Source organism: Aulonocara sp. 'chitande type north' Nkhata Bay, linkage group LG9, assembly GCF_057382095.1.
Source record: "Aulonocara sp. 'chitande type north' Nkhata Bay isolate Kocher_YH1m ecotype deep benthic linkage group LG9, A_spYH_male_GT1.1, whole genome shotgun sequence".
NCBI classification, from domain to species: Eukaryota; Metazoa; Chordata; class Actinopteri; order Cichliformes; family Cichlidae; genus Aulonocara; species Aulonocara sp. 'chitande type north' Nkhata Bay.
The window spans coordinates 3,699,320-3,771,408 of NC_141352.1; the positions used below are offsets into that span (position 1 = coordinate 3,699,320).

A 72,089-nucleotide genomic window follows, 5' to 3' on the forward strand; every position below is an offset into this window, starting at 1 on the left:
CAAGCTTCTTCAGTTCTAAAATCAAATGGTGGAGAGCCCCAGATATTTGGGCTAGATACTCAACTTGGAGGAAAACAACAAAGGTATTGATGAAGTATCAATCCAATACCAGTACCAGTGTTGGAATTGATATTGTTGATATGTAGATGGATCTGCACATCTTGAGACACAATTTCTCTAAACTTGGCACCACATCATGTTTTTCTTTTAGTAATTGTTGCATTAGTCAAAGACAAGGCCATGCAAAAGTTGTATTGTAGTTTCTTTTTGATATTCAACCAGTGCTTTACAAAATGTATTGTGCTCTCAACAAAAATAGTTTCCCCACTTGAGAAAAGAAAGAAAGAAAATTTGCCAAAAGTGTTGTAAAACTTTGCTCTCCATGGAGATGGGCTAAAGAAAGGGATCCCTCTTGCTTCACCTTCATGCTGTGTTTCATTTTTACTTTTTAATAGAAGTGTCAAGAAGCTCTCAGGGGTCCTCCACTTGTGGGGAATGAGAATTAATTGGAGGATTAGAGCTACATGCACCCTGCGCCCTGGCTTGACTTATAACATGGCTTTAGGGTTTGCAGTTCTTCTGACTGCTGACTGTGTGTTTGAGTGTGAGGCAGAGTATGAAAGAAGGAAAGAGAGTATTAACAGTCCTTTGATGTGGTATCACTTGTACTGTAATTACAGTACATGATTCTTCTTGCTGCAATATTTCTGTGTTTGATTGATGTGTCTCGTTTATACGTCTGGATTCTGGAGTTTGACCCACTTGCTTTGTGCAGGTATATAGCATAACACATGAAGCGCATGCATTTCAGTACTGATACACCGATGTCCTTACAGCTTTGCAACAATGAAGAAGCATCAGGTTTTTAATCTTGTTGTAAAGTATACACGCTAATAAAAAACCCTGTTGAACCTTTTTGGGGTGTTTGTGAAAAGGTGTGTGAAAGTCATCAGCTCATGAATGACCATGTTCCTATTTTCTCAGAAATAGGTGCACAGAAAAGAAGAGCCACCTTCTATCCCTACAGGGATATTTTACATGAATGTATCCATTAGGGCTAATTATTGAACTATATGTGCCTTTTCAGGGGCCAGCAAGGTAAAGTAAAGCCTCTTTTCCACTAGTAACTATTCGGCTCGACTCCAATCTGCTCTGTTTCAGTCATTTTCGATTACAATTGTGTTTGTCATTAAAGCGATGTGGTTGAATTACCTGTGATGTGATTTGTATGCGACACAAACACATCATGTAGAGGGAGTACCACACTTGCTGCTATTTGGCTTTTGTCAGACACATGGACCACAGCTTTGAGTTTTCTGCAGCAGTCAGCTCAATGCATGCAGTCTTGTTGACATCACATTTTCAGATTGACTCGGCTCGCTTGGAACCCTGGCCGAGCAGGTACTCGCTAAAAACCGAGTCGAACTGACTAAGCGCTAGTGGAAAAGGCCTTTAAGTACGTCCTTACTGTGCTCATAGGAATTAAGAAGGTAAGTATGATAGTTTTGTATTTTCTCATTTTTGCATTTATTGTCATTTATTTCATTTTGACTTCCTAATTGTATTTTTTTTGTTTCCATTAAGTTTTTATTGTTTGAAAATGTCTGGCTTGAATTTTATTTATATTAGTTTCAGTGTTTTAGTTTTTTTAAATTCAGTGTTCTATGCAAGGCATATGTCAGACGTAAGACGTAGATGTAGACTTCCAGGGTCTCAATGAACACGTCCATCAAAGCCTCATCAGGCAAAGTTGTAACCGATACTAAAGCTAAGGATCTTTTGAGTGTATTTTCAGTCTGTTTTCATTTTCCAAGTTCAAATAATCAAGTTTTTATTTTAATTAAGAGATGCTTTCTTCTTGTCTTATCTAGATGTAGTTTAGTTTAAGTGAACTAAAATAATCTTGGTAACCACCAGGTGCTGCAGCAAGTGTGAACACCTCTATAAAAGCAGACATCCGAGCAATTTGCTGTGTCCATGTGTGCATTAACACAGTACCACAGGATCGCTTCGTCCATCGACATGCCAGCAAATTTAACCCAAGGTACTAATAAAAATATACATTTCTCTTGTACCTAATTTTATACCTGTTTAAAGGTCAATTTCTTTAACATTACATTAGGGTACAAAATTGCATCAGTGATTAAAGACAGATCTCTGTAAGGTGTCAAGGATTCAGCAGTTTAGTTGGTACCGCCCAACTGACAAGACATTGAACTCCTCAAGGTGCAATAATTACACTCACTCCATTAATGAATCCATTATCCTCAAAGCTTTGAAGAACTACACTTACTTTCTGAGTGTAGTTCTTCAGAGCTTTGAGGATAATGGACTCATTACCCGGCTGCAGTGTGAATTCACAAATACGTAACCAAAGGGTGGCGAATGCTTTTGAAGAATGAAGTGCTACTTCTCCCTGGTCAAGGTGGAGACAATTTGCTGCAGGTATCCAATTCTAGATTTCATTATTTCCACCACTGTGTTTCACTGTGGATTTTACCCACTGCAGCTTTATTTTGTCTCCTGTTAGTCCTATATATACACTTCTTCCATCATCATCAGTAGCTAGGACTTTTGCTCTCAATATTCACTCAGAAATTATGGTATGTTTAGCCTCCCTCAAATGTTTGGCCTTTTTCCTTTGCCAAAAGTTCTTTAGATAAAATGTAACCACTATTTGACACACAACATTTCTGTGCTCTTGACTGCTTGGTTGGTTACTGTTGGTCTGCCCAATCCTGCTTTGGATGCAACTTCTTCACTTCATGGAATGAAATATTTTTGCTTTCCCAGACTATGAAAATTATTTTATGGGGACAGACACTAGTTTAAGTACCCGCGGTCAACCATCCAAAGCAAAGGACAATGTACAGGAAAGGTGCAGAAGACAGTGCAGGCATGGTGGAGTGGGTGGAGACCAGTATCGCTGGACAGAAGATGTTAATTATGGAGCTTTGTGTTGGTAGCAAAGGAGGACATACAGAGGGTTGGTGTGAGAGTGGAGGATGGGGATAAGGTGAGATGAAGGCAGACAGCGACCTCTAAAGGATGTAACTGAGAGAAGTAGAATTTAGGGGTACATATACGGGTATGTTACTTAAAAATGGAAAAAAACAACAACTGTGAAATAATAAAGTGCATAAAGTTAGTGAAAATAAAAAAGTTGATGTGATATCTGAAATCAGCACCATTTATTATAGTGTAATCCTTCATTCAAAAAGCATGCTCCTTTGTGGGTGCATTTGTATTTTATCATATTCATATTCTGTGTGGCGGCACAGAAATGCAGTTTTACTTATGGAGACATTGTGTCATGAATGAGGATTTTGGCTTTGTTACCAAACAACACATGCAGCACATTCTCTATCCGGTCGTTAAGTGATGACATTCCGGGCCTAAAGTAGTCTGCGTTTAATATGGCTTTTGTGTTGTTAACATGTTTAATGTTTTGTATTTTCTTCTATTTAATCTCAAAAAGCTCCTAAAACAGTCAGTGATCACTGTTGACCTCCCTCGGCTTTTATTACCACTAATCATTTATTTAAGCTCGGTTTTTAAAACCTTAGGATGTAACTACAGCCCAGCCCATGCAGCAGTATATGAATGACTAATCTCGTATTGTGGATGGATTATCTCAGTTGTTCTCCTGGCTGAAGTTTGGTCCTTTTACAGCATCCTGCCATGCGATTACATTTGTTCCTGACCACCGAGAACACTCACGGTAACTTTTATCGAGTGGAAAAAAGTTAGCTTGTTTATGTTATGCTAACATAGCTGTGTCGCTAGCGGTCACCTAGCACATCATTATATACCAGCTAGCCAAACTTCAGTAACCCCACAAACGTCACTGCTGTTTAGTTTTCTGTCTTCATTTATGCTGGAAGTGATAAGAAAGCTGTACGTTTTAATTTGTTTCCAAAACCCCGCAGTCAGGACATGCTATGTTGTACTTAGATAGAAGCTAGCGAGCTAACTCCCTGCTAACTTCTAACTCCGTTAAATGTCATAAATTCCGTTTTCATGGATGCCTGGATGTTAAACTCAATTGTTATACCTGGTAGAGCAGAACGCTGATCATTTTATTAAAGATGAAAGACTTTAGACAGTTTTTCAACTCTCAGTAATGCCATAGTGATCGTTTGATATATGGACCCGCAGCGGAGTTTAGGTCCAGACATGGCTAGTAACGTCAGACTTAACGATCGGATGCAGGAGGCATCAACGTACTTCTTATATAAACCTTGACCTTTCCTTTAGTGCCGATCACAGGCCAAATGTGACATTGTGAACAGATCAAGTGTATGTTTTTCTCTGCTAGAATGAACGTTGCCATGCAGTCCATTGAGCCTAGCCTTATTTCTGCAGACTCACAGGATCTTGGCCATTATAAAGTCTATCCCTGTGTGGAACAATGTATTGTTGCTAACACAACAGGCAGTTAAAATGATTCTTTCCAGCTTCCAGGGCACCTTATTCTAGAAAGGGTTAATTTTGTTTTGGACTTTGCATCTCTGTAAACTTTGTGATGTTGGATGATAAAACTTTGTGAGACACGCATTGTTCCAGCGGTTGATTTGATGGCCTCCTGCAACATTCAGAGAAATTCAGAAATATAAGCTCAAATTTTCAAAGTGTGACTGATGCTACACAACGCTTAAAGAGAGCAAACAATCAGAATTTGAAATGAAGTGAATACACCAGCTGGTGCAACATGCTGCACATGCCATTTTTGAATAAAGAACAAACGCAGGCACAAAGAAGAGCGGAGGAAGAAGAAGAGGGAAAAAAGTTTGACTCAGGAAAAATAAGGAAACTTTGTGGAACTGCACTTTCAAAACAGCTTTGCACAAACGGATGATGTGCATCTGGTTGTAAATAAAGCACTCTGAAAATGTTCCCCACGGCAGAAGTGAAGTGAGGAAACTCTTAAGAGTAATGCAACTATTATCAATTAAGACAAAAACAACATAATGTTGTCTGAGATACTTGGCAGGTACATTTATCCAGGCAGTATCTGATGTTTCTTTATGTGATCCCACACTGAGTCTACCCTGGAGGGGTCAGGCCATCTATAGCAGGACTCCTAAAAGATGAAGATTGTGTTTTGGCTGCTGTTGGGGGTCACAGACCTGCTGCAGAAAGAGTTTGGGAGAGATCAGATGGCTCCCTGATTGTTGTGATGAGAAAAAACAACAACATCTCTATGGTGTCTAAATTTTAAGTGTAGGTATATATATATCTATATATTTTATGTTTTTATTTCCATCATATCTATTTAATCTATCTAATAAAGCTTGCTTGTTTGATATCTGTAGTATACCTTGATTTTCTTAACTTCCCAGCTGACAAGAAGCTTTGAACCAGGAATCTCCAAGTGTTAATCACTGGACTTTTAAATATTTATTAATTTCTCAAATTATTATTTGCTTTGTTTTTACAAAATATCATGTGTCAATTAATCGTCAGACATAGGGTTCGAGTTGTATCTTCAATTTCATCTTGAAGGTCACGTTGTGTGTTTTCCCAAACACCATGTAACGACTACACGGATAGATTATGAGAGAACAGGCCTGAGGGTAAGGAAATGTAAAAGGCCACACACCCCATGCAATCAAACTGAAAAAGATCGATGCTGCTCGATCCATACTGGAAACCTGCACCTACTCCCGGTCAACAAAAGAATCCTTTTCTTGTCAATCTGGCTTTAAAATGATGTAATTTCATTGTATTTAAATTATTAAATGGATATCAATAAACCGTGCTTAGTGTGACTTTTAAAACCAAATTATTATAAATATACATTAAAATACTATGTTTTCATAATTTAATTAATATTTTTAAAATATAATATGAAACATATACATATAATATACACATATTTAAGCCCATGTAACTATTTTATAGTTACTTTCTTTAAAACATGAACTTCCTTCCCATCCATCGATCCATCCATCAGACAGGCATATGTGAGGTGGAGGGCACATAGTGGCAATGGAGGTGAGACAGGTGTGGGGGTTTGGTGGGGTGCTCTGGATCTGGCTGCCACGATTATTGATGAAAACAATGTGCTGGGAGTTTGCTGTTCAGAAAGAGTAATATTTAAACTAAGTAGCTGCCGCCATTGTTGGAAACTGGAATTGGCTGGGCCGCACTATGAATTCTGGGATATGGTGGGCCACGAAGGATACACCCGACCCATCCTTCAAATGTGTTAGTGGTTTAACATCTTTTTGATGGTCTTTCAAACATCAACTAGCAGTTACTTTATAGGTTATGGTCATGTTGGGGTCAGGACCAAGGATCTGTGTTAGTGAGTTTAGAAGGTGATTTAGACTAAACCCATGTGAAGCACATGTTTCTGAAGCATTATATAACCATTATATAATGTTAGTCTTTCAGTCATTACTCAATACTGGATTACTAAGAGTATACTAAATTAATTAAGCAATGTTTATGACTAGAAGTGGATGTCATGGGTAAGTAATGACCCTGTCACCTTCAGTCTACCTCGGGTTATGTAATTACAGCAGCTTTAAAATGTGTTTGTCTGTGTTTGCTTGCTTGTTCCTCTGTCTGCAGCATATCATCCTTGCAGAAAGAAAGACTTGTCATCATTTTAAATGCCTTTCTATTGACTTACTCTTCCACTTCTCCGACATTACTCCCAGCACATCAACTCCAGGCATTCTGTCGTTTCTGTTGTCTGAAGATGAAATGGAAAACACTTTGTGTTCACTGAGTTCATGTGAGGCCGTGGCAGTCTGTGAAGTGAATATACCTGCTTCTCTCACGTCTCTATTTTATGTTCGCTACCTTGAAATTCTTTCCTCTCGTCTTCTAATCAGTGATTTTATAGAAAATGTTGACTGATTGTTTAAGACCTGACAACACTGTAAACAGAACACCTCCTTTTAGACAGCACTATAAAAATCAGAGACCTAAACAATTCATTTTCCTTTTGCAAAGTCGATGTTTCCAGAAAAAACCCTGCTCTGCACAGCTCTATATTCAGTGTTTAATGATCAGCATGCTATAAAATAGATCTGTGTAGCAATTAATGGATAATAATACTACAAACAGCAGCAATGATAATAACAGTGATACATTTCTGTTGAAAACCTGCACTTATAAACATCAACATATTTATAAAGTTACCACCCAGTTCTCAAAAATTTTGATGCTTGTAAAATGTAAAGAAAAGCAGAATGTGATCACCTACACCCACCTGCTCACAACAGAATATAGAAAACATCAGACATTTCAAGCCAGAGACTTTGCCAATTAAGAACAGGGTCATGTTTACCGCTGTGCTCCTGTTCAGTCTGTAAACATCTGAAAACTGAGGCGATCGATTACTGGAATTTTTAGGGGGGAGGAATCTTTCCTTTTCTTTTCCAACATGGAGTCCTGGGTCATCTTTGTCATATTTTATGTTGCATGATGCACCAAATGTTTTAAGTGCATGAAAGGTGTGAACTGCAGGCAGGCCAGTTCAGCATCCACCTTTTCTAAGATGAAGCCATAGATGCATGAAATATGCAGGACGTGCCTTGAAAAACATGTAATCTGAATGGGAACATAACCTGTATATACATTTGACATTGATAGTGCCTTTTTAGATTCTATAGGGACTAATGCACCTCCATACCATCAGACATGAATGCTGATAACAAAGCGGATGGTCCTTCTCTTTTGACTCATCTGACCACAGACCACAGTTCTCCACTTTTCCTCAGTTCATTTTAAATGAGCTCTTGTCCAGCGATGATGACAGCCTATAGCTTTTGATTTGTGGATGGCACAGCTTTCTGGAAGTGTTCCTGCACTGCAGTGATTTTTACGACAGAATCAATCGTGACTGCTTTTGAAGCAGGGCCGTGCAAAGGCCCAAAGACCACAGGCATCCAACGTGGACGTGCTGTGGACATATTATCATAATATCAGCTGTAGAACCAAAACAGGACTTTTACCTTTAGTTAGTCTTAAATGTATTTTGGTTTAGTTTTCTGTCAAAGTTGTCCAGAAATAAGCTCAATTAAATGGAATTTTACAAAATTTCTATAATTCAAACCAGTGAGTTACATAAAAATATTTAAAATCTTTCTTTTGGATCCATCCTAATCACAGTCCAGGATCTGCAGTTGGTTCTACTTTGCTGTGTCTTAGTTTTTCAGGTCCATGGGTTGCTGCTTGCGAAATTATATTTATAAAGCACTATAATATGATTCACTGATATAATTTCATCTATAAATCCACTTCTGGTTTACTTCCCTCTTATTTATCACATTATGTGTTACATAAACAGTTTAGTCATAGTCTGCAGTCTCAGGACGTCATTATATTCACAACATGCAGTGAAATGTGTTTTGTCCGAGCTGCGGACGTAGCCGCGCCATTCTAGGGCTTGGTGTTTTGGCATGGAGGGCCTAGTCAAGACTCTTACTGCATATTGGGAGGGAATCGAGCTTGCGACCTCCGCTCCAAAGGTGTGTGGTCTTACCACTCAGTAGCCAGCTGCCTACACAAAGCAATGACCAAAGACGGAGTGATGCTAAGAACAACACTTGTCAGCGTTAAAAGAGAGGCCAGGTTAATTTTTGCAGCGGTTCTGAGCTATGTGCTCCAGCAGTACAGTACTTCATCAGTTTCAATCCAGCCAAAAAATAGAAAACTACACAAACCAATAATGATTTGTAACGAATATTGAAATTCATTGAACCAGTCTGCTTTTTCCTAGTACACTTTAGATAATATCATTAATACCAATCAATAAATAGCTGGAATGGATTGTCTGAATATTGGTGCTGATCATGTCCATTCTCTAACATCTAACAAAACAAAGCTTCCCTCAAACTACATCTAAATTCTGAAAAGAAAAAGCCTACACAGACAAAAAAAAAAAAACCCTAAGAACTGTGATAGAAGTGGTAATTGGCAGCATGACTGCGTAGCTGACAAATCTGCAGAAAATGTGATGCAGTCATGTCAACATGCTCCCATATCTCAGAGGAGCATTTCCATCGTCTTTTTACAGCAGTGCCATATGATCGTTTTAAGAGAATAGTGACGACAAGAGATTTAAAGGCATGTTCGCCCATCACAGTCCAAACTCTAGTAATGGTGGTACAGGAGCAGGGCTTGATGACGATCAACGAAACTAAAACCAATATCCTGAAGACAGGATACATGAATGAATGAATCTTTGTTGAGCTTCGGTGGAATCTGCTCAGAGACGGGAGAATGGTTGGACTCCAAACAACTTCAAAAGCTTTAAATTAAATCTGGCTTTGAATGAAGCAAAGCGACGTAAAATTTATTATGAACTGATGTGTTTTCTCTTTGTATGACACTGGTATTTATTTATTTATCCTTTTTTAGTATTGCTGTTTAATGGTATGTCACTATCATTCATAGTGTCATTCATCAACCCCCTCTCTAACCAACAGTACATGAATTCTGGTAGTGTGTATCCTTTGTACTGAATATTTCATGAAGCTTTGACAGTCTTGAGAGGCCAAAAGCAGTTACAGGGGAAAGAACAGCAAAGCTTTGAGCTTTAGCCTAATGGGTTTGGCTTAGACAAGGTTTAAACTCGAGATATATGTGAAAACCAACACCACAAACTGACGTTTTGTTTCCTATATTGTCAACAGAGTGTGCGACAGCTCAGTGAAATGCACACAGGACTGTATTTTTTCTATGCTGCAATAAATTATTGCTTAGTCCAGTTTGAATTGCAGCTCATTAAAAAATAAGCCAATAATAAATGCTATAAATCAGCATCAGATGATTGGATTTCTTTCAGAACTCATTACATGATTACTGTATAGCATATAAAAATAGGAAATGTCTGTATGAAATTGTAATGGCTTAACATGTTATATCATAAAAGAGTCTTAGAATGAGAGGGGTTTATATTATTAGGACTGATCCATTTATCACTTGTAATATTGTTCAATGCAAAAACCTGGTCACTAATTAAAATATTCATTATCCCTTCTAACATGGCTAATAATTAAACACAGATTTTCAAATTTACATTTGCTCATAATTCCATAATTAATTGATCTTGTGTACACAAAGCCAATTAGCTACGGGGTTCTGGGATACTAATTTGACAGTGACGGTGCTAACCACTCCACAAACATGCTGGCCTTACTGTACGCAATGCTCTCTTTGTCAAAGAGATCCTGTTTACATTCAAACACTGCACAGCACACTCCCCATCAATAATCATTTCTGTGCCTCTCACACCTAACACCTTTTAGAATTTATGGTGATATTTGTGGTGCTAACATAGTGGCTGGCTGGCACTCCTTTGTAAATGAATTACACCACATATTTATAAAATGCTCTAGAGTTGGCAGCATTTGAAAGAGCCATTACAACTCCGAATACAGTTTTCACAACAAGTTGATATTGGAGACTAGAAAGGTTTTTCTCTCTTACCGATTATGAGAACAGAGGGACAGTGGCCTAGTTAGGTGGAAAACTCACTGTAGCTGCATGCCCAACCATTTATCTTCTAATGCTTATCTGGGTCAGCAATCTAAGCATAGATGCCCAGACCTCCCTCCCCCAAGCTAGTTTAGATACCAAAGGCCTCTTTAACTGCTACCTGCTCCACAAACCACAGGACTACATCCTGTGCCCGCAAAACTCAAGTGGGCCGAAGTCCACAGGGTGCCCAGCCCAATGTCCATCGGGCCCATTGGCTGCTTACAAGCCAATCACTAATGAGCCGCTCCTTTAGTAGGGTGACCAGATCCCAAAAACCTACATTTAGAGCAAGAAACACATTTTTGCGGAATAATATGGGACGTGTTAATAATGATGATAAGGGATTTGAAGTTTAGGTTTAAGCAGATTAAAAGAATAATAATATGTATTTTATTTGAACACAACCTGTGAGCATAAATGAACATGTAAAGTTGTGTTTAATGGTCCTTTGTGATATCCTTACACCATCTCTTCCAATAACATTTTAAATTGTTCTGCGTTATAATGGAAGCTCTTTTGTCTCCTAATCAGCTTCAGGTTTTAGTATAGATGTATCCTACATCTCTTTCTGTGCCATGTTTCCTGTGAGACTCTCACATTGACTTTTGTAAATTAGAGCAAATCAAAATGTGGGAAATGGTCTCAATGGCACAAGCGGGGTAGGGGATAAAAATGATGCCACATAAAGTGGGACACCTGGTCACCCTATTCCATGAGTGGAGCCCAAGAAAGCCCAGACACGGAGAGGTTTCTTGATACCTAGCTGCAGTCTTTATAGTGACATTTAAATCACATTTAATCTGGTCCCTCATCCAAGAATAATTTTCCTTAGGAGACCGTAACAGGGAAAATAAGAGTTTAGTTCGTATATGTGTTTGCTGGCCAGGGAGATAGAGCTGAAACATTTGTGCAGCAGGTTAGAGATGGAAATGTGCTAACAAATGAAGAGATTGTGCTGAGAAGATTGAAGGACATTGAGGTGTTGATAAATGAAGAAAATGAGAAAGAGTGGGGACAGATGGAGGACAAATAATGAATCAGGAACCAGTTGCTGCATATGGCCCCGCCCCTCCCTGAGCCTGGTTCTGCTGGAGGTTTCTTCCTGTTAAAAGGGAGTTTTTCCTTCCCACTGTCGCCAAAGTGCTTGCTCATAGGGGGTCATATGATTGTTGGGCTTTTCTCTGTATGTATTATTGTAGGATCTACCTTACCAACACAATCTCATCTCAAAGCATAACATTCAACGCCATGTGACAAATCGTCAGTACGTTATGCTTTCGGCCGCCTAACTCGTCTGTATGTTACGTGTTCGAAAACATGAGAACCGTTTGGAATCAATCTACACATGTACATTTCTTTTACTTCCTCATCATGAATTGCTTTGGAAAACACTATCTAACATGATTAAGAGTGTGGTTAAGGTTATGGATAAGGTTATGGTTAGGGCTGGAATACATGGCTGGAACGTGTGTTACCACCGGGAGCATCATTCCATTGGATCCCATCCATCATCGAGCACGTAACATAGGGATGCGGAACGTTACCATTTGCTTGGGACGTGACAAATCATTGGTATGTTATGCGTTCGGAATGAGAACGGTCTGACCTTACAGTATAAAGCACCTTGAGGCAACTGTTGTTTTGATTTGGTGCTGAATAAATAAAATTGAATTTAATTGAAGTGCATTAGTAAGGAGGAAGTAGGGGGCAGCTATGAAGAGTGGAAAGCCAGTTGGTCCTGATGACATATTGTACCTGTGGCAATATGGAGACCTCTACAAGAGAGGACAATGGGTTTCTTGACTACCTAACTTAACACAGTCTTGGATAGTGAGAGAATGCCTGAGGTACAGGAATGTCTGTACGATGATCTTTGAAATAAATCTGGAATTTTTGTCATATTCTGTATATTTTACATAAAGTTCCTATGATGTACACAGCTGCTATAAATCCACTCTATATCATTAAACCTGTGGAAAGTGAAGTGTGAAAAAGTGTTTGCCCCCTTCCTGATTTCCTATTTTTTGTTTTGTCAGTGTTTTGGATAATCAAACACATTTTACTATTAAACAAAAAAAAAAATAACACGAGCATTTCACACCATCGTATGATGAAACATATTCAACTGATTTTGTACCTCTGCTACTGCAGACAAGTTATAAATGTGTGCCTTACTCTGATGAACCTGATTTTTAAGTATTTACTTGCTATGCAAACTTTCATGTTAAATAAACTCTGAAGTAAAACTGACATCTAATTGGCTGCTATTTAATGCATTTAAGTTCATAATTCAAGGAAAATATCCTGAATTCTGATCTGTTATTATAGATACGTATACGCCATAGAATAATAAGCCTGATTTTGATGTCACGACCTTTTGTATGAATTTCCATGCCACTGAAATTACCACTCTGACACCTAATCATTTTTATTTTAAGGTAGCGAGTACTTGAAATGCACAGCTAGGTCCTGGCTGTAAAGTTTGAAAAACACCATATTTTCTTTAAGGTTAGGGGTTACGATGGGGCTCGCACATCACACATGTTGATACATGAGCACTGGCATGCTTTTTTTTAAGTCAGTCTTTAAACTAAACTTATCATAACCTCTGGCTGTACAGCTGGTGGAGAGCAGTTGATCTAAAAAAGTGAATGGCCCCTTCTTCTCTTGGTAATTCTTATAGCCATTACTGGTGATCAGTTATGTGCAGGCCCTGCTTGAGTATTTGTCACATTATTTACATAGATATATACATTTGTCATATTTGTGAAATGCACATTTTCAGTAGATTTTCTAGGTGATATCTCTAATCTCAAGTCTGCCACCTCCAGCTCGGCCTCCTGTCTTTTTGTCGGACACCCTGTCCGAACCATACATCATAGCACCACCGTCCTGAAAATCTACCCCTGATTAGGGATGGGTATTGATAAGATTTTCACGATTCAGATTCCATTTTCGATTCTGTTTAACGATTCGATTCTTTATCGATTCTCTTATCGATTCTCTTTAAAAAAGGAGAACATTAAGGTCGATTAGCTTAGAACTTTGTTTTATTACTTTGTTCCCCCTACCACCACTTCCTCCCCCTACCACCACTTCCCCTGCCAGTGGCGGACTCCCTCAGACATCGGTGCGTTGGTGGGTCTTTGTGTCCGGGGATGGGCGTCCAGGTACACACCGGCTCACTCCTTGGCGGCCGCTTATCGGGGCCTGGAGCCTGGGGCTCGCTCGGGCCACTTCGGAGGTGGGGTGCCTCCGGCCTCTCGGCCTGGGGCTCGGTCACTCAGGCACAGCTGGCGGCCGGCGGAGCTCACGGGCGCGTCACTGCAACCCCCCCTGGCTTCTGCTCCGCGGCTGCTGAGTGAGCCCTCATCTGGGACTCTCCTCAGCTCTTTCTGGGACAGTGGCGCGGCTGCCCCTCTGTTGGTCTTCCTTGGTCTCTTGTGTTCTGGGGGCCTCTGGATGTCTGGAGTTTTGATCTCCTCCATACCTGCTTCATGCCCTGGAGGACGGGGCTGTGGCCCCCCCACACCCTCTAGCAGATCATTACATGAAGGAACCTTTTAAAAAAAACAAGCGCGTCTACACCCTTTTTGGCTCCTACCTTAAAGCACACTGTGTTCTGTTGATCTTATGTGCTGCACAATAATGTTTAATATTTAGTATTTACTGTCATATTCCCATATATCATTGTGATGTTGTTTATTCTATTACTCTTGTTCTCTTCTGCTTGTTTTCTTTTTTCTTTCTCAGCAGGTGATCCAGGTTATCGATATATGCATTTTTTTTTCTCTGCCCGTTCTGTTGGTTTATGTTTTTTGCCCTTCTCCCCCGTCCCTCTTCTCAGCTGTTTCTCTTTCCCTCTTTCTTTCCCCCAGTCACGTCTGTCCCGTATTCAGTAAGTGAAAATAAAATAAACAATAAAAGGTGAATCAAAAAAAAAAAAAAAAAAAAAGAACTTTGTTTTATATCTTCTCTTTGAACAAGATAGAAATTTAGGAGTAACATGGCCTTACAAACCCAACAGTGAGATCTTAAGAGATACACAGCCTACGGCTCTTCAATGGGGTGTCAAAGGGGCCCCAGGAAAAAAAATTGTAAATGTAAAATAATAAAATAAATATTCTTCTGTAGCAATTACACAAGAATATCCAGTAATGTCTCTGCCTACAATTAAACACATTCACTTACCAAAGTGAAATCGGGGGCATCTGCTGTGGCAAATGGGTTCAAGCCTTTTACCACAAACTGAGTCACTGCTCGGTGACATTCGTCTATCCTGGCCTGAAAGGAGACGCTACCGGTAGACTGCAGCGAGAGCTGCCAGCATCTGAGCCAGACTCTGTCTCATCATGGTCACTAAATGCACAGTAATGGCAGGTTTGTAATAAGGCAGATCGCGCTAACATAATATGCACTGTTAGTTGATTATTTACCTGCCGCATTAACGGGAGAGGACGTGCAAACGTTACCGCTGCTGCTGGGTTGAGATTCACGAGTCCGGAGCGGAATTAAAAACACGACATTCATTTAAGGTCATCGCGTTGTTTTGTGAGCAAATGCTTTTGCATATTCGTAGTGTTTCCTCCCTTAAATGAAATATCTGCTTTGCAAGTATTGCAAGTTGCCCTGTTGTCATCCGTTCTCGTAAAGTATAACCAAACTTTTGAGCGTTTGAGCCGCTTACGCGCCGTGTTTCCTGCCAGGTAAATGACGCTCCGCAACGTGGTGACATAATTCGGGGCGACTGGAATCATTAAAGGGAATCGTTTGCAAAAATGGCAAACGATTCCAAGGAATTGAAACAGTGGGAACCGGTTCTCAACAAGAACCGGTTTTCGATACCCATCCCTACCCCTGATGCTCATCTCCACCCACTCCAACCTGCCTTCACCTAGCTGGTGCATGGTTGAACCCAGGTATGTACACTCATCTACCTTCTGCTCTGCTCCTTGCATCTTGAGTTCCGTCTTGTTTCTACTGACTTTCACTCCACTTCTCTCCAGAAGTTACCTCCACCTCTCTAGACTCTCTTCCACCTTCTCTCTGCTCTCACTACAGATCACAATGTCTGCAAACACCATAGTCTACGGATCCTGTCTGACCTCATCGGTAAGCCTGTCCATCACTGTTGCAAATAAGAAGGGGCTCAAAGTAAATTCCTGAGATAATCCCAAACACACCTTGAACTCATTTGTTACTTTTACCAGACACCCCACCACTGGCTCAACACATTCAAAGCAAACGTCACATCTGTTGTGCTGTTTCTCAGCATTAAAATAAACTCCATTCCATAGCTTGACTCGTCAACTATATCCCCTCCTAATTACTACAGCTCTGCACATTACCCTTATGTTTGGAAATCAGTGCCAGTACACTTCTTCTCCATTTCTCGGGCATCCTCCTAATCTCCAAAATTGCTTTAAATAATCCATTCAAAACCTGACGTCCTCTTTTCTCGACATATCCATATCTCCACAGGTGTTTCATCTGGACCAACCACCTATCCACTGTGATTGGAGCCATCCAGTCACAGTGGCTGAGGCCTCTCCATTAAAGAAGATTAATGCTGTGTGCGAAATACCCTCACCTTTTGATAACCTCCTCTTCTTAGCAGATATGGTTAATTGGTGTTCTGAAAGGCACACACACGGACAGAATCCTCTCCCAAATCACCAAACAGCAGAAGTGTGTGTTACACTTTCCCTTCTATACATTGCTCTACAATTTCTCAACTAAGACATTTTTATAACACACACATACAGTGTTTGTAATTCAGCTTAATGACAGTATGTGACAGGTCAAATCAACAAGACTCACCAGATCTCAGGGTTAATGTGTTTCTTCTGCATAACAGCAGCTTTCCAAACCCAGGGAGTAGCACGGGTCTGCACACAAGAAAAAAGCTCTGACTTTCTTAATTACTTTTAATAAATTATTTCTGAAATAGTGACAACATCAATCAGGAACTAACAGCGAATAATGCAAATAATTAAGTAACATTAATGTAAAAGCAACCCGTTTCTAAATGATAGAATGACATAACTGTATTATACATACCTTCTAATCTAAAGCTGGCTCTTCTCAGTGGATCTGTGGTCTCCTCCTCTAATCTCTAAGGTGCTGCTGTGCATCATTGATGTGAATATGAAAAAGCCAAGATGAACAAATTTTCCTGACAACAAAGTTAGGGCATGCAGGCAAACATAGAGTAACAAAACAGAGAAAAAAAAAGAAAAAACAACTTCTCTTCTTTATCGCCTCCGGCCACTTAGCAAGACTGTAGGGCAGAGACGATCTGACCTCCATGCCTTCCTCTCTTTTTTTCCTACTACCCAGGCAGAAGAATTTATCACAGATGGAACAATTTAAGTATTTTAAGGTTGAAACCGAACCAGTAATTTATTCCACAGAGTAAAAATACATGTGGGATTTAAGTCCACATACAACAAAAAGAAGCTGATTCATTTCTCTGTAGAAAATCTGAAACCTCTAATAATGTGCAGCTTACCATCTCATACATGTAAGAAATTATCTGTAAAGGTATAAGAAGGAGGCTGCGGGGGCTGAGGGTAGCTGATCATCCATCATTTGACTGTTTGGGGTTTTTCATTACAGCAAGCTGTTCGTCGTTTTGACTTGCACCTGCTCGGTGATGTGTCTGCATGGTGGTTTTTGTCTCGTTTCTGCTCTGGCCTTTTCCTTTCACCGTGCTGTGCTGTTAATAAAACATGATAAAATAACTGTGACAAGTCAGCGTGGGACTGAATGGTGTTAGATACCACATGAAAGGCTGAAAGGACATACTAAGACAAACATGACATACTAAATGTTATTAGGCTGCAGTGTATGTACCCTGCCACTATATCAAGTCACGTTGAGCCCTGCCACCTGTAGGGGCACTCACTTTGGAAATGCGAGGGTAGGTGGATGGAAAAAGCTTATAATAACGATAACAATTCCTCCATTAGACTGAGCCCAAATGAAGCACAAGACAAATGACTGTAATAACTTGCAATAATAACTTGGTTATGATATATTATATATACAGTAAATATTAATATGTTAATAATTCGCTAATGATTGCATAGTTGACTGGCAAAGATTATTCACTGCTACAGTTTTGTTACGTTACAGTACAACCATGTCAGCCGTTTTTGCCCCTAGTGACAAATCATTTGTGGCTTTGCTGTCATGCAGTAATGACCTGAAGAACCTGCTTCCATGTAATGTGACCTGGTCCATGGAACTGTGAACCAGCCACCGTGAAGCTTATTTGAAACTGGATGTTGCAATGTTCCAAAAACAAAATTGACGGGAAAATTGAGCAGTGCTTTGGCAGCGGCTGCACCCATTAAGTCATCGACCTACTGGGTTTCTGTGTGTTATCATTATCAAATGAAAGACCTTGTTTCATCAAACTTTCTGCACTGCTTTGTCATTTTTAGTCAAAGCTTTATATAGAATAGAAAGGAATGATCAGAGCATTATATTTTAACAAAGAAATCCAAGTGTTTTAAATATTACAGGGAATAATCTTAAAATATATAATTTAAATTACATGTTTTTCAGTTAGTACTTTGTAAAATATGTGAAGTGTGAAGGAAATGCAGCCAAAAGAACAAATGAAAGAATGCCAGAAAGTGAGATAACGCATGACTCAGAACCTGAGAATGAAAAATAAGGCAGGGTTAATGAACAAAAGAAGCAAAACAGAAGCTGAAGTGGTTACCATGGAGCTAATGATAGGATTTGAAAAGTATTAAACACCACAGCAACCTCTGTTCCTGTTACCTCATCAGGATGAAAGGCAGGAGGTCCCTGCACAAGCACCTTGTGTGTGCTGCCTGTAATAGGAAACCAGTTGCAGTACAAGCATTAAAAGGGGACCTGTTATGTTCATTTCCAGCATCATAGTTCAAAATAATCCTTATTTACCTTATATACGGGCTTGACACAGCCCCACAGATCACCCACTGTGGGCTGAAACACAATGTTTTAGCTTCTCTCTCTTTAAAGCCATCTTCCATTTATTCTTCTGACTGTCTGCCCATCATAAACATCCACCACTGTAAATAAACCAGAATAAGTCCACTTTAAGATTATGTACGAAGCTCATTCATTTTCACCATGCATCCCAACTTCACCCAGCACATCAAAAAAAGCTGGGTAGGATCATGCTTAACACTTTGTACCATTCTCTCCTTTTAACATCTGGGAACAGAGGAGACTAGTTCCAGGACTTTTGGGATTTTATAATTAGTCAGATATGGGATTTTAGATGCTCAACAGTCTTGAATCTTCTTTGTCATAGTTTATGATTTACCATTGTCTTGCTATTTAAGGTGGAGGAAGTCCTTCAGCCAACATCTGAGCGTTACACTGGAAACGGTTAGTGAAATCGGTGCCTTCATCAGTACGTCTTGCATGCTTTGGCCCTTTGTCTTTGCCTCACCTGTTTGTTCATCTCTGCACAGGAATCCTGATTTGTGTCTGAGTTACAGAAAGTGTTCCCCTGTGGACCTGTTTGTACTGGAGCCATGGACCCATTAACTAACACCCCTTCTACTGTCAATCCTATTCCCTGCCTCACTGTAAATGAATGTGCTGTCTTTTATTTCTTCCGAGTCTGCATCCTGAGTGCAATACGCACCACTGACTATGACATATTGTTAATGAAATTCAAAATTCAGTTGTCTCAGTTTAAAACACTTGTTTCCGATGTTCTGTTGTGAATAAAATATAGGTTGAAATCATTGCAGTCTGTTTCAATCTAGATTTCATTCAGCATCCTAACTTTTTCAGAACTTGGTTTGTTAATTTATACATTTAGAATCATAACTTCAAATTTTAGGTCCTCCCAGGCTTACTGTCAGACAAAATAGAGCACAGAGAGGACACAATGAGTTCGAGGAATCGAATAACAAAGACAACTTTAGGGAAATTCTTGAAACCGTTCCAAACCATGATGCAGCAGTTAAACGTAGATTAACGACCATTCACGACACAAAGTCCACAAGCACTATAATGCAGAAAGAGGTTCTGGACTGTTTGGCAGGAGTGGTCCATTCTGAAATTGTTGAATTAAAAAAAAAAAAAAAAAAAAAATTTCAGTATCATGGCAGATGAGACAAAGGATGTTTCAAAACCATAACACATTTCATTTGTATTCTGGTACTATTAAAATGAGTCATCAACAGGACTTTTCTCAATTAATGTGCTGAGATCCCACTGCATCTCATCTTTCCCATGCAGTGGGAAAGATTGTCCACTTATTGGAACATCATGGCTTTGACTACAAAAACAACCGTATAGGCTAAGCATATGATGGTGCTGCTGTAGTGAGTGGTAAGCATTCAGGGGTCTAGGCTGGAATGATGGGTCACCCAGATTCCCTTTTGTATCCCCTACAGTGCCCACTGTCTCAATTTAGTGCTTGTTGAAAGTCTTTAAGAGTCCTTATGTTTTCACTTAGGTCCATATATATTTGGGCACTGACACAAGTTTGATTCAAGTTGACACTTGAATCAAAAGCCAAGTCACGGGTAGGTGTGGGCAGTTCCTTCATTATCAATTAGGCAGAAAAGGCCTGGAGTTGATATGAGGTGTGGTGCTTGCATTTGGAAGATTTTGTTGTAAACACACAACATGTAGTCAAAGGAGGTCTCCATGCAGGTGAAACAAGCCGTCGTTGAGCTGCGAAGAAAAAAAACAAAAAAAAACAAAAAAAACCCACACATCCAAGAAATTGCTACAATAGTAGAAGTGGCGAAATCCACAGTTGGGTACATCCTGAGAAAGAAGCAATGCACTGGTGAGCTCAGCAACATGAAAATACGTGGACGACCACAGAAGAAAACAGTGGTGGATGATCGCAGAATCATTTCCATGGTGAAGAGAAACCCCTTCACAATAGCCGATCCAGTGAAAAACACTCTCCGGGAGGCAGGCGTATCGATATCCAAGTCTACCATAAAGAGAACACTGCACTAATTTAAATAAAGAGGGGTCACTGCAAGATACAAGGCACTCATAAGCCGAGGCAGAGAGAAGTCAAGAGGCTTAAGTGTGTGTGTTGGTCAGCTATCCCAAGAGAAATCTCAGGAGGATGCATATTTACAAAGTCTGTTGCGCTTTAGTAATCCGGTTGTTCAGTGATGACGTGACGAATCCTACTTCCAGGCCTAAAGTAGTCTGCGTTTAATATGGCTTTTGTGTTGTTAACATGTTTAATGTTTTCTTCTATTTGAACTCAAAAAGCTCCTAAAGCAGTCAGTGATCACTGTTGACCTCCCTCGGCTTTTATTACCGCTAATCATTTATTTAAGCTCAGTTTTTAAAACCTTAGGATGTAGCTACAGCCCAGCACATGCAGCAGTATATGAATGACTAACCTCGTATTGTAGATGGATGATCTCAGTTGTTCTCCTGGCTGAAGTTTGGTCCTTTTACAGCATCCTGCCATGCGATTACATTTGTTCCTGACCACCGAGAACACTCACGTTAACTTTTATCGAGTGGAAAAAAAGTTAGCTTGTTTATATTATGCTAACATAGCTGTGTCGCTAGCAGTCACGTAGCACATCATTATACACCAGCTAGCCAAACTTCAGTAACCCTACAAACGTCACTGCAGTTTAGTTTTCTGTCTTCATTTATGCTGGAAGTGATAGCAGAGCTGTACGTTTGAATTTGTTTCCAAAACCCCGCAGTCAGGACATGCTATATTGTATTTAGATAGAAGCTAGCGAGCTAACTCCCTGCTAACTTCTAACTCCGTTAAATTGGTAGAGAGTCCCAGGTTTTAAGCCCTTAACCACCTTGATTTTTTTAAATGCTTGATTCAAATTTTATAAAAGAAATGAAACCACGGCGGTCTACTTTTATTCATTACAGCATATCAGCTGAAATAAGAATCCATATAGTAAGGCATAGTCTGTGCAATCAAATACATATGTAAATGCCTGCATTATAAGCCTAATGCTTATGTGCAATAATTTCCATTTTCTTCTCATTCTTGTTTTCAGGAGCACATTTGTGTATTTGATTTTCATTTTGGAATTTTCTGCATCACTTTCTCCTTTTTCCTTATTGAGTTGTATTTTATAATGTTCTTCTTATCTTTAATTGCTTTGTTTTCTTCAATTGTATCATGTTAATCTTTAAAGACCTGCTTTTAAACCCTTCACTACTCATTGGAATTGCGTTTTGACTGATTGTATCAACTTTAGAACTTCTAATTCCTTTAGTTTTGTTCTTAATGTGAGGTAAGCACTTCTGCTGTGATGGTGCATCTAATCACACATCTACTTCCAGAGATAGACTACTACTGCTGTCTGCAGATTAGCAGATAGTGCTGACAGTTGCACAGTGTGGGGCTGGCTTACTAATACTCAAATATGCATTTGGATCCATATGTCGCAGGTATCTCCCCAATCTGCTGAAACCCCCCACAGTACAAAGACAACTGATGTTTTAATAAAAGGGCACAGGGGGTTGTCCCAGCATGTGGTGTTATCAGTAGGATGCACATTACAATTAGTGCTTTCCTGCATTAACATGCAGGAAAGCACTGGCACCCATACTGGGGAGGCAATTCCATTGCACTTGGAGCTTTTATGGATTACTTCTTTAAGTGAAGAAATCAATTTGCACATATCACAACATGAATAATATCCAATTCCTGCGCTGATAGTAGACATCTGTGGTGCAGTGTCAGGTATGAGTATGCTGCTTTTCTAATTCATTGTTTGTATTGTCCTCTGACTGTAATATGTATTCATGTGGACAGCTTTCTCAGTAACACACTGGTTATACAGTCCACTTCAAGAGTTGTGTTTAATGTGATATTGGATGTTTTGTTTTAGTCTGTGTGCTTTTGATAAAACTTTATTGTCAAAAAGCATACACAGTGGGTGATTCAATAGTTTATTTCAGAAAGGATGTAGCGTTTTCAGTGGGAGAAACATTTCGTCACTGATCCAAGTGACTTCTTTACTTTTATCTGACTGCAGGTTTCCCTAAATGAAGCAGCAATTCCCAAATTAGCAGCACTGACTAACATTACTAATTATTATTATTACTAATATGCAATCGTCATGACCAGTGTTGGTCAAGTTACTTGAAAAAAGTAATCAGTAACTAATTACTGATTACTTCCCCAAAAAAGTAATCCCGTTACTTTACTGATTACTTATTTTCAAAAGTAATTAATTACTTAGTTACTTAGTTACTTTTTAAAAACACGATTTACAACCTGAAGAGGTGATAAAGTGATAGATCTTTCAGCCCAATTCCACTTTTTCTGCATAATCCATCATACAAAATGTAATCAAATGGAAAAGTATCTTTTTTAACTTGTTTTATCAGTTCTAATCTTTTAACTTTATGCATCAAGCAAAAATTTAATTATATGCAACATTCTCTGACTTGAATAAATTAGTTTAACATTTAAACCTATTTTCTACACATTCCAGCACATAAAATAAAATATTTTGTGTGTTTACACTCAGTCTTTCAAATAGATGCAAGTAAAACGCAGCAGAAAATAAAGTCAAAGACTAGCGGTCCTGTTGCTCTGTTTTCACCTGTAAAGCAGGAGTGGGGTAGGTGGAGGTTTACCCTGGTACAGGTGTGCCGCGGTCAGTTGAAGAATCCGCGAGTTTCTCTGTGAGTTTCCCATTACGTGGTAGCGCACTCGGTGCTTGTTGGAAGTTTAGGGGTTTTTTTCGCTGTAAAAAGAAGTTTTCTTCCCACGCACAGCGGACACTAATGTTTTTGTCACTTTTTATGGAATCAAACTCAAAGTAAGGTCAGTACTTCCACGCTTTAAACGCTGCACGCTCATACTCTCTCCGCACTCGATATATGATCGATTGTTGATCTGCACACAGCTGTTGTAACTAATGGCGCACTCGCTTACGTCACTGTCATGAGACATTCTCGCAAAATATCACGGTTTTAGTAATGCAGCGTTCCTACGGGAAAGTAACGGTAATCTAATTACCGTTTTTGCAATAGTAATCCCTTACTTTACTCGTTACTTGAAAAAAGTAATCAGATTACAGTAACGCGTTACTTGTAACACGTTACTGTAATTCTGATTACTGTAATCTGATTACTGCCCATCTCTGGTCATGACCACTGATCAATGGCCATGAGTGCTATTTAAAGAGAGTTAGGGAAACGCTACAATCACAACACTGATGGTTAAAGATCTACCTTTAAGCCCCCTCCCCAGCTTCAGAGATGGTCTTTTCCCTTTCATGTTCATAAAGTGGTGCTAATTTAAATTATTATGCAAATGTACTGTTTGTGAAGTTGGGGAAACCTGCAGTCAGTTGGGACTGAAGAAGTCACATGGATGAGTGGAAACGCTACGTCCAGAGATACAGAATCAACTTTCTGGGATTTTCTTATCGGGATGATTGAGAATGTATCAAGATGTAAGAGCCGATTATGTGCATTTTCTTTGATTACAGACCCCAGGATAAACAGATGTTATCAAGGCAGTAAAACAAAGAAATCCCAGTAAACACCTGTCATACTATGGTTCTTGGATATTCAATCTTAAAAAAGAAAGGAATTCCGCTGCTGGCTGTAAAATGAAAATTGGTACTAATTATAAGTCATGAATCTGATGGCTGGGGAAATAACTGGCAAGAGCAAACAAATGACACCCAGGGAAAATAAACTGTGGTGGAGGTTGTTCACTCACGGTGTTTCATTTACCTCTATACTGCATTAGCAAGGCTGTGACACTATGGGTGCAGTCCATAGCTGGTTTGATGTACAGAGCACATATTCGACTTTATATTGTGGAGTATAGACGTATGTTTGCATGTTAATATTTATTACTGACTAAAGGGGTATCCACACAGGGAGAGAGCTGTGGCAGTGGTATAGAGAACAGAAAGGTGGAATGCCAATACATTTGTAGTATGAACTCGTACAGAGAACAGCATCAGTGGCGTGGAGTAGGTGAATCCCGAGTTAAACTACCCACAAATATGAGGTGAGGTGGTTAGAGCAGTAACCAGTGGGATGGAATTTGATCGACAATTAAAATCAGTTTTAAGAACCAACCCACATTTGTGTATGGTACATTGACAGCTGCAGGGGGTGTCACTGAAAACACAATAAGTGGATCTAAGACAACAAGGGTGTAAGTAGAGGATCCATTGACTCAAGCTCAGTGGGAGTTCATGTCTTAGGGTTAAAGAAGCTTTCCCCACTGAGACGGAAAATCAAGCTGAACACAGTAGGGCTGGCAGAACATATTAAAGCTGTAAGGGCATTACTGTACAGCAGCACTACAGCCAATAAACAGACTCTGGCAAGCTGCTGCTCTCAGTGAGTCAGGCAACGTGTATGAAGAACTCTAAGGCTTTGCTTTTGACTTAATGTTGATTAAGTCAGGCTCTCAGCCAGTTCAGAACCCCAGCTCTATCCTGCAAAGCCCCCCAGCTGTCACATAGTCAGGTGAAGGCGCCACGTCTAGGACAACGGGGATATTAAACACGCTGCACACAGAGAGAAGTTCTGCTGCCCTTTGGCAAGATCTCTGACAGATGCACGAGCCCTTAGAAGACACTAAGGAAGACAAATAGAGCTGCCACAAAGCACATAGCTTTGTGACAGGTGGATAATTTTTCCCACAAATCTATTGTGAGATAAATGCTGTTACTGACACTGATGTGAGCTCCAATAAGAAGACACTTGAGCTGTATGAGTTCACAGAGAATCTTCGGCTGCTTGCTAGAAAGCTAGATGATGGCTCTCAGCATGATGAGGCGCTTCACAGCTCATCCTGACACTTCCCTCCTTTGTGACTAGTTGAACGTCACCTCTGAGATCACACCAATCAAGAGGGCATTACAGAGATCCCACATAATTACCACGCGAAACTCTTTTCTTCTTCTTGCTGAAACACAGCATCAATCTTTTTAAACAAAACCCTTTCCTTAGACATTTTTATTTCAATATTTAAATAAGAACATTTTTATAGTAGTTACTGCTTTCTCTTTCACTGCCTCAAAACAGAGAATAGTAAAAGGCTGGCTGGAAATAATGCTATTAGAGAACAACAGTCTGAACTCTTAGAGGCAAGTGCAAAGTTTTGGTGTCTAAGTGGTAAACAAGGAGCTGTATCATTCTTTCTTAATACATTTTAAACTTGATCAACATGCAGTATTGTGAGTTTAAGGTTTTCATAATCAAACTACATTTTTTAATTTTATATAATATAGCTGAATTTACCCACGCTGTGGTAGTAAACCAGCTGTAAAGTTTACAATCATTTTCTGAAAGCTGTGATTTAAGCAAGAAACAAAGATAGAAATGGAAAAAATACTTACTCTATGAATGTATATAATAGTCCAAACTACAAGCAGTGGTAAAATTCAGTTTCCATGATATTGCATTCAAGTGTAAGTAATAAGAACCCATTCCATGGTGAAGCATTAACAAGGGACATTTTCTGACATCATACATCCCGAATATGTTCAGAAAAATAATTTTGGTCTCATTAAAATCTCTGTGACATTTTATTATGACATAATATCAACTCGGTCAATCCTAAGAGGTCGCTAACATGTAAAATCGCCGTCCTACATAACTTTACTTGTAATGGATTAGTTGTTTAAAATCAGTGGTTCTTCCAACATTTACAAACCACATTTGAAAAATGACATTGAAATGATTGCTTCCACTCAAAACACTGGTAACCCCTACATTCTCATCATTCCCACACACTCACTCACTTAGTCGTTTGTTAGCTTTAAGCTCAATGAAATTCTGCAGGTATGCAAAATTAATAAATAAAAGCTTTTTTTTGGTTTGTTCTAGAAAATTCTGTGTGAAAATGTGAAATAGCTTATGTCCTCAGTGAGTGTCCATCAACTGTCCTTGCTGTGTGTGGGCTTTTATTTTGAATTGCAGCCAGCTCCACTGTAGCTCTTTAGCACCATGGTCATTCACAGTCAAGCACTAGCGCCACACTACATGGAAGATTATGTTTTTATTCTCTTTAGCTACTAAATGTTTCATTTTTATGTGCCATGTTTATCCTTCAGAGAGAGGCTTAGGTTGGAATAAGCTCTTCAAATCTGGCCCATTCACATTCCAGTGCTGTGCTCCTTAGGTGCCACTTCTGGCAGTAGAATATTTTTTCTTAACTATCATCCAAAAGTGCTTTGACATGAACTAGTCAGTTTTGCGACTTCAATGAGGACAATCTTGTAAAGTCATATAACGATTACTACAAATTTAGTGTTCTGCGTCATTTTTTCAAAAAGAGCATATAGGCAGAAGATCAGTGTTTTAGGGATGAATTTCTTAGATGACACTGACTGGACACTAGGTGGCACACTGAGGAGCACACTGGTGAAGAACCTTATGTAAGCTTTTTGCCACTTGAGAAGCTGTAAAGGTAGTGAGCCAGTGATTAAGCTAGTTTTAAATGCACAGAAGGAAGATGAGTTGGTGGGAAGAAGTGTCCCAGCCCTGGACAACAATAAAGATGGATACTGCCACCATGACATCAATCAATGGTTAGTGAAGCCTTGAGTAAAGCATTTTTTCCCATCCCCATCTTGATGCGTTGAATCTGGTTGTGATGAGTGAGGGGTGGATCCGACTGAGAAACTGAAGACACTGCTCGCTTATTGACTTAATGATTTGCATTTGACAATTTGTCAGCTAGCGAGCGTACCCTGCTTCATCTTCATTCTGACTCTAACAGTTACCATCATTTATAAAATTAAATTCATTTTTTGTTCAGTATACCTCGAAACTAACTAAGTCATCAGAAAAACAATTACCTTTCTCCTACATTTCTATATGACTGGAAAACCTTTCTGCATCAAGAGGAGTCACCCCTTGCAGACTGTAAGAAACAATGCAGACTGTAAAGTGATTTGGCTTCACTTTTTAGACATAGAAGTTACATCCATCATTCACACTGTTTATAAATTTTAGTAAAAGGCATGGTAGTTTGCAGATGAACTCTAAGGTACTGAATGTTTCCATCCATTCATGATGAAATATAAAGAGGTGATTTGTTGAAATGAACAAGTAGTGGAGCAACTTTTTACTTCAGATGACTGCATAGAAGGAAGAGAAGCTCAAATATGAGATGACAGAGATATAAAAACAGCACATTTGTGATCATTTTTTTGTCAGTTGTAAATAGTAAATTGCTTGCTGCTCAGCACAGGCATGATGCTGCTGCTGTAAGCGTTCCCAGTTGAGTAGAAGCTTGAGTAAACACTGGAGTCACATGTTTTTGCACAATTTTTGCACAAAATAACACACACAATATTCTGCATCGGAAGTATGGGGTGTCTGGCCCATTGCTACGGGCCATTCAGTCCATATACAACCGTTGCAAGAGCTTGGTTCGCATAGCCGGCAATAAGTCGGACTCGTTCCTGGTGGGTGATGGGCTCTAACCAGGCCTGCCTTATGTCACCGATTCTGTCGTGATTTTTATGGACAGAATTTCTAGGTGCAGCCAAGTGGCAGAAGGCTTTCACTTGGGTGGTCTCAGGATCTCATGCTTTTCGAAGATGATGTGGTTCCGTTGGCTTCATTGGGTGATGGCCGCCAGTTCGCCTTGGAACGGTTTGCAGGCAAGTGTGAAGCGATGGGAATGAGAATCACCATCTCCAAATCTGAGGCCATGGCCCTCAGCCGGAAAAGGGTGGAGTGCCCACTCCGGGTCAGGGACTAGTTCTGTCCCAAGTGGAAGAGTTTAAGTATCCCAGGATCTTGTTCATGAGTGACAGGAGATCAACCGATTGGTGCAGCGGCTGCAGTGATGCGGATGCTGCACCAGTTTGTTGTGATGAAGAGAGAGCTGAGCGTAAAAGCGAAGCTCTCAATTTACCGGTTGATCTACGTCCCTATCCTCACCTATGGTCACGAGCTGTGGGTAGTGACTGAAAGAACAAGATCGCGGATACAAATGGCGGAAATGGGCTTCCTCCGACGGGTGTCTGGCCTCTCCCTTAGAAATAGGGTGAGAAGTTAAGCCATCCGGGAGGGGCTCAGAGTAGAGTCACTGCTCCTCCACATCGAAAGAAACCAGTTAAGGTGGTTCGGGCATCTGACAAGGATGCCTCCTGGGTGAGGTGTTCCGGGCATGTCTCACTGGGAGGAGGCCCCGGGACAGGCTGGAGGAGGTGGCTGGGGTGAGGGAGGTCTGGGCTTCTCTGCTTAGGTTGCTGCCCCCACGACCTGGTCCCGGATAACCGGAAGAAGGTGGATGGATGGATGGATGGATGGATGTGGTTTAAAATCAAACAATCAACATGTGATTGAAGTGTATAGTTTCAGCTTTGATAGAAAAGGTTTAACAAAAATTTAGCCTTAACTGTTAAGTGATTCCAGCTGTTTTTATACACATCCCATAATTAAGGGATATTTATTATTTTCTTCTTTTTTTTGGGTTGTATGGAAGCCCCAAACGCAATTTCATTGTTCTTGACAATGACAATAAATAAATAAATACTAAATTGATTATTTGATTTCAATTCCAGTGTGCCTGCACAGGAATGTCTTCTTTCATAGCATCCTCTTCTGTCCCACAAGGATTCTTCTCTGTGGGATTCCTCTTTTCCTCCGGCCTGGCAGATACCATATTTAACATCCTTTGTCCAATATATCCACTATCCTTCCTCTGAACATGACAAAACCATCTCAGGCTTGCTTTTCTAAGCTGTCCCTCTGATATATACATTTCTAAGCCTTTCCACCTTCATCACTCCCATCGTTTTCTGTCGCTGTGTCTCTGGGTCTCACTACTATCTTGTAAATCATCCCTTTTACTTTGCTGCTATCCTTCTATGTCACCCTTGACACTCGCCTCCACCCACTACACCACTACACTACACTCTTTTCTTTACCTCTCTTTTGCACTGTCTCTCTTGTCCATCTTCACTAAAACTACTTTTTGGATCTTATCTATTCGCCCTGTCTCCCTCTCATTCACACACATGTATTCTGTCTCTACTTTCACTACAGATCACAGTGTCAAACATCTTAGTACACAGACTCCTTCCTGACCTCTTCTTCTTGTAAACCTGCAAACAAGAAAGGGGGTCAGAGCTGATTCTTGATTGTACTCCCACCCCATTTCAAAATCGTCTGTCAGCCCTACCATCAGAGGTGGGAAGTAAGGAAGTACAAACACTTTGTTACTGTATTTAAGTAGAACTTTCAGGTATCTGTACTTTACTTGACTCGTTTTTGTTCTGGCCAGTTTTTACTTTTACTCCCTACATGCAAAAACTCATAGTGGGACGTTTCTTTTGTTTTGTTTCCATCTTTGTGTGCAGTTTGTCTCACAGTATGTTGCAGCTAAAGGTGCAGCTGCTGTATTTGACAGGGAGAAAAAAGCGAACTTCACTCAGAGATGGAGAAAGATAAGAAAGAAGGACAAAGGTTAGATTTAAAGTTAAGGATGCTCTGTGGGGTTTGATGAAATGAAAATTTGAAGCTCAAATGTAATCTTCTTGTTTTTAAATCAGATATTGGGTCTGTACATGTGATGTTATGTTTTTTTTTTCAATGGGGAAACATGCTACAAACAAAATAGGTAGACTAACTGCTATTTAAAGGCCGCATGAAAATCCTCTGCAGGTTAGTGCAGGATAAACAGGTTAGTTTGCTGTACTGTGATGGATTTAAAGTAAAGAACAGTGTGTGACTGGTGCACAGTGACTGGTTTAAAGGTCAAAGTTAGGTTACAGCAAGTGTAGCAGAGATTCATGTGAATTTTAGTTGATGCTGATTACATTCAGTTGTGTAAATCCTTAAAGAGCAGTACACCTCAGCAGCAGTAGCTTAGATAAGCTGAGCTCAACCTTGGACATTTAGAAAATCTACAGTAGCTCTTGATAGAAATTATTGTGACCTCTGATTCTTTTCCCCACACTGAGCCATTACAACTGATTTTACGGTTCCTCAACCTGCTGAATCTGCTTTAACTTTTTCAATGCAAAATTACCCTCTTCCACATAGCAAGCAGGTCTGGCCACGATCTGGTATCAAGCCGGCACTGCTGGCTGACTTCTGGCATGATCCAGATATGGGCCAAGCTTGGCGTAGATGGCACTGTCTATCACTAGATTTACTAAACCTGCGCAAATATGCGTAACTTCCCTCAACCCAACACCCCCTAGAATTACTGGGTTTTTTTATTTTCTGGTGCAAGTCCCGAGGTGTTAATCACCCCTGCTGAGAGTTTCACAGGTCGTCAGCTCGTTTCTCCTCCAGCTTTTGTTGTGCAAACCACCCAATATCCTTGAGGCCTGGCACATTTGCATTTGCTCACTCAGAGTTGCTCAGATCCAAGCCAGGCCAAACCTCTGTGTTACAACTTTCAGAAATGCCTGCCATATCTATACAAAATATCCCACACATTGACTGACCTGCAAATATGAAAGATGCACATTCACACCTTCCTTGACTCTCAGCACAGATCTTCCATTGTTCCATTGTCACTGTGTATGTGAGGAAAGTGGCATTGCTTGACTACAGCACAGTGCTGTGCATAAAAGCAGACCGACCCAGGCAGGAGAACGATTTCTTGTTCGCATTTCTGAGAACGCACATCAGGATGGCCTCCGTGTCACTGCCACGCAGGAAGAACCTCTCCACACAACAGGCTTTGGCCTTGCTTCAGGAAATGGACGAAGCAGATACTGATGGAGGAGAGGTTTCATTTGTCCAGCAGGCCACTGATACTTCCTCAGAAGAATCTGTAAAGGAGACGGAACAAGAACCCAACATGCCTCCACGGAAGATGAAGAGGCACCGTGGTACTGGGAAGCCCAGCCAGAGCCACACGGCAAAAGACGGCACTGTGTGGGTTGAAGAGGACATTGGAAAGCCCAGTGCAGCAGCAAATCGTTCGTGCTTCACTGTGCAAGCTGGACCCACAGAGTCTGCTAAGGTTTGTCACTGCCATAGTAGATATGATATTTATATAAACCCATTTAGAGTGAGGTTCATGTAAATTTACCATTTTCTATTTGTTTATCTTGCGACAGCATAAGATTACAAGTGTGCTCCTAAGCTTCCTTTGCCTGTTAGACCTGGGAATGCTGCAGACCATCAGGGAATGTACGGTCCATCAAGCCTGCAGAACAGAGCAGGACTGGAATATGTCAGTTCATGAACTGATGGCATTCATTTCAATCCTGTTTGTAAGAGAAATCATGTGTCCTGTTGGTGCCATTGTGGATTGCTGATCAGAAGGATTTCTGGTGCCAGTAATCAAAGAGACAATGTCCCGAGATAGGTTCATTTCAATAATGCAACACATTTGATTTGATGACAAGGACACGCGGGCAGAACGGGTGAAAACAGACAAATTTGCGGCAATCTCCGACATCTGGACAAGCTTCAATGAGAACTGTGCTAAGGGTTTCACTCTAGGAGAACACATGACCATAGATGAACAGCTGTTCCCTACCAAGGTTCGTTGTCCATTCACACAGTATATCGCAACCAAGCCAGAGAGATTTGGAATCAAGTTCTGGATGGCCACGGACTTGGACACCAAATACGTCTGCAGTGCATCTCCTTACTTAGGAAAAGACCCCAGTCGTCAGAAGGGAGAGAGGCTGGCAGAGAACGTGGTCATGAAACTGAGGGAGCCGTTTTTGGATGATGGGAGAAACGTCACAACGGACAATTTCTTTACTTCACTGTCACTGTTGCACAGACTGCTGCAACATTACTGGGCACGGTGAATAAAGTCCAGCTGGAACTTCTTCAACTTGCAAAAGAAACTGCAAAGCGAGAGGTATTCTCCACTTCAGTGCTTAGAAGTGGCCTGTTTACCTGTGCAACATGTCACAAATTCACCTGTGCCAAATGCAGGGATGATGGACACTGGGTCTGCAAATGCTGTAAAGTTTGAAACACTTTGAAATAATACAGACTGGTGTACCCATATATTGTGAATGTGTGTCTTGAATTTCTGAAGGCTGTTACACAGAGGTTTGGCCTGCCTTGGATCTGAGTAAACAAATGCCAATGTTGCGCGCACACACACACACACATACGTGTTTTCATGATATATCAGTACCTATGACAAAAATGTGACAAATGGGAACGTGCCTTTCTGAAGGTCCTAGAGGCATGGGAATCACAAAAAATTTGACCCATGCTTCCAGGAACACGCCCATCTGTTGAGATTTTGGCTAGGGTTAAATTTTGGTCAAACCTGAATTTACTGCTACTTATGAGGACACTGTCAGGTTTATGTGACTTATGAGTACCATAAGGTCACACACACTGATATTTCATGTTTAGGTGAATTGTGAAGCCCATGGATACACACATAATTTTCAAGTATACATGACTTATAAGGACCAGGTAAGGGTAGGGTCTGTATTTTCAGCTTGGCTCCTTTTGAGATTACAATATAATAGGCATGGATGCACAATAGTAATGCTCACCAGTCGGGTAACTTCTGACAGAAATATCAGACATTCATGTGTTAATACAACACAGTAAATCTGAGCTGTATAGAGACTTAAAAAGAGACATAGCTCAAAAATGTGGTCAGTCTACTTTTTAAGTCTTAATATTGTATTGCATTAATTTTGCAGTGAATGTTTATGTGAATAAAAACATGGAACATTTTCTGCCTTTCTTATTTTTTAATTACAAAATGCACCCATAATAAACAGATTTATGGGTATAAACAATGCAATGCAGAGACCTGTAATACTGAAATAACTGTGAGTGACCTGCAATACTGAAATAACTGAGAGTAACAAACTATCTCCCTTGAGTATTAACTTATGATGGCAAAAACCAGGAGAAAGGACTGAGTAACTTAGTCATTACTAACCCAACAGACAAAGTCAAAAATTTAAAAAAAAATAAAAATGAAAATCAAGTTAATTTTAACTGATGCAGCATTCCTGAACCTGCATTTTGTAATTTTATTTATTCATCTTTCTTTTCAATGCTACGATCCTGTTGTGGATGTAATACTTTATGGCAACCCAGTCTCTGCCTTTCAGAGCTGCCGGCTCTGCTTGGATGCAGGAGTCACATTCCTTTTTGCCAGGTACTTTGCAGCTTGTTATGAAATGAAGTAAGTGCCGCTCAACAGCCTTTACTTCATCATCTGTCCACTTGCACCTTGCCTTCCCAGCTGTCATAAATGGAAACAAAATATATATATCTTAATGCGAATGTAAGATAAGAGAGAAAATATTCTAGTTTCTAATGTGAATACAAAATGTTCTTAAACCTTGCTTTCTACTGGAGCACTTTAAAGGAGCAATAAGCACAATTCATCATACTTAGGTTGAAGGAATTAAAAATGGCTATGTGAATAATTAGAGGTGTAATTTCATCTGGAGTACAGCATGAAGTCACAATCCCTCTCTCTGTGTTGATCTCCAGCCATAGACTTTGGTTTGGTTTACAGGCAGTGCAAAACAGCACACCTAGCAGTGAAAAGATATTGCTTAATGCTCCTTCAAGGATGCTTGGGATGAACCATTTGAAGTGCTGTGTTCTGCTGGGAATCAAAGAAGATGAAACGGATTATGATAAAAGCTCTTAATAGTGTCATGCCTGAAAAGAATAAACATGTCCATTGATAACAAGTATATTCACTTAAAACATTTTGTATATGGGTACCTTTACCCTTTCCTGGTGCAGTGTTGCTGATGTTTTTGCTGTCCAGGGTGGTTGAGGCAGAAGCGCCCTCCATATTGTCCAGGGTGGTTGAGGCAGAAGCGCCCTCCATATTGTCCAGGGTGGTTGAGGCAGAAGCGCCCTCCATGTTGTCCAGGGTGGTTGAGGCAGAAGCGCCCTCCATATTGTCCAGGGTGGTTGAGGCAGAAGCGCCCTCCATATTGTCCAGGGTGGTTGAGGCAGAAGCGCCCTCCATATTGTACAGGGTGGTTGAGGCAGAAGCGCCCTCCATATTGTCCAGGGAAGCTGAGTAAAGTGTGTGGCTTTGGTTCCCAGAATTCTTGGTCCTTGAGCCTTTGAAAAGTAACAGTGAAATATGAGAATTAATGCATTTTTTGTTTGCATTGTAGGCAAAGTCAGCATTGGGCAGTGTGTAATTTTACATTTGATATGAATATTTTACATGTGAACATAATCTACTAATAATACTCATCAATACTCAGGCATCTCCCTAGAAACACATTACTTGCATGCACTACCTCTCAACTTGTGTGCCTAATCTCACAGAAGTGGACCTCCTAATCCTTATATTTAATATTTGCCTTTGTATTGCTTATTTATGCATTTTGCCAGACTTCAATGTATCCAGATCTTTTAGTACCATATTAATGAATGGTGTCTACCATTCTGTCTAATTTATATACTGCTGTCCCTTAAGCCCATCTAACATGACATGAACCTATTAACTGTCTCCAGTCTCATAACTTAAAGATATTATCACACACTGGGCAAGTCAAGATACCTTTGTGTTGTTGAGGGTCAGTGATGGTTTCTCCACTGGAATCATCATCACTTGTAACTGCTTCATCTTGTTGGGGAAAAATAATCAAGACAAAATATTTATATTAGAATCTGCTGAACATTCACAAATGTTATATTCAAAGATAACTATGTTTCAAAAAAAAAGAAAGAAAAAGAATTCACCATCAGGATTGATCACGATGTCATCCAGCCCTTTCCCCTGCAGGTCAGACAGTTTTCCTTTCTCCATTGCAATCAACAGTTTGCTGACTTTTGCAAGCTGCAGGGTACTCTCTGGAAGCCGGTAGAATTCTCGATGGACACGGATGTCGTGTCCGAGAAAGGTGGCAAGTTGATCCATTTCATTTTCTTTTAGATTTAGTACTGTGGACAAAGTGGCAACTTGTTTCCGCAATCTTGTTGAGGTAAGGGCCTCTGGGTACTTTGCACCACATTTATTTGCATACTTGCGAAAGCAGTCAGAGCCTCTGTAATGGGAAAGGACACCTGGGCGTGCAAACAAGTACACATTCTCTGTGTGGACTTGACACTCACTTCTGGCTTTTGCGAGGAGCTCCATTGCAGTGATCATGTCAGGTGTGAGAAGCACAGGTACCATTCTTGATCTTTTACCACGAATCTCAACTCTGTCAAAGTGCTTTGCAAGTTTCCTTTCAAACTCAGTTAGGCCGATCATAATGTCAGGATTCAACTCTGTGCGATTCCGGGATGTAAAAACCTGGAGCTCCATTTTTGAAACTTCTCCTTGCCTTTTTCTGTTAAATAGCACTACCTGCGTCAAAGTCACTTGAGCAAGATTTCCGAAGGTTGTGCTGTTGGGTTTTTCCTCAAGGTCCTTCATGTACATTGCGGACTTAGTAGCAAGAAACTTATGCAGCAGTGACACATCCTGTGTAAATGGCAAAATCTGTGGTTTATTCCATTTGGCTTGTTGAAGTGTGCCCAATGCAGCAGCTGAAATGGACTCTGACCACTTTTTTTCATACAGAGTGGCAAACTGCTTGGCTGACTCTGCAACATCATAGCGATTTGCAATGATGGCTTTACACTGCACAATGCTTGCAACTTTAGCCAAACTGTGTCCCAATTTCAAAGCCAAGGATGGGGTTTTATATGAGTTGCTCTCCTGCTCATAACCAGCAACAGCTCTGACTGCTTGTATGACATGGGGAAAGTTAGTAGGCATAACAAGGTCTTCTGTGCTCTTCAAAGGTGTCATAGCTCTGGCGGTTATCAATAACCTTGCGATCTCTCTCATTTTTTGGCGTATGTAATCATTCCTTTTCTCATTTGGTTTTCTGCCATTGTACAGTGACTCACCAAGGCTAAGAATGTCTCTTTCACTCGTTACTACAAAGGAAATGTCATCCTGATTCATTTCACAAGCAATCTTCCATACAGCTTCATGAACTTGATCAGGTTTCGGTAATTGCAGATGCATCCGTCTTTGCCCAGAGGGAGCTTCCTCATTAAACCTCTGAGGGCACCTTCTCACATGCCTCCAAAGGCAATTTCTTGCATATAGTCCTTGACAAAATTTACAATGACGGTAGTCCTCAGATCCTGTTGCAGTAGTGGGTCTTCGACAAGCAACCATTTCTCCAGCACCAGAAGTTGCCACAGTAGCATTATGGTTAAAGTTTCCCCTCTTCTTAATAGAGCGCAACAAATCTCTTCTTTTGCAGGATCTTTTATCATAACTGAAGGCGCTTGCAACTTCCGGCACATTACCGTGGGCAGATTCAAGGTGTCTTGCCAATTTAGCAATGGCCTTTTTACAATATAGACAGTATTGCTTCTTGTTGTACTTGCTTTGTCTTTCCGTGTTTGGCAAAGGTAGGACTTTTATGGAGCTGTTTTTAGGTGATGTGACCCCTGATGAATCAAAACTGCGGCTTGTTACCGAAGTACTGTGACTGCTACTTCTCAGTGACAAACTAAATGTTGTAGGTTTCTCTGAACTGGTGATCTTCCCACTGTGTCCTGAAGCCGTCTCCAATGCCATGTCATTTAACGTATTTTGGGGAACCACAGATTCTGTGATTTTCATGTCCACACTATGGAGACTTGTGTCAGAGGAACTGCCACATGAATCTGGGAAATAGTCTTTATCTTCATAATCCGTACAATCTGAGAATCCATCAGTAGAGATCTGAACGAAAATGGAGAAAAAGCATCTTTGTATTTATTAATAGCTAGAATGTCATTCCCCCTCCAGTAGCAGAACATTCTGCAATCCATGACTTGATGAAAATGCATTCATGTAGTAAATATGCATAATTACATAGCATAAACAATTTGAATGAAGAAGAAAAAGGCAGCTGGCTTACCTGCTCTGAGGTAGCTGTCTGGTGAAAGGTGAGAACTCGAGATTTTTGTCTGGCCTTACATGAAACGTAACAAATTCAATGTTTGTAATTATAATTCATTTGAAAACTAACTCAAAATTATTATGCAATTCAGTATACTGTAAAAAACATTGCTAGTAGGTTAAGAAATGAAAAACAATGCATTGTAACTTAATAGTGAGAATGATTTAACATACATATCACACACTTTGTGTCATGTCATTTTGACATAAAATCTTGGGTGAAAATTCATTTGTGAACCCTGTCAATCATTAATTATATTTGCTGAGATGAAAGGCTGTATTGAGTTCACATATATGTCACAGATACATTAGTGAACATTATTGACAGGAGGATCTGAGTTCCTTATTCTAGATATTATAGAAACTTAACACAGTACAGTTCTGCTACCCAACAATATGAGGACAGTGTAACACACACACTAGAGTTGTTGGTCCAACCATATGAGGACGTATTCTGAAACACACTCATGTTCTTCACAGCTTGAAACAATATGAGGACATGACGACTGAACACATGTAGAGTTCATGTTCCTGACTTCTAACTTGTCCTGCTGTTGTCAATAAAAGCTCTAAACCCAACACTGATGTAAAGCCATCTATTTCCCCAGAAATCCAATCATGTAAACTGATCAGCTTCAGGTTAAATGGACAAAAACATGTGTAAAAGGACAAAAATATTAAATTTAATTGGAATAAAGACCAAATTGATGCTTTAAAGGGAAAGTTTGGACTAACAACTGGTATAGCCAATTTCCTTCTCCTAATGCTAATGTTGATTTTGGGAAACTTTCACTCAAACTGATTGTTTTAATACAATCAAAGTGCATTTCATTTATGCACTAGGCCCAACTGACTCATATACTTGATTCCAAATACAAAAATTTATGCGTAACCTGTTGGAGGAATGAAGTGGATTTGTCACTCACTTCTTGGTCTGTAGGAGGTTGGGACAGGGTCTCAACACTTGGTGTCTGCAACAAAAGACAACAATATAATGTCAGAAACATTCTGTACTACAAATGCTGACTAGCTCATTAACTACAGATCATACTTGTTTCAGTGAACATTATTACAGAAGGATCTGACTTCCTTATGCCAGATTCTATAGAAACTTAACACAGTACAGTTCTGCTACCCAACAATATGAGGACAGTGTAACACACACACACTAGAGTTGTTGGTCCAACCATATGAGGACGTATTCTGAAACACACTCATGTTCTTCACAGCTTGAAACAATATGAGGACATGACGACTGAACACATGTAGAGTTCATGTTCCTGACTTCCAACTTGTCCTGCTGTTGTCAATAAAAGCTCTAAACCCAACACTGATGTAAAGCCATCTATTTCCCCAGAAATCCAATCATGTAAACTGATCAGCTTCAGGTTAAATGGACAAAAACATGCGTAAAAGGACAAAAATATTAAATTTAATTGGAATAAAGACCAAATTGATGCTTTAAAGGGAAAGTTTGGACTAACAACTGGTATAGCCAATTTCCTTCTCCTAATGCTAATGTTGATTTTGGGAAACTTTCACTCAAACTGATTGTTTTAATACAATCAAAGTGCATTTCATTTATGCACTAGGCCCAACTGACTCATATACTTGATTCCAAATACAAAAATTTATGCGTAACCTGTTGGAGGAATGAAGTGGATTTGTCACTCACTTCTTGGTCTGTAGGAGGTTGGGACAGGGTCTCAACACTTGGTGTCTGCAACAAAAGACAACAATATAATGTCAGAAACATTCTGTACTACAAATGCTGACTAGCTCATTAACTACAGATCATACTTGTTTCAGTGAACATTATTACAGAAGGATCTGACTTCCTTATGCCAGATTCTATAGAAACTTAACACAGTACAGTTCTGCTACCCAACAATATGAGGACAGTGTAACACACACACTAGAGTTGTTGGTCCAACCATATGAGGACGTATTCTGAAACACACTCATGTTCTTCACAGCTTGAAACAATATGAGGACATGACGACTGAACACATGTAGAGTTCATGTTCCTGACTTCTAACTTGTCCTGCTGTTGTCAATAAAAGCTCTAAACCCAACACTGATGTAAAGCCATCTATTTCCCCAGAAATCCAATCATGTAAACTGATCAGCTTCAGGTTAAATGGACAAAAACATGCGTAAAAGGACAAAAATATTAAATTTAATTGGAATAAAGACCAAATTGATGCTTTAAAGGGAAAGTTTGGACTAACAACTGGTATAGCCAATTTCCTTTTCCTAATGCTAATGTTGATTTTGGGAAACTTTCACTCAAACTGATTGTTTTAATACAATCAAAGTGCATTTCATTTATGCACTAGGCCCAACTGACTCATATACTTGATTCCAAATACAAAAATTTATGCGTAACCTGTTGGAGGAATGAAGTGGATTTGTCACTCACTTCTTGGTCTGTAGGAGGTTGGGACAGGGTCTCAACACTTGGTGTCTGCAACAAAAGACAACAATATAATGTCAGAAACATTCTGTACTACAAATGCTGACTAGCTCATTAACTACAGATCATACTTGTTTCAGTGAACATTATTACAGAAGGATCTGACTTCCTTATGCCAGATTCTATAGAAACTTAACACAGTACAGTTCTGCTACCCAACAATATGAGGACAGTGTAACACACACACTAGAGTTGTTGGTCCAACCATATGAGGACGTATTCTGAAACACACTCATGTTCTTCACAGCTTGAAACAATATGAGGACATGACGACTGAACACATGTAGAGTTCATGTTCCTGACTTCTAACTTGTCCTGCTGTTGGCAATAAAAGCTCTAAACCCAACACTGATGTAAAGCCATCTATTTCCCCAGAAATCCAATCATGTAAACTGATCAGCTTCAGGTTAAATGGACAAAAACATGTGTAAAAGGACAAAAATATTAAATTTAATTGGAATAAAGACCAAATTGATGCTTTAAAGGGAAAGTTTGGACTAACAACTGGTATAGCCAATTTCCTTCTCCTAATGCTAATGTTGATTTTGGGAAACTTTCACTCAAACTGATTGTTTTAATACAATCAAAGTGCATTTCATTTATGCACTAGGCCCAACTGACTCATATACTTGATTCCAAATACAAAAATTTATGCGTAACCTGTTGGAGGAATGAAGTGGATTTGTCACTCACTTCTTGGTCTGTAGGAGGTTGGGACAGGGTCTCAACACTTGGTGTCTGCAACAAAAGACAACAATATAATGTCAGAAACATTCTGTACTACAAATGCTGACTAGCTCATTAACTACAGATCATATTTATCTTTCTTCTCTGAACCTTATCCGTACCTTATTATATACATCTGTACTATGTAAATATGTATATTTTTATAGTCTTCTCATTCAAATCATTACAGTGCAATATCTTGCACGTCATGGATATATATTTATAAGCACAAACATATGGACTTTTACATTGTTTTTTTATATATTTTTTTTTACTTTTAACTTTTGTTTCTTTTCCTTTTTTTCTTAGCTTATGTAAAATCCTTTTTAGCATGTTTGCACAGTCGGGGGGAGTACTTTTTTAGCCAGAAAAAACATTTCACTGTATGTTGTACCAGCTATAACTACATGTGACAAATAAATAAAGAATTGAATTGAATTGAATACTTGTTTCAGTGAACATTATTACAGAAGGATCTGACTTCCTTATGCCAGATTCTATAGAAACTTAACACAGTACAGTTCTGCTACCCAACAATATGAGGACAGTGTAACACACACACTAGAGTTGTTGGTCCAACCATATGAGGACGTATTCTGAAACACACTCATGTTCTTCACAGCTTGAAACAATATGAGGACATGACGACTGAACACATGTAGAGTTCATGTTCCTGACTTCTAACTTGTCCTGCTGTTGGCAATAAAAGCTCTAAACCCAACACTGATGTAAAGCCATCTATTTCCCCAGAAATCCAATCATGTAAACTGATCAGCTTCAGGTTAAATGGACAAAAACATGTGTAAAAGGACAAAAATATTAAATTTAATTGGAATAAAGACCAAATTGATGCTTTAAAACCCTCGGAGGGTTTAAGTCAAAATAGGGACCCTTTGGATTTTTGATTCTCAATATATCAATCATTTTAAAGACTAGTTGCATGAAACTTGGCCATGAGGTGCATTTTAGGATTATTTTTAAAATTCAATGATCCCCTCTATGGTGTGGTATATAGCAAAGGAGATTCACATAAGTGTTACCTCCTGTGTTCCTCGTACCATTTTGGGTCCCATTGACTCCCATTATAATCACATATTTTCGATATACTGTAATCCTGACATGTGATGATGCCTTTCTCGTGAATACCTAATGGATCTAAGCCTCAGCCTTCAAAATAAAGGAAAAATAGGTTTTGGATCAAATGAGCAAAATATTAGGTACAGCACCACCATAGACATTTTCAGTGGTTTTGAATGCAGGACATGGTTATCTTACTATGCAAAATACATGACAATAAAACAGCTCACCACCATAAAATAGTCTTGATGTAGTGGAACTGATATAACAGAGTGGTGTGAATGTGATTGAGAATATATTTATACTGTGTGTCGGTCGCAAACAAAACAGCCTATAGAGCCGCCTTCTTGAAGTGAACAACGGCAGCCTGCTCCGTTTTTTGTTTTTTTTCCCTTCTCTGAACCTCTGTCAGTGTTATGTTGCTCCACTTTGCACACACTGGCTCTGAGCAAGTGAGTGGAGGGGTGCAAAAGCAGCCACGTGTTTGCAGAGCAGAGGGGGGAGGGGTGCAAAAGCAGCCACGTGTTTGCAGAGCAGAGGGGGGAGGGGCAGTTGTTACTCTCTCAGTGGCAAGTCAGCAGAGCTGGGGGAGAGACAGAGAGAGATCCTTTTCTATCTTCTTGGATTCAAGTGCACATTTGAAGTCTGTGAGAATAGTTTGCAGCCTTGTCTTGCGAGTCATTTCTGCACAGACGCCACGAAATGCACAGACGCGCGCACGGACAACACAAAGCGCACGGTCAATTTCGGGGAGGCTCTTGCTGAGAAAGAGCAGCAGTGCTCATCGTGCAAACAGCACATTATTATCGTAACTGCTGCAAAGATATATATATTCTGAAACACACTCATGTTCTTCACAGCTTGAAACAATATGAGGACATGACGACTGAACACATGTAGAGTTCATGTTCCTGACTTCCAACTTGTCCTGCTGTTGTCAATAAAAGCTCTAAACCCAACACTGATGTAAAGCCATCTATTTCCCCAGAAATCCAATCATGTAAACTGATCAGCTTCAGGTTAAATGGACAAAAACATGCGTAAAAGGACAAAAATATTAAATTTAATTGGAATAAAGACCAAATTGATGCTTTAAAGGGAAAGTTTGGACTAACAACTGGTATAGCCAATTTCCTTCTCCTAATGCTAATGTTGATTTTGGGAAACTTTCACTCAAACTGATTGTTTTAATACAATCAAAGTGCATTTCATTTATGCACTAGGCCCAACTGACTCATATACTTGATTCCAAATACAAAAATTTATGCGTAACCTGTTGGAGGAATGAAGTGGATTTGTCACTCACTTCTTGGTCTGTAGGAGGTTGGGACAGGGTCTCAACACTTGGTGTCTGCAACAAAAGACAACAATATAATGTCAGAAACATTCTGTACTACAAATGCTGACTAGCTCATTAACTACAGATCATACTTGTTTCAGTGAACATTATTACAGAAGGATCTGACTTCCTTATGCCAGATTCTATAGAAACTTAACACAGTACAGTTCTGCTACCCAACAATATGAGGACAGTGTAACACACACACTAGAGTTGTTGGTCCAACCATATGAGGACGTATTCTGAAACACACTCATGTTCTTCACAGCTTGAAACAATATGAGGACATGACGACTGAACACATGTAGAGTTCATGTTCCTGACTTCTAACTTGTCCTGCTGTTGGCAATAAAAGCTCTAAACCCAACACTGATGTAAAGCCATCTATTTCCCCAGAAATCCAATCATGTAAACTGATCAGCTTCAGGTTAAATGGACAAAAACATGCGTAAAAGGACAAAAATATTAAATTTAATTGGAATAAAGACCAAATTGATGCTTTAAAGGGAAAGTTTGGACTAACAACTGGTATAGCCAATTTCCTTTTCCTAATGCTAATGTTGATTTTGGGAAACTTTCACTCAAACTGATTGTTTTAATACAATCAAAGTGCATTTCATTTATGCACTAGGCCCAACTGACTCATATACTTGATTCCAAATACAAAAATTTATGCGTAACCTGTTGGAGGAATGAAGTGGATTTGTCACTCACTTCTTGGTCTGTAGGAGGTTGGGACAGGGTCTCAACACTTGGTGTCTGCAACAAAAGACAACAATATAATGTCAGAAACATTCTGTACTACAAATGCTGACTAGCTCATTAACTACAGATCATACTTGTTTCAGTGAACATTATTACAGAAGGATCTGACTTCCTTATGCCAGATTCTATAGAAACTTAACACAGTACAGTTCTGCTACCCAACAATATGAGGACAGTGTAACACACACACTAGAGTTGTTGGTCCAACCATATGAGGACGTATTCTGAAACACACTCATGTTCTTCACAGCTTGAAACAATATGAGGACATGACGACTGAACACATGTAGAGTTCATGTTCCTGACTTCTAACTTGTCCTGCTGTTGTCAATAAAAGCTCTAAACCCAACACTGATGTAAAGCCATCTATTTCCCCAGAAATCCAATCATGTAAACTGATCAGCTTCAGGTTAAATGGACAAAAACATGCGTAAAAGGACAAAAATATTAAATTTAATTGGAATAAAGACCAAATTGATGCTTTAAAGGGAAAGTTTGGACTAACAACTGGTATAGCCAATTTCCTTTTCCTAATGCTAATGTTGATTTTGGGAAACTTTCACTCAAACTGATTGTTTTAATACAATCAAAGTGCATTTCATTTATGCACTAGGCCCAACTGACTCATATACTTGATTCCAAATACAAAAATTTATGCGTAACCTGTTGGAGGAATGAAGTGGATTTGTCACTCACTTCTTGGTCTGTAGGAGGTTGGGACAGGGTCTCAACACTTGGTGTCTGCAACAAAAGACAACAATATAATGTCAGAAACATTCTGTACTACAAATGCTGACTAGCTCATTAACTACAGATCATATTTATCTTTCTTCTCTGAACCTTATCCGTACCTTATTATATACATCTGTACTATGTAAATATGTATATTTTTATAGTCTTCTCATTCAAATCATTACAGTGCAATATCTTGCACGTCATGGATATATATTTATAAGCACAAACATATGGACTTTTACATTGTTTTTTTATATATTTTTTTTTACTTTTAACTTTTGTTTCTTTTCCTTTTTTTCTTAGCTTATGTAAAATCCTTTTTAGCATGTTTGCACAGTCGGGGGGAGTACTTTTTTAGCCAGAAAAAACATTTCACTGTATGTTGTACCAGCTATAACTACATGTGACAAATAAATAAAGAATTGAATTGAATTGAATACTTGTTTCAGTGAACATTATTACAGAAGGATCTGACTTCCTTATGCCAGATTCTATAGAAACTTAACACAGTACAGTTCTGCTACCCAACAATATGAGGACAGTGTAACACACACACTAGAGTTGTTGGTCCAACCATATGAGGACGTATTCTGAAACACACTCATGTTCTTCACAGCTTGAAACAATATGAGGACATGACGACTGAACACATGTAGAGTTCATGTTCCTGACTTCTAACTTGTCCTGCTGTTGGCAATAAAAGCTCTAAACCCAACACTGATGTAAAGCCATCTATTTCCCCAGAAATCCAATCATGTAAACTGATCAGCTTCAGGTTAAATGGACAAAAACATGTGTAAAAGGACAAAAATATTAAATTTAATTGGAATAAAGACCAAATTGATGCTTTAAAACCCTCGGAGGGTTTAAGTCAAAATAGGGACCCTTTGGATTTTTGATTCTCAATATATCAATCATTTTAAAGACTAGTTGCATGAAACTTGGCCATGAGGTGCATTTTAGGATTATTTTTAAAATTCAATGATCCCCTCTATGGTGTGGTATATAGCAAAGGAGATTCACATAAGTGTTACCTCCTGTGTTCCTCGTACCATTTTGGGTCCCATTGACTCCCATTATAATCACATATTTTCGATATACTGTAATCCTGACATGTGATGATGCCTTTCTCGTGAATACCTAATGGATCTAAGCCTCAGCCTTCAAAATAAAGGAAAAATAGGTTTTGGATCAAATGAGCAAAATATTAGGTACAGCACCACCATAGACATTTTCAGTGGTTTTGAATGCAGGACATGGTTATCTTACTATGCAAAATACATGACAATAAAACAGCTCACCACCATAAAATAGTCTTGATGTAGTGGAACTGATATAACAGAGTGGTGTGAATGTGATTGAGAATATATTTATACTGTGTGTCGGTCGCAAACAAAACAGCCTATAGAGCCGCCTTCTTGAAGTGAACAACGGCAGCCTGCTCCGTTTTTTGTTTTTTTTCCCTTCTCTGAACCTCTGTCAGTGTTATGTTGCTCCACTTTGCACACACTGGCTCTGAGCAAGTGAGTGGAGGGGTGCAAAAGCAGCCACGTGTTTGCAGAGCAGAGGGGGGAGGGGTGCAAAAGCAGCCACGTGTTTGCAGAGCAGAGGGGGGAGGGGCAGTTGTTACTCTCTCAGTGGCAAGTCAGCAGAGCTGGGGGAGAGACAGAGAGAGATCCTTTTCTATCTTCTTGGATTCAAGTGCACATTTGAAGTCTGTGAGAATAGTTTGCAGCCTTGTCTTGCGAGTCATTTCTGCACAGACGCCACGAAATGCACAGACGCGCGCACGGACAACACAAAGCGCACGGTCAATTTCGGGGAGGCTCTTGCTGAGAAAGAGCAGCAGTGCTCATCGTGCAAACAGCACATTATTATCGTAACTGCTGCAAAGATATATATATTCTGAAACACACTCATGTTCTTCACAGCTTGAAACAATATGAGGACATGACGACTGAACACATGTAGAGTTCATGTTCCTGACTTCCAACTTGTCCTGCTGTTGTCAATAAAAGCTCTAAACCCAACACTGATGTAAAGCCATCTATTTCCCCAGAAATCCAATCATGTAAACTGATCAGCTTCAGGTTAAATGGACAAAAACATGCGTAAAAGGACAAAAATATTAAATTTAATTGGAATAAAGACCAAATTGATGCTTTAAAGGGAAAGTTTGGACTAACAACTGGTATAGCCAATTTCCTTCTCCTAATGCTAATGTTGATTTTGGGAAACTTTCACTCAAACTGATTGTTTTAATACAATCAAAGTGCATTTCATTTATGCACTAGGCCCAACTGACTCATATACTTGATTCCAAATACAAAAATTTATGCGTAACCTGTTGGAGGAATGAAGTGGATTTGTCACTCACTTCTTGGTCTGTAGGAGGTTGGGACAGGGTCTCAACACTTGGTGTCTGCAACAAAAGACAACAATATAATGTCAGAAACATTCTGTACTACAAATGCTGACTAGCTCATTAACTACAGATCATACTTGTTTCAGTGAACATTATTACAGAAGGATCTGACTTCCTTATGCCAGATTCTATAGAAACTTAACACAGTACAGTTCTGCTACCCAACAATATGAGGACAGTGTAACACACACACTAGAGTTGTTGGTCCAACCATATGAGGACGTATTCTGAAACACACTCATGTTCTTCACAGCTTGAAACAATATGAGGACATGACGACTGAACACATGTAGAGTTCATGTTCCTGACTTCTAACTTGTCCTGCTGTTGTCAATAAAAGCTCTAAACCCAACACTGATGTAAAGCCATCTATTTCCCCAGAAATCCAATCATGTAAACTGATCAGCTTCAGGTTAAATGGACAAAAACATGCGTAAAAGGACAAAAATATTAAATTTAATTGGAATAAAGACCAAATTGATGCTTTAAAGGGAAAGTTTGGACTAACAACTGGTATAGCCAATTTCCTTTTCCTAATGCTAATGTTGATTTTGGGAAACTTTCACTCAAACTGATTGTTTTAATACAATCAAAGTGCATTTCATTTATGCACTAGGCCCAACTGACTCATATACTTGATTCCAAATACAAAAATTTATGCGTAACCTGTTGGAGGAATGAAGTGGATTTGTCACTCACTTCTTGGTCTGTAGGAGGTTGGGACAGGGTCTCAACACTTGGTGTCTGCAACAAAAGACAACAATATAATGTCAGAAACATTCTGTACTACAAATGCTGACTAGCTCATTAACTACAGATCATATTTATCTTTCTTCTCTGAACCTTATCCGTACCTTATTATATACATCTGTACTATGTAAATATGTATATTTTTATAGTCTTCTCATTCAAATCATTACAGTGCAATATCTTGCACGTCATGGATATATATTTATAAGCACAAACATATGGACTTTTACATTGTTTTTTTATATATTTTTTTTTACTTTTAACTTTTGTTTCTTTTCCTTTTTTTCTTAGCTTATGTAAAATCCTTTTTAGCATGTTTGCACAGTCGGGGGGAGTACTTTTTTAGCCAGAAAAAACATTTCACTGTATGTTGTACCAGCTATAACTACATGTGACAAATAAATAAAGAATTGAATTGAATTGAATACTTGTTTCAGTGAACATTATTACAGAAGGATCTGACTTCCTTATGCCAGATTCTATAGAAACTTAACACAGTACAGTTCTGCTACCCAACAATATGAGGACAGTGTAACACACACACTAGAGTTGTTGGTCCAACCATATGAGGACGTATTCTGAAACACACTCATGTTCTTCACAGCTTGAAACAATATGAGGACATGACGACTGAACACATGTAGAGTTCATGTTCCTGACTTCTAACTTGTCCTGCTGTTGGCAATAAAAGCTCTAAACCCAACACTGATGTAAAGCCATCTATTTCCCCAGAAATCCAATCATGTAAACTGATCAGCTTCAGGTTAAATGGACAAAAACATGTGTAAAAGGACAAAAATATTAAATTTAATTGGAATAAAGACCAAATTGATGCTTTAAAACCCTCGGAGGGTTTAAGTCAAAATAGGGACCCTTTGGATTTTTGATTCTCAATATATCAATCATTTTAAAGACTAGTTGCATGAAACTTGGCCATGAGGTGCATTTTAGGATTATTTTTAAAATTCAATGATCCCCTCTATGGTGTGGTATATAGCAAAGGAGATTCACATAAGTGTTACCTCCTGTGTTCCTCGTACCATTTTGGGTCCCATTGACTCCCATTATAATCACATATTTTCGATATACTGTAATCCTGACATGTGATGATGCCTTTCTCGTGAATACCTAATGGATCTAAGCCTCAGCCTTCAAAATAAAGGAAAAATAGGTTTTGGATCAAATGAGCAAAATATTAGGTACAGCACCACCATAGACATTTTCAGTGGTTTTGAATGCAGGACATGGTTATCTTACTATGCAAAATACATGACAATAAAACAGCTCACCACCATAAAATAGTCTTGATGTAGTGGAACTGATATAACAGAGTGGTGTGAATGTGATTGAGAATATATTTATACTGTGTGTCGGTCGCAAACAAAACAGCCTATAGAGCCGCCTTCTTGAAGTGAACAACGGCAGCCTGCTCCGTTTTTTGTTTTTTTTCCCTTCTCTGAACCTCTGTCAGTGTTATGTTGCTCCACTTTGCACACACTGGCTCTGAGCAAGTGAGTGGAGGGGTGCAAAAGCAGCCACGTGTTTGCAGAGCAGAGGGGGGAGGGGTGCAAAAGCAGCCACGTGTTTGCAGAGCAGAGGGGGGAGGGGCAGTTGTTACTCTCTCAGTGGCAAGTCAGCAGAGCTGGGGGAGAGACAGAGAGAGATCCTTTTCTATCTTCTTGGATTCAAGTGCACATTTGAAGTCTGTGAGAATAGTTTGCAGCCTTGTCTTGCGAGTCATTTCTGCACAGACGCCACGAAATGCACAGACGCGCGCACGGACAACACAAAGCGCACGGTCAATTTCGGGGAGGCTCTTGCTGAGAAAGAGCAGCAGTGCTCATCGTGCAAACAGCACATTATTATCGTAACTGCTGCAAAGATATATATATTCTGAAACACACTCATGTTCTTCACAGCTTGAAACAATATGAGGACATGACGACTGAACACATGTAGAGTTCATGTTCCTGACTTCTAACTTGTCCTGCTGTTGGCAATAAAAGCTCTAAACCCAACACTGATGTAAAGCCATCTATTTCCCCAGAAATCCAATCATGTAAACTGATCAGCTTCAGGTTAAATGGACAAAAACATGTGTAAAAGGACAAAAATATTAAATTTAATTGGAATAAAGACCAAATTGATGCTTTAAAACCCTCGGAGGGTTTAAGTCAAAATAGGGACCCTTTGGATTTTTGATTCTCAATATATCAATCATTTTAAAGACTAGTTGCATGAAACTTGGCCATGAGGTGCATTTTAGGATTATTTTTAAAATTCAATGATCCCCTCTATGGTGTGGTATATAGCAAAGGAGATTCACATAAGTGTTACCTCCTGTGTTCCTCGTACCATTTTGGGTCCCATTGACTCCCATTATAATCACATATTTTCGATATACTGTAATCCTGACATGTGATGATGCCTTTCTCGTGAATACCTAATGGATCTAAGCCTCAGCCTTCAAAATAAAGGAAAAATAGGTTTTGGATCAAATGAGCAAAATATTAGGTACAGCACCACCATAGACATTTTCAGTGGTTTTGAATGCAGGACATGGTTATCTTACTATGCAAAATACATGACAATAAAACAGCTCACCACCATAAAATAGTCTTGATGTAGTGGAACTGATATAACAGAGTGGTGTGAATGTGATTGAGAATATATTTATACTGTGTGTCGGTCGCAAACAAAACAGCCTATAGAGCCGCCTTCTTGAAGTGAACAACGGCAGCCTGCTCCGTTTTTTGTTTTTTTTCCCTTCTCTGAACCTCTGTCAGTGTTATGTTGCTCCACTTTGCACACACTGGCTCTGAGCAAGTGAGTGGAGGGGTGCAAAAGCAGCCACGTGTTTGCAGAGCAGAGGGGGGAGGGGTGCAAAAGCAGCCACGTGTTTGCAGAGCAGAGGGGGGAGGGGCAGTTGTTACTCTCTCAGTGGCAAGTCAGCAGAGCTGGGGGAGAGACAGAGAGAGATCCTTTTCTATCTTCTTGGATTCAAGTGCACATTTGAAGTCTGTGAGAATAGTTTGCAGCCTTGTCTTGCGAGTCATTTCTGCACAGACGCCACGAAATGCACAGACGCGCGCACGGACAACACAAAGCGCACGGTCAATTTCGGGGAGGCTCTTGCTGAGAAAGAGCAGCAGTGCTCATCGTGCAAACAGCACATTATTATCGTAACTGCTGCAAAGATATATATATTCTGAAACACACTCATGTTCTTCACAGCTTGAAACAATATGAGGACATGACGACTGAACACATGTAGAGTTCATGTTCCTGACTTCTAACTTGTCCTGCTGTTGGCAATAAAAGCTCTAAACCCAACACTGATGTAAAGCCATCTATTTCCCCAGAAATCCAATCATGTAAACTGATCAGCTTCAGGTTAAATGGACAAAAACATGTGTAAAAGGACAAAAATATCAAATTTTGTCAATAAAACCCTGCACTGATCTACTCTGGTCTTCATAACTAGAATAATATCTATCTTTTCATCTACTAATATTTAACATTCCCTGTACTGCACAATCTATGAAGAGGATTTACTTACCAGAGCTCGCCATGGCCACATAGATTCTCCATAGTCATAGGTGATTTCACTCTCCGCTTGGATATTTTCAATAGCAAACAAGCAGAGATGAGGTTTATCCTGGACTGCCAGCTGTTTCATCTTGCAGTTTGGGTACTTGTGGTCATCATTAACCAGCCGGCCAAGTGAGTCGTCTTCACGGGAGGCATCAATGCTAAAAGTGAAGAAAAGAACATATGTTTTGTTCACTAAAAACATAATGTTGTAAAGAACAACTGATATTGTATATGCCTTTACTTACCACCATGTGCTATTTTTCCATTGAAAATCAAATAGGAAAGCAGTTTGCTTTTCTGTGTACTTTTTCTGCCGCTTGTCCCGTTCATGTTCTGAGATAAGCTCCCCACGGTACTCGACCACAAAGGATCCCTTTTCAATTGGTTCAGAGGCAAATACACCACGTCCTAATACAAGATGTTCAATAAGTAGCGTTAAGTAATACAATCCAAATCAGGTTTACTGCAGCTGATCAGCCACTGACAAAACATATGCAGAACAAACAATCACAAAATGTTTTAATTGTGAGGGGAACATCTAGATCAGGGGTGCCCAATCCCGGTCCTCGAGAGCTACTGTCCTGCAGCTTTTAGATGCATCCTTGTTCCCACACACCTGAATCAAATGAATGGCTTGTTATCAGGCCTTTGCCAAACATGATGGCATGCTGAAGAGATCAAACCATTTGATTCAGGTGTGTGGGAACAAGGATGCATCTAAAAGCTGCAGGACGGTAGCTCTCGAGGACCGGGATTGGGCACCCCTGATCTAGATGCTTACGTTCAGGGCTGCAACAAATGAGTTGATACAATAAATAAATGCTAATAATAAAAAAACCAATTATTAAAATAGTTGGCAACAAATTTCAAATACATGAAAATATAAAACATTTTTTAATCTAGATGATAGATAGATAGCTAGCTAGCTTTGGGAGGTTCCCTCAGGGAAACTGAAGCAATTGTTATATATTTGTCACGGTCCGGGGCAGCGGCCGTGTGGAGAGTGGAAGGAGGACCCAAAACGCAGCACTTATTCAGGTGTGAGGGTGATTTATTGATAATATCAAACACAAAGTGGAGATGGCAAACAGAACTAAGGACGAAACTAAACTGGGATAAACTACACAGAGGAGTGGGAAACCTGAACATGAAGGGAGAACAGCAGGGAGAGCACGCAGAGGATTACACCAGGTATGAACACAGACGACGCGACGAGGAACAGAGGCAAACACACACTATAAATACACAGAGAGACACTGGGAAGTCACACACAGGTGGGAGACACAGCTGGACCTGATTAACCTGATGAGACAGGGGAACACTAACACCAGGGACCAACAGAGGGAGCACAAACCCAGAACCCAGTGTCTAAAATCCCAAACACAAACCATCCCAAAACAGCCATGAATAATAATGAAAGTAATAACAATAAAGAACATAAACACAAAGTCACCGAGTCATGGTCGCAGGGCCATGACAATATTATTAAATATTATAATAAACATTAGTTGCAGCTCTGGTAATATTCATGCAGTAGCCATAAGGAACAACATATAACATACCTTTATAGTCATTGATCCATTGGGCCTTTAAACAAGTCTTGTCACCTCCAGATAAAATAAAGTGAGCAGCCTCTGCTTCAGGACGAAGTCTGAGTCTTCTTTTTGACATGTTCTTCACTCTCAATCTGCTCAACCTGTACACATCTTCATGAGAAAATGACGAAAAGTCAGCAAGACAAAACCAACCAGTACTTTCTTTACATGGTATTTTAAATAGTATTTTTCTGCCTTAAATCACAATGCATTTGCTAATCAGACTAATATACCAGTGCAAACACTTTGCAAATGTAATGTGACATTAAATTACCTTCACGAATAATTTTAACATGCCAATACACGGACAAATACTGTAAACTGTGCACTTTACTACCATTACTGAAACACTAATGTCATTGATTTGTGCTAAACAGGAAAACATTAATATTATCATTTAAATCCCAGAAAACATATCTTGAAATAAAATGCGTGTTGCAGTAGCCTACACTTAAAAAGAGCTTAGACTGACTGTCTCTGCAGTTGCAGATGCAGAGAGGGCCGCAGGCCCTTTAACTCCAGTGGAAATTTAAAAACAATTAAATTTAACTTCTAATATCTGTTGCTGAAGATAAAGCTAAAGTATATTTATTACCATTTATCATCATGCACCATTTTAACTTTATTCAAATCGATTGTGTGTTGTTTCCATTCCATTTAGCTAACATTAATTAGCTTGTTAAACATACAACTTTACCTCGAAGCGTGCGTGAAATCATGGATATCAAAGGTAAATACATACGTCAAGATAAATCTCTCCTGAGTGCTGAAGGTCCCGGATGTGCCGTTCACGCAGAGCTCCGGCGAGTTTGTATCTTGCCGTGACCAGCAGCTCTTTGGTTGAGGCTTTCGAACAATCAGATGCATCTTTACTCACTTGTTGACCAATCAGAGACGTCTTTCTATGCTCCACTGACGAAATGCTGCATCCTCTCACCAGCCACGGTCTCTCCTCGTCCATTTAACAACAAAAACACAGCAACACGTGCTGTATTTGAGGTAGGAACACTTGAGAACTGTCACAATGTTTTGCAAACTGCTGTTACAGTTAATTTCGTTCCGTTAATTTGTTTGGTTCCTATTCTTAAGTAACACTTAATACACATGTGGTTAGCTTGCTGGTCTAGTTTAAGTTAGCATGGGCATGCTGTTCACTGATAGAGTAAGGCCAAAATTGTCCTGATATTGTCAGTGTGTTATCATAAACATGTCCTAATTTGTCATGAAAAGAAGAGCAGCACCCCTAGACCCCCAAGTGAAAATACAGATAATAGATAAGCAATTTAAGAAAATAAGTATAATGTATATAATAAATGATTTTACTGTCACTTTCCTGGGTCTGTTGACCCAGCGTTTTAAGTTTTAGTTTGTTTGGATGTCGATGTTTGTTTATAAGTTCTTTAGGTTTGCTAAGTTCATTTGTTTATTAGATTACCCTTGTGATGTCTGTTTTATTGGGAAAGTCCTTGTCCTATATGCAATGAGTCTAGTTTTGTTTCCCCTTGTCCCAGCTGTTCCTCATCCCCTCATTATCTCTCTGTGTACTTACAGTGGCTTGCAAAAGTATTCGTCCCTCTTTTCCACATTTTGTCACATTACTGCCACAAACACAAATTGTCATGGTCCTGGGTCGGTGACCTAGCGCTTTTAGTTTATTATCATTTTCTAGTTTATTATTATGATGATGATTATTATTATTGTTTGAGTTCTATGTCTTATATTTGGTCTGCCTCTGAGTCTGTGTCTCTGTCTATGGTGTCACCCCGTCTGTTTGTGAATCTGTCTGTTTAGTTCTGTGTCTTGTTTGGTTCCCCGTGTCTGAGTTTCCTGTTTTATTGTGAAGGTCTCTGTCTGATGTGAGTGTGTTCACTTTACGTTTCCCCTGTCCCGTCAGCTCTGATTCCTCCCAGCCGTATTGCCCTCCTGTCTCTCATCCCCTGATTACTGGTGTGTGTATTTAAGCCCTGTGTGTTCTCCTGCCTGTTGCCGGTTTGTCTGTGTTCCTCCGTGTCAGTCTGTGTTACTCGGTGTCCTGCTGGTCGTCGTCTCGGCCTCGGCCTCTCAGCCCTTTGTCGTATGCTCCCAGGTCTGTTATTTTAGTTCTTCCCAGTTTAGGTGTCTTCAGTTATTTGTCATGCCCCACTGCTTGTTTGCCACTACACCTTGTAAATAAACTTCACTAGCATTTTCATCCACTGCTTGCATCTCGGGTCCTCCTTCCTCCACACCACACTTCCCAGCCGTGACACAAATCAATTTTAATGGAATCCAATTGCAGCAAAAGGTGGTTCTACAAAGTATTGACTCAGGGGGCTGAATAATTGCGCACACCCCACTTTTCAGTTATTTATTTGTAAAAAATGTTTGGAATCATGTATGATTTTCGTTCCACTTCTCACGTGTACACCACTTTGTATTGGTCTTTCACGTGGAAGTCCAATAAAATTGATTCATGTTTGTGGCTGTAATGTGACAAAATGTGGGAAAGTTAAAGGGGGCCGAATACTTTTGCAAGCCACTGTAAGTCCTGTCCTAATTTGTTCAGTGTCAGGTCATCTGTTGTCTTTGGTGCCACGTTTCCATGTTCCAGGTATCTTTGTATCCATGTCAGGTTTCATGGTTTTTTTTTTTTTTGTTTTTTTTTAATAAAAAATATTTTCCCCAGGTTAGGTTATTGTTTATCTTCACCTCTGCCTTCTGTTTTGTAATCTTTTAATTAAATTAAATTTTATTTATATAGCGCCAAATCACAACAACAATCGCCTGAAGGCGCTTTATATTGTACAGTAGATTGCACAATAATAGATACAGAGGAAAAACCCAACAATCATAGGACCACCTATGAGCAAGCGCTTTGGCGACAGTGGGAAGGAAAAACTCCCTTTTAACAGGAAGAAACCTCTGGCAGAACCAGGCTCAGGGAGCGGCGGGCATCTGCTATGACTAGTTGGGGTGAGAAAAGGAAGACAGGACAAAGACATGCTGTGGATTAATAACAAGTATGATTCAGTGCAGAGAGGTCTATTAACACACAGTGAGTGAGAAAGGTGACTGGAAAGGAAAAAACTCAGTGCTTCATGGGAATCCCCTGGCAGCCTACATCTACTGCAGCACAACTAAGGGAGGATCCAGGGTCATCTGATCCAGCCCTAACTATATGCTTTAGCAAAAAGGAAAGTTTGAAGCCTAATCTTAAAAGTAGAGATTAATAAACGGCTTGCTTTCTGTTAATATTCAAATTTTCTTTCACGTTCCTTTGTGTCTGCATTTTGGTTCCACTCCTCAAATTCATACATATGTCTAACCGTTTTTCCCCACTCGGCGACACACCCGTCGGGGGTCAAACTCTGGTAATTCTGTTCTCAGACATGTGAAGCTAGAGACACCGGCAACCATAGTCAATTGTCTTCCAGGGGCCAGAGCAGGCGACATTGAAGGAAATTTAAAACTGCTGGCTAAGGGTAAACGTAAATTCAGTAAAATCATAATTCACGTCGGCAGTAATGACACCCGGTTACGCCAATCGGAGGTCACTAAAATCAATATTGAATCGGTGTGTAACTTTGCCAAAACAATGTCGGACTCTGTAGTTTTCTCTGGTCCCCTCCCCAATCAGACCAGGAGTGACATGTTTAGCCGCATGTTCTCCTTAAATTGCTGGCTGTCTGAGTGGTGTCCCAGAAACGATGTGGGCTTCATAGATAATTGGCAAACCTTCTGAAGGAAACCTGGTCTTGTAAGGAGAGACGGCATCCATCCCACTTTGGATGGAGCAGCTCTCATTTCTAGAAATATGGACAAATTAATTAAACCCCCCAAAATATGACTATCCAGAGTTGGGACCAGGAAGCAGAGTTGCAGTCTTACACGCCTCTCTGCAGCTTCTCTTCTCCTGTTACCCCCCCCCCCCAAAAAAAAAAAAAACATCTCCTTTGAGACTGTGTCAGCTCCCAAACAGACAAAAAACAAAATAAAAACCAGCAACAAACAACTTAAACATAAACAATTACAAAGAAAGAACAATCGATTTGCCTTACAGAAACCTGGTTGTAGCAGGATGATTATGTTAGTTTAAATGAATCAACACCCCCGAGTCATTCTAACTACCAGAAACCTCGAAGCACAGGCCGAGGGGGCGGTGTGGCAGCAATTTTTCACACCAGCCTATTAATTAATGAAAGACCAAGACAGACTTTTAATTCATTTGAAAGCCTGATGCTTAACATTGTCCACCCCAGCTGAAAAATTTTAGAAACCAGTCTTATTTGTTATCATCTATTGTCCACCTGGGCCTTACACAGAGTTTCTCTCTGATTTCTCAGACTTTTTATCTGATTTAGTGCTCAGCTCAAATAAAATAATTATTGTGGGTGATTTTAACATCCATGTAGATGCTAAGAATGACAGCCTCAACATGGCATTTAATCTGTTATTAGACTCAATTGGCTTCTCTCAAAATGTAAAAGAACCCACCCACCACTTTAATCACACTCTAGATCTTGTTTTTAACATATGGCATAGAAACTGAACATTTAACAGTGTTTCCTGAAAACCCTCTCCTGTCTGATCATTTCCTGATAACATTTACATTTACAATAATTGATTACACAGCAGTGGAGAGTAGACTTTATCACAGATGTCTTTCTGAAAGCGCTGTAACTATGTTTAAGAATGTAATCCACCCACTGTTATCATCTTCAATGACCTGTACCAACACAGAGCAGAGCAGCTATCTGAACGCTACCCCAACAGAGGTCAATTATCTTGTTAATAATAATTTTACCTCCTCACTACATATGACTCTGGATACTGTAGCTCCTGTGAAAACTAAGGTTTCAGATCAGAAGTACCTGACTCTGTGGTATAATTCTCAAACACGTAGCCTAAAGCAGATGACTCGTAAGCTGGAGAGGAAATGGCGTGTCACAAATTTAGAGGATCATCATAATTGGAGAAATATTTTGCTGATTTATAAGAAAGCCCCCCCAAAGCCAGAACATCTTACTATTCATCACTGATTGAAGAAAATAAGAACAACCCCAGGTTTCTCTTCAGCACTGTAGCCAGGCTGACAAACAATCAGAGCACTTTTGAGCCAACCATCGTTAACTAGTAATGACTTCATGAACTTCTTCACAAATAAAATTCTTATCATTAGAGAAAAAATTACCAATAATCATCCCACAGATGTAATATTATCTACAGCTACGTTTAGTACCGTTGATGTTAAGTTACTCTTTTTCTCCAATTGATCTTTCTGAGTTAACTTCTATAATTATTTCCTCCAAACCTCCGTGTCTTTTAGACCCCATTCCTACAAAACTGCTCAAAGAAGTCCTGCCATTAATTAATGCTTCAATCTTAAATATGATCAACCTATCTCTAATAATCGGCTATGTACCACAGGCCTTCAAGCTGGCTGTAGTTAAACCTTTACTCAAAAAGCCATCTCTAGACCCAGCAGTCTTAGCTAATTATAGGCCAATCTCCAACCTTCCTTTCATATCAAAAATCCTTGAAAGAGTAGTTGTCAAACAGCTAACAGATCATCTGCAGAGGAATGGTTTATTTGAAGAGTTTCAGTCAGGTTTCAGAGCTTATCACAGCACAGAAACAGCTTTAGTGAAGGTTACAAATGATCTTCTTATGGCCTCTGACAGTGGACTCATCTCTGTGCTTGTCCTGCTAGGCCTTAGTGCAGCGTTCGATACTGTTGACCATAATATCCTATTAGAGCGATTAGAGCATGCTGTAGGTATTACAGGTACTGCACTCCAGTGGTTTGTATCATATCTATCTAATAGACTACAATTTGTTCATGTAAATGGAGAGTCCTCTTCACCCACTAAGGTCAATTATGGAGTTCCACAGGGTTCAGTGCTAGGACCAATTCTGTTTACATTATACATGCTTCCCCTAGGCAGTATCATTAGAAGACATAGCATACATTTACACTGCTATGCAGATGACACGCAGCTCTGTCCATGAAGCCAGATAACACACACCAATTAGTTAAAGTGCAGGAATGTCTTAAAGACATAAAGACCTGGATGGCCGCTAACTTTCTGCTTCTTAATTCAGATCAAACTGAGGTTATTGTACTCGGCCCTGAAAATCTTAGAAATATGGTATCTAAGCAGATTCTTACCCTGGATGGCATTACCTTGGCCTCCAGTTATACTGTGAGGAACCTTGGAGTCATTTTTGACCAAGACATGTCCTTCAATGCACATATTAAACAAATATGTAAGCCTGCTTTCTTTCATTTGTGCAACATCTCTAAAGTTAGAAATATCCTGTCTCTTAGTGACGCTGAAAAACTAGTTCATGCATTTATTACTTCCAGGCTGGACTACTGTAATTCATTATTATCAGAATGTCCTAAAAACTCCCTGAAAAGCCTTCAGCTAATCCAAAATGCTGCAGCAAGAGTACTGACAGGGACTAGAAAGAGAGAGCAGATTTCTCCTGTTTTGGCTTCCCTTCATTGGCTTCCTGTTAAATCCAGAATTAAATTCAAAATTCTACTCCTCACATACAAGGTCTTAAATAACCAGGCCCCATCTTATCTTAATGACCTTGTAGTACCATATCACCCTATTAGAGCACTTCGCTCTCACTCTGCAGGCCTACTTGTTGTTCCTAGAGTATTTAAAAGTAGAATGGGAGGCAGAGCCTTCAGTTTTCAGGCCCCTTTTCTGTGGAACCAGCTTCCAGTTTGGATTTGGGAGACAGACACTATCTCTACTTTCAAGATTAGGCTTAAAACGTTCCTTTTAGCTGAAGCATATAGTTAGGGCTGGACCAGGTGACCATGAATCCTCCCTTAGTTATGCTGCAATAGACGTAGGCAGCCGGGGATTCCCATGATGCATTGAGTTTTTCCTTTCCAGTCACCTTTATAACTCAGTATGTGTTAATAGACCTCTCTGCATTGAATCATATCTGTTATTAACCTCTGTCTCTCTTCCACAGCATGTCTTTCATCCTGTTTTCCTTCTCTCACCCCAACCAGTCGCAACAGATGGCCGCCCCTCCCTGAGCCTGGTTCTGCCAGAGGTTTCTTCCTGTTAAAAGGGAGTTTTTCCTTTCCACTGTTGCCAAAGCGCTTGCTCATAGGGGGTCATACAGTATGATTGTTGGGTTTTTCTCTGTACCTATGAAGCGCCTTGAGGCGACTTTTTTTGTGATTTGGTGCTATATAAATAAAATTGAATTGAAATTGAATTGTACTTCTGTATACTGTGACATTTACAGTTGCTTAGTTAATTAAGTGACTTAATTACTCACTTTTATTTACTAATTGAATTACTAAATGAAGCTGGAATTGTGCATTCTGCAGTTTTTAATAGTGTGTTATTAGTTTTTAAAGAAACAATATGCATTTTATACCATATTGTAAAAAGTATAAGGTAAGTTGAATTTAAAATATAATTAATAAAGTGTTGACTTTTTTCATCAATTCTTGTAGATACACAGAGTCGAGACTGAGCCTGATGATCATACTGAATCAGATGACAGCGGCAGGAATCTCCAAGTTCAACTGCGGATTGCAGATGCAATTATATTAATTCAGATTAATATAAACTCTTCAAGGGTCAAAATCTGCACACACATCATTCTGCATAGTGAAGGTCAGACAATTTGTGCATTGATCTTGAGAAGTAAGACTCATTAATTAATAGTAATATAATTAGACAAATGTTGAAACTTTATATTTCGATACATTTTGTCAACAACAAAAGAAACCAAGCTGTGCAGGCACTGATAACTGAACCTAAAGACCTTCATTTTTGTCAAGATTTGCCTGATTTAACTGTTGTTACCCTTGTTTAGAGTTCACCTTAATATGTATAAAAATGTGAAAAGATTTTGATGTGTGTTAGAATGATTGTTTAATTGGCAAGGTTTGAACGAACAATTTTCAGAAGCCTCAAAATTCATCTGTTACTATTCCACGAATGTTTCAAATAAATTTCACCTCCATTTCAACATTGAATACGACTGTGGACATAGGAGCTAAAAGGTGCTGTCCACGCATGTGTCCGCTAAGCCCCAGAAGGGTATAACCTGGGTCAAATGTGTTATTGTGTCTGACACACCTACAATATGAGGACTCGCAGAGTGACGTCACTGAAAGTGTGTTTAAAGTGTGTTAAGTTCCAAAACTGGCCAGTAGGCGGTGAAACTGAAAGTGAGCAAAAACGCTAAACACACTTAAACACACTTTTTCATAAAATTGTGATGTTTCAGGACTTCCGAGATTTTTGGTTTGGGAGCATGTTGGGAGCCTCTAGAACACTTTAGAAGGCTCAGAAAAATGAGGACCTCAAAAATGTCCTCATTTTTCTGAGCGTCCTCATTTTGTGAGTGTGTTATCATAAAATTGTCCTAAGATGTCATGAAAACAAGTACACACACACACACACACACACACACACACACACACACACACACACACACACACACACACACGCAGCAAATCTGCATTTACAGTGGGGCAAAAAAGTATTTAGTCAGCCACCGATTGTGCAAGTTCCCCCACCTAAAATGATGACAGAGGTCAGTAATTTGCACCAGAGGTACACTTCAACTGTGAGAGACAGAATGTGAAAAAAAAATCCATGAATCCACATGGTAGGATTTGTAAAGAATTTATTCGTAAATCAGGGTGGAAAATAAGTATTTGGTCAATAACAAAAATACAACTCAATACTTTGTAACATAACCTTTGTTGGCAATAACAGAGGTCAAACGTTTACTATAGGTCTTTACCAGGTTTGCACACACAGTAGCTGGTATTTTGGCCCATTCCTCCATGCAGATCTTCTCGAGAGCAGTGATGTTTTGGGGCTGTCGCCGAGCAACACGGACTTTCAACTCCCGCCACAGATTTTCTATGGGGTTGAGGTGTGGAGACTGGCTAGGCCACTCCAGGACTTTCAAATGCTTCTTACGGAGCCACTCCTTTGTTGCCCGGGCGGTGTGTTTTGGATCATTGTCATGTTGGAAGACCCAGCCTCGTTTCATCTTCAAAGTTCTCACTGATGGAAGGAGGTTTTGGCTCAAGATCTCACGATACATGGCCCCATTCATTCTGTCCTTAACACGGATCAGTCGTCCTGTCCCCTTGGCAGAAAAACAGCCCCATAGCATGATGTTTCCACCCCCATGCTTCACAGTAGGTATGGTGTTCTTGGGATGCAACTCAGTATTCGTCTTCCTCCAAACACGACGAGTTGAGTTTATACCAAAAAGTTCTACTTTGGTTTCATCTGACCACATGACATTCTCCCAATCCTCTGCTGTATCATCCATGTGCTCTCTGGCAAACTTCAGACGGGCCTGGACATGCACTGGCTTCAGCAGCGGAACACGTCTGGCACTGCGGGATTTGATTCCCTGCCGTTGTAGTGTGTTACTGATGGTGACCTTTGTTACTTTGGTCCCAGCTCTCTGCAGGTCATTCACCAGGTCCCCCCGTGTGGTTCTGGGATCTTTGCTCACCGTTCTCATGATCATTTTGACCCCACGGGATGAGATCTTGCGTGGAGCCCCAGATCGAGGGAGATTATCAGTGGTCTTGTATGTCTTCCATTTTCTGATGATTGCTCCCACAGTTGATTTTTTCACACCAAGCTGCTTGCCTATTGTAGATTCACTCTTCCCAGTCTGGTGCAGGTCTACAATACTTTTCCTGCTGTCCTTCGAAAGCTCTTTGGTCTTGGCCATGGCGGAGTTTGGAGTCTGACTGTTTGAGGCTGTGGACAGGTGTCTTTTATACAGATGATGAGTTCAAACAGGTGCCATTCATACAGGTAACGAGTGGGGGACAGAAAAGCTTCTTACAGAAGACGTTACAGGTCTGTGAGAGCCAGAGATTTTCCTTGTTTGAGGTGACCAAATACTTATTTTCCACCCTAATTTACGAATAAATTCTTTACAAATCCTACCATGTGAATTCATGGATTTTTTTTCACATTCTGTCTCTCACAGTTGAAGTGTACCTCTGGTGCAAATTACTGACCTCTGTCATCATTTTAGGTGGGGGAACTTGCACAATCGGTGGCTGACTAAATACTTTTTTGCCCCACTGTATTAGTCCCACAAGTGGAAAATCTGCATTGCCATTGCAGAAAAGTGGACAGTGTAAGACATTTAAACTATCATGGTAGGCTGCAGGTACTTTGTTGTTGAGTCTGACAACGATTGGAAGGAAAGACCTTCTCTCCTGTCTCCTGAATCCCTCCTGGTTGGGGGTTGGGGGAGGGTGTGTTTGCACAACAAAAGCAGGAGAACAATGGAGCTGAAGGCCTCTCAGCGGGGTGCTAGGAGGTGTTAGGTTCAGGGGAATTTACGCAAATTTGCGCAGGGTTAGTAAATCTAGTAGTAGGGACTTGCACCAGGGGAAAAAAGGCTCAGTAATTCTAGTGCTATGTGATGGCATGCCATAACTGGCTCGATTATGGTTTGGTGTATGTGGCCCAGGCCCATAGAAAACAGGTCTGGCTCGGATCTGGCATCAAGCTGGAACTTGTGACTGACTGGTGTCATGGCCGGGTGTATGTCAGCCAGATGTGGGCCAGGTCTGGCAGTCATGGAACTATTTATGTTCCTGTTTTCCTATTTTAGTTAGAAGACCCAAACGGCGTGTTACAATACTATATTGTTATGGTGGCCAAAGTTTCAAATGCAGGTTTGACAGGTTTGTGAGTGTACACTTTATCCAAAACCCGGTGATGGCTTACCACTGAGTGGCTGTAGCTCAGGAGGTAGAGCAGGTCACCTATTCATCAGAAGGTTAGTGGTTTGATCCCTGGCTCCTCCAGGCTGCATGTCAAGAATGTGAATGTAGTTAGGAAGCACTAGGTTTACAGAAAGTGTGTGATTGGGTGAATGTGGCATGTTGTATAGAGCACTTTAAGTAATCCGGGAGAGTGAAAAAGCTCTATATAAGAATCAGTCCATTCACTGTCTGAACAGAGTTCCCTCGTGTTACTTTTGCACTATTATGTTTTGGCACATTGATTATTAAATGGCTTGATTAAGGTACACATTAGGCTGACATCTGGGTCCAAAGCTGAAACTGTTCTGGGCCAGCACAGAGTGTCTGTGTCTGCAACTGGCCTTGTGCTGGCCCATGTGTGGGCCACATCTGGCAAACCAGGTCTGGGCCATCAAAGGGCCGTCATTCTTTGCGGTATGTGGGCCATGTGTAAGCACATTTTGTGAGCCACATCCGGGCCATTCCAATTTTGCTATGTGGGCTACAGTGTAGACAACAGAGATCTTTCTCTGCTCATGTTCTAAATACCTGATTTAAGATGAGAATATTCATTACATTTAAAAATTAGACTAAAATAAATTTTGTCTCCCATCTACTAATATTATTTTAGTAAAACATTTGTATAGTAAGGTTAAGTTAGCGTTGGAGAAGAATAGCTGGTAGCCACCCTTCGGAGGAACGCCTGCCTACCGCACACTTCACCTGTCCTCATACATGTCCTGCACCAGCCTCATGTACGCTACTTAACACCACTCTTGGCCAGTGTCTCATGCAGTACTTCAGTTCCTTCCCTGGTACCCTATCATATAAGGCTTGCTCTAGATCCACAAAGACACAGTGCAATGCCCTCTGACCTTCACTATGCTTCTCCATCAACATGCTCAAAGCAAACATCACATATGTAGTGCTCTTTCTCATCATGAAATCATGGTCAGCGCTTCTCATCTCTCTTCTCTATCTAATGTCAACAACTCTTTCCCATAGCTTCATGGTATGGCTTATCACCTTTAACCCTTTGTAATTGTTACAGGTCAGCACCAGCACACATTTACTCCGTTGGTTAAAATATCCACTAGCCTCCACAAGAATGTCATCTGGACCAATCACCTTTCTATTCTTCAGTCTTTCCATAGGTGCCTCTGCACTTTCTGATTCAGTAACTGTTCTCCATCTGTCCCGCTCGCTCTCTTTTTCTTCATTCATTAGCTTCTCAAAATATTCCTTCCACCTTCTCAGGACACTTTCTTCACTCAGTATATTTCCACATCTATCCTTTCACTCAGATTTGCTGCACATCCTTTCCCATCCAGTCTCTCTGCATAGCTATTATATACTGTTTGTATTGCATGTATTGCTGGGAAAGAATGTCTCGGACTCCCGGACCATCAGCACCGGCTCCCCTCAGGGCTGTGTTCTTTCTCCTCTGCTCTTCTCCCTGTACACCAACTGCTGCACCTCCACCCACCAGTCTGTCAAGCTAATCAAGTTCGCAGATGACACCACCGTCATTGGGCTCATCTCGGACGGGGACGAGTCTGCCTACAGGAGAGAGGTTGAACGTCTGGTGTCTTGGTGCAGCCACAACAACCTGGTGCTGAATGCCCAGAAGACAGTGGAGATTATTGTGGACTTCAGGAAGCACACAGCCCCACTCCCCCCCATCATCCTGACTGACACCCCCATCACCTCTGTGGACTCATTCTGCTTCCTGGGTACCACCATCACCCAGGACCTGAAGTGGGAGCCCACCATCACCTCCGTCATCAAGAAAGCCCAGCAGAGGATGTACTTCCTGAGGCAGCTGAAGAAATTCAACCTGCCAACACGGACGATGATGCAATTCTACACTGCAATCATCGAGTCCATCCTCACCTCCTCCATCACCGTGTGGTACGCTGGAGCCACTATCAGGGACAAACAGAGACTGCAGCGTGTTGTGCGCTCTGCTGAGAAGGTGATTGGCTGCAGACTCCCATCTCTGCAGGACCTGTACACCTCCAGGACACTGCGGCGTGCAGCCCGGATCTCAGCTGACCCTTCTCACCCTGGACACAGTCTGTTTGACCTGCTCCCCTCAGGCAGGAGGCTCCGGTCCATTCGCACCAGAACCTCTCGCCACAAGAACAGTTTCTTCCCCTCTGCTGTTGGACACATGAACAATAACCACATGACTGTCCCCGCCACTAACACATGACCCTACGCTGTGTAACTGCATCATTTCATGTTTGGCACTGATCACCACCTGCACTCATGTATATATCTTTCTACGTAGCACTCATAATTCTTATTCTCATGTATATTTCTCATGTATATCTCATGCACATATCTTTCTTTCTACATAGCACTTTAATTCTTATTGTCTGCACTGAAGCACCGCAGCAATTTCCTAATGTTGTAAACCTCAACATCTGGCAATAAACCCATTCTGATTCTGATTCTGATTCTGATTCTGATGCCTTCATATTGAGGTCTGACTCAACTTTACAACACTAATTTCTGGAAAAAAAATCTCAATTTGATGCAATATAATTCAGATTTTTATAATTTAATATTAATTGGTGTTAAACTGGGGTTATTAACTAACCCCAAATTGTTCTCCGATGTATCCATCGGAGTGTGAATTTGTCTGAATGTTAGCTAGTAAGTATAAAGTATTAGTTAGTATAAAGTGTTTTGAGTGCAAAGGAAGAGTAGAAAAGTGCCCTATGATCTGTCTTCCTTGTCTGCACCATATACAATCACTCCTATGCCTTTTTACTGTTTTACATGATCCTCCACCAGCAGGTGCCTGCCTGTGGGAACCTGGGCAAATGTAGTGGGAACACAGACAATTCCTGTTACAGTGGCAAGCTTCCTGCTGAACTCTGTCACCACTGTCCCACAAAAAAGACACGTCCACATGACATGTGGCATTTCACAGTTTCAAGATTACCTAGCACCACCATTTTTATTGATTCGACCCACACTGGTCACACAACCACTTAAGGGCCAGATTTAATGACGCGTTGCACCGGAGCAAGCTGGGTTTTGATGTAAAAAAGGTGCTGTGTGTATTTACAACGCAAGCACAGTGATAAGAATGGCAACCAAATAGTACAAAGAATATGACGCAACAGAGCTTCTAACTATCAGAAATGAGCAAACATAAGATTTTCAGATAAGGAAACAGCATCCAACGAGTAAAGAGTAAATGATGGAAACAGCTTTCTGAAATAAAATAGCTCATAACTAATAAGAGATACATCAATGTCCTGAAGAAATGCAGTAGGTTAAGACTCTAAAAATCTGCGAGTCACCAACTGATATGCATTATACTTGCCATATTAGTCATGCTGGGTATAAACAGTGGCGATATATCCATAACATTTACACAAGAGTTCAGGGTGCGAGTAATCACTGCAGTGTTCTTCTGAACTCATAACCTCCACATCAGCTCTGGTACAGGAGAAAAACACACATCAGAATTGGAACCAAATAAATCAGTTGTCTGTACAGGGAGTGCAGAATTATTAGGCAAATGAGTATTTTGTCCACATCATCCTCTTCATGCATGTTGTCTTACCCCAAGCTGTATAGGCTCGAAAGCCTACTACCAATTAAGCATATTAGGTGATGTGCATCTCTGTAATGAGAAGGGGTGTGGTCTAATGACATCAACACCCTATATCAGGTGTGCATAATTATTAGGCAACGTCCTTTCCTTTGGCAAAATGGGTCAAAAGAAGGACTTGACAGGCTCAGAAAAGTCAAAAATAGTGAGATATCTTGCAGAGGGATGCAGCAGTCTCAAAATTGCAAAGCTTCTGACGCGTGATCATCGAACAATCAAGCGTTTCATTCAAAATAGTCAACAGGGTCGCAAGAAGCGTGTGGAAAAACCAAGGCGCAAAATAACTGCCCATGAACTGAGAAAAGTCAAGCGTGCAGCTGCCAAGATGCCACTTGCCACCAGTTTGGCCATATTTCAGAGCTGCAACATCACTGGAGTGCCCAAAAGCACAAGGTGTGCAATACTCAGAGACATGGCCAAGGTAAGAAAGGCTGAAAGACGACCACCACTGAACAAGACACACAAGCTGAAACGTCAAGACTGGGCCAAGAAATATCTCAAGACTGGTTTTTCTAAGGTTTTATGGACTGATGAAATGAGAGTGAGTCTTGATGGGCCAGATGGATGGGCCCGTGGCTGGATTGGTAAAGGGCAGAGAGCTCCAGTCCGACTCAGACGCCAGCAAGGTGGAGGTGGAGTACTGGTTTGGGCTGGTATCATCAAAGATGAGCTTGTGGGGCCTTTTCGGGTTGAGGATGGAGTCAAGCTCAACTCCCAGTCCTACTGCCAGTTTCTGGAAGACACCTTCTTCAAGCAGTGGTACAGGAAGAAGTCTGCATCCTTCAAGAAAAACATGATGTTCATGCAGGACAATGCTCCATCACACGCGTCCAAGTACTCCACAGCGTGGCTGGCAAGAAAGGGTATAAAAGAAGAAAAACTAATGACATGGCCTCCTTGTTCACCTGATCTGAACCCCATTGAGAACCTGTGGTCCATCATCAAATGTGAGATTTACAAGGAGGGAAAACAGTACACCTCTCTGAACAGTGTCTGGGAGGCTGTGGTTGCTGCTGCACGCAATGTTGATGGTGAACAGATCAAAACACTGACAGAATCCATGGATGGCAGGCTTTTGAGTGTCCTTGCAAAGAAAGGTGGCTATATTGGTCGCTGATTTGTTTTTGTTTTGTTTTTGAATGTCAGAAATGTATATTTGTGAATGTGGAGATGTTATATTGGTGTCACTGGTAAAAATAAATAATTGAAATGGGTATATATTTGTTTTTTGTTAAGTTGCCTAATAATTATGCACAGTAATAGTCACCTGCACACACAGATATCCCCCTAAAATAGCTAAAACTAAAAACAAACTAAAAACTACTTCCAAAAACATTCAGCTTTGATATTAATGAGTTTTTTGGGTTCATTGAGAACATGGTTGTTGTTCAATAATAAAATTATTCCTCAAAAATACAACTTGCCTAATAATTCTGCACTCCCTGTATAGCCTGTGAGGTTCTCTGTGGATGCATCATTGAACTGATAGTAACAAGCGACACCATTATTCATTCGTCTCTTTAAGTCAAAAGCAAAAGTTCTCCTAGTTGCACATGGGCAAACATATAAACCATACACGGGAAAAAGCTACAACTTAAAATGTTACTGGCAGGAGCAAAAGAGAACCTAAGGGGACAGACTCCCAACACATATATATAATCTATGCCTGTTATGTATCCCCATCTCATATTAATTTGTATTTTCCCTGGAGCTCTGTTTTTAATAACTGAATGTTAACCTTCACGTCTGCCCTTATGTATGGGTACATTAAAGGTACAGGAAAACTGGTGAATGTCACCTCTGAGGTATCCAGTAATCTCCGCCACTGTGTCAAAATCATTAGAATTTTAAGGATGCAGACAAAGCTGCAGGTAGGCAAATCTGTGCTTGATTAGTTTGTTAAATGTTGAAAAAAAACAAAACAAACTACCTAACAACAAACAAAGCAAATAAATAAAAAAAGCTTGTGGTCTCACTTGTTATCAGAAATGCCTGAGAGGACCATATCCACCTCTATGATACCATATAGAGCCTAGAGTAGTAAAAACCTGAGCCTGAGCTCACAGGGATTACTTGGATATACTCTGAGCTATTTTTTTGCAACTTTTGCTATCTTCAGTATGCACATCTACCAATGTAAAAGCATATGAAAAGTATATGAAAAATAAGGTAAATCAGCTTTGACAACTATAAGAAACAAAATCAAGCCGCCAAAACTAAGGAACGATTAAATTATTTGAATGCAAATGCACTTGAATATATTGATTTTGGCCCATGTCACACATTGAAATCAATTAGATTTATACCGTCTTTACTCATAGTATGAGTGAAGCTAGCACAAAGGTGTGATGCTTTGGAGAGGATTCTTCCAATGTTTTTTTTTTTTTTACAATGTATCACAAGAGGAAGGGAAGGCAGGATTTACATCACATACAGGGAGTGCAGAATTATTAGGCAAGTTGTATTTTTGAGGAATAATTTTATTATTGAACAACAACCATGTTCTCAATGAACCCAAAAAACTCATTAATATCAAAGCTGAATGTTTTTGGAAGTAGTTTTTAGTTTGTTTTTAGTTTTAGTTATTTTAGGGGGATATCTGTGTGTGCAGGTGACTATTACTGTGCATAATTATTAGGCAACTTAACAAAAAACAAATATATACCCATTTCAATTATTTATTTTTACCAGTGAAACCAATATAACATCTCCACATTCACAAATATACATTTCTGACATTCAAAAACAAAACAAAAACAAATCAGCGACCAATATAGCCACCTTTCTTTGCAAGGACACTCAAAAGCCTGCCATCCATGGATTCTGTCAGTGTTTTGATCTGTTCACCATCAACATTGCGTGCAGCAGCAACCACAGCCTCCCAGACACTGTTCAGAGAGGTGTACTGTTTTCCCTCCTTGTAAATCTCACATTTGATGATGGACCACAGGTTCTCAATGGGGTTCAGATCAGGTGAACAAGGAGGCCATGTCATTAGTTTTTCTTCTTTTATACCCTTTCTTGCCAGCCACGCTGTGGAGTACTTGGACGCGTGTGATGCAGCATTGTCCTGCATGAAAATCATGTTTTTCTTGAAGGATGCAGACTTCTTCCTGTACCACTGCTTGAAAAAGGTGTCTTCCAGAAACTGGCAGTAGGACTGAGAGTTGAGCTTGACTCCATCCTCAACCCGAAAAGGCCCCACAAGCTCATCTTTGATGATACCAGCCCAAACCAGTACTCCACCTCCACCTTGCTGGCGTCTGAGTCGGACTGGAGCTCTCTGCCCTTTACCAATCCAGCCACGGGCCCATCCATCTGGCCCATCAAGACTCACTCTCATTTCATCAGTCCATAAAACCTTAGAAAAATCAGTCTTGAGATATTTCTTGGCCCAGTCTTGACGTTTCAGCTTGTGTGTCTTGTTCAGTGGTGGTCGTCTTTCAACCTTTCTTACCTTGGCCATGTCTCTGAGTATTGCACACCTTGTGCTTTTGGGCACTCCAGTGATGTTGCAGCTCTGAAATATGGCCAAACTGGTGGCAAGTGGCATCTTGGCAGCTGCACGCTTGACTTTTCTCAGTTCATGGGCAGTTATTTTGCACCTTGGTTTTTCCACACGCTTCTTGCGACCCTGTTGATCAACGGCGCTGCTGTGGAGAGAGTGAGCAGCTTCCGGTTCCTTGGTGTACATCTGGCTGAGGATCTTACGTGGTCAGTACACACAAACAAAACAGTGAAGAAGGCGCAGCAGCGCCTCTTCTTTCTCAGGAGACTGAAAAGATTCGGCATGAGCCCCCGCATCCTCAGGACCTTCTATCACTGTGCCATTGAGAGCATCCTCACTGGATGCATCACCACCTGGTATGGCAACAGCACCGCCTACAACTGCAAAGCTCTCCAGCGAGTAGTGCGGTGCTCTGAACGGATAATTGGAGGTGAGCTTCCCTCCCTCCAAGACATCTACAGGAAGCGCTGCCTGAGGAAAGCGGGGAGGATCATCAAGGACTCCAGTCACCCCAGCCATAAACTGTTCAGACTGCTTCCATCAGGAAGGAGGTTCTGCAGCATCCGGTCCCGTACCAGCAGACTGAGAGACAGCTTCTTCCACCAGGCCATCAGACTGCTGAACACGTCATAGACACCTCAGCTTCACTACTGGAACTTCAACATTATGCACTCCACACTGTATATAAATGCCACTTGTTTTGCACATATTCAACTCTGTATATTTTATATATTTTATTATTATTATTATTATTATTATTATTATTTTTTTTTTTTTTTTTTTTACTATTTAATTTGTAAAAATGTGTATACACACACACACACACACACACACACACACGCACACACACACACACACACGTAGGAAAATATTTAGTATACACATCCAGAAATGCATACACTATTATATATTGTACATATATTTATTAGTTTCAGGTTGGCCATTCTTGTATTTTGCTCGTTTGTGTTGTTGTGTTTGCACATCTCTGTTGCTTGTGGGGCTCGCACACAAGAATTTCACTCGCATGTGCTGTGCCAGTGTGCCTGCACATGTGATGTGACAACAAAAGTGATTTGATTTGATTTGATTTGTTGACTATTTTGAATGAAACGCTTGATTGTTCGATGATCACGCTTCAGAAGCTTTGCAATTTTGAGACTGCTGCATCCCTCTGCAAGATATCTCACTATTTTTGACTTTTCTGAGCCTGTCAAGTCCTTCTTTTGACCCATTTTGCCAAAGGAAAGGACGTTGCCTAATAATTATGCACACCTGATATAGGGTGTTGATGTCATTAGACCACACCCCTTCTCATTACAGAGATGCACATTACCTAATCTGCT

General features: G+C 40.2%; 2 protein-coding genes across 2 annotated transcripts; both read right to left on the reverse strand.

Annotated features, from left to right (window-relative positions):
* Positions 1-33,164: 33,164 nt before the first annotated feature.
* Positions 33,165-37,384, reverse strand: LOC147321447 (uncharacterized). Its single transcript, XM_086305375.1, has 5 exons — positions 37,320-37,384; positions 35,152-37,141; positions 34,970-35,035; positions 34,177-34,521; positions 33,165-33,676 (listed from the first exon to the last, which is right to left on the reverse strand). The coding sequence occupies exons 2-5, from the start codon at positions 37,037-37,039 to the stop codon at positions 33,462-33,464; spliced, it is 2,514 nt and encodes an 837-aa protein (XP_086161501.1). The 5' UTR covers positions 37,040-37,141; positions 37,320-37,384; the 3' UTR covers positions 33,165-33,461.
* A 450-nt stretch (positions 37,385-37,834) lies between these two features.
* LOC147321448 (N-lysine methyltransferase KMT5A-like) lies at positions 37,835-53,704 on the reverse strand. The gene is made up of 13 exons (XM_086305331.1): positions 52,810-53,704; positions 51,493-51,655; positions 51,213-51,405; positions 47,603-47,647; positions 46,856-46,900; positions 44,440-44,484; positions 43,693-43,737; positions 42,946-42,990; positions 40,530-40,574; positions 39,783-39,827; positions 39,036-39,080; positions 38,287-38,331; positions 37,835-37,840 (listed from the first exon to the last, which is right to left on the reverse strand). The coding sequence occupies exons 1-13, from the start codon at positions 52,916-52,918 to the stop codon at positions 37,835-37,837; spliced, it is 876 nt and encodes a 291-aa protein (XP_086161457.1). The 5' UTR covers positions 52,919-53,704.
* Between the last annotated feature and the right edge of the window lie 18,385 nt (positions 53,705-72,089).

Bases quoted from the DNA above. Each gene is read 5' to 3' on its own strand.
- LOC147321447 (XM_086305375.1), bottom strand. From the start codon at position 37,039: ATGAAAATCACAGAATCTGTGGTTCCCCAAAATACGTTAAATGACATG. The intron at 35,036-35,151 runs GTGAATTCTTTT...TTCCCCAACAAG, and splicing joins CATCGTGATCAATCCTGATG to ATGAAGCAGTTACAAGTGAT. The intron at 34,522-34,969 runs GTATCTTGACTT...TACTTTTCAAAG, and splicing joins TGACCCTCAACAACACAAAG to GCTCAAGGACCAAGAATTCT.
- LOC147321448 (XM_086305331.1), bottom strand. From the start codon at position 52,918: ATGTCAAAAAGAAGACTCAGACTTCGTCCTGAAGCAGAGGCTGCTCAC. The intron at 44,485-46,855 runs GTGAGTGACAAA...CTTTTGTTGCAG, and splicing joins AACCTCCTACAGACCAAGAA to ACACCAAGTGTTGAGACCCT. The intron at 40,575-42,945 runs GTGAGTGACAAA...CTTTTGTTGCAG, and splicing joins AACCTCCTACAGACCAAGAA to ACACCAAGTGTTGAGACCCT.